Source organism: Salvia miltiorrhiza, chromosome 4, assembly GCF_028751815.1.
Source record: "Salvia miltiorrhiza cultivar Shanhuang (shh) chromosome 4, IMPLAD_Smil_shh, whole genome shotgun sequence".
Lineage (NCBI taxonomy): Eukaryota > Viridiplantae > Streptophyta > Magnoliopsida > Lamiales > Lamiaceae > Salvia > Salvia miltiorrhiza.
Window position 1 is genome coordinate 52048617 of NC_080390.1, and position 70663 is coordinate 52119279.

At 36.3% G+C, this 70663-nt stretch overlaps 4 protein-coding genes across 7 annotated transcripts; 2 read left to right on the top strand and 2 right to left on the bottom strand.

The window, feature by feature from the left end:
* The first annotated feature begins 802 nt into the window (after positions 1-802).
* LOC131020447 (probable E3 ubiquitin-protein ligase BAH1-like) lies at positions 803-4775 on the top strand. Of its 2 annotated transcripts, XM_057949251.1 has the most exons (7): positions 803-1322; positions 3119-3363; positions 3476-3724; positions 3836-3973; positions 4117-4175; positions 4249-4312; positions 4394-4775. In XM_057949251.1, exons 1-7 carry the CDS (start codon positions 1109-1111, stop codon positions 4433-4435), a joined length of 1011 nt encoding a protein of 336 aa, XP_057805234.1. In that variant the 5' UTR covers positions 803-1108; the 3' UTR covers positions 4436-4775. The 2 variants fall into 2 exon arrangements, with proteins under 2 accessions (XP_057805234.1, XP_057805233.1); XM_057949250.1 differs by having other exon boundaries at positions 808-1322; positions 4249-4758.
* Positions 4776-7098: 2323 nt separating this feature from the next.
* On the top strand, positions 7099-7596 carry LOC131023594 (protein SMALL AUXIN UP-REGULATED RNA 51-like). Its single transcript, XM_057953138.1, has one exon. The coding sequence runs from the start codon at positions 7099-7101 to the stop codon at positions 7594-7596; it is 498 nt and encodes a 165-aa protein (XP_057809121.1).
* A 3152-nt stretch (positions 7597-10748) lies between these two features.
* LOC131020448 (protein NUCLEOLAR FACTOR 1-like) lies at positions 10749-22626 on the bottom strand. Of its 2 annotated transcripts, none has more exons than XM_057949252.1 (24): positions 22382-22626; positions 22144-22303; positions 21717-21859; positions 21180-21348; positions 20180-20324; positions 19493-19616; positions 18657-18757; positions 18353-18484; positions 17528-17608; positions 17097-17287; positions 16746-16815; positions 16373-16432; positions 16252-16290; positions 16070-16158; positions 15414-15478; positions 15077-15123; positions 13966-14025; positions 13458-13529; positions 12795-12824; positions 12613-12707; positions 12375-12480; positions 11742-11804; positions 11586-11657; positions 10749-11098 (listed from the first exon to the last, which is right to left on the bottom strand). In XM_057949252.1, the coding sequence occupies exons 1-24, from the start codon at positions 22461-22463 to the stop codon at positions 11024-11026; spliced, it is 2271 nt and encodes a 756-aa protein (XP_057805235.1). In that variant the 5' UTR covers positions 22464-22626; the 3' UTR covers positions 10749-11023. The 2 variants fall into 2 exon arrangements, with proteins under 2 accessions (XP_057805235.1, XP_057805236.1); XM_057949253.1 differs by having other exon boundaries at positions 22144-22294; positions 22382-22582.
* Positions 22627-24697: 2071 nt separating this feature from the next.
* LOC131020449 (mitochondrial outer membrane import complex protein METAXIN-like) lies at positions 24698-31355 on the bottom strand. 2 transcript variants are annotated; one of them, XM_057949254.1, is made up of 7 exons: positions 30975-31355; positions 29653-29831; positions 27972-28306; positions 27509-27585; positions 27356-27416; positions 25982-26141; positions 24698-25227 (listed from the first exon to the last, which is right to left on the bottom strand). In XM_057949254.1, the coding sequence occupies exons 2-7, from the start codon at positions 29813-29815 to the stop codon at positions 25043-25045; spliced, it is 981 nt and encodes a 326-aa protein (XP_057805237.1). In that variant the 5' UTR covers positions 29816-29831; positions 30975-31355; the 3' UTR covers positions 24698-25042. The 2 variants fall into 2 exon arrangements, with proteins under 2 accessions (XP_057805237.1, XP_057805238.1); XM_057949255.1 differs by having other exon boundaries at positions 29653-29888.
* Between the last annotated feature and the right edge of the window lie 39308 nt (positions 31356-70663).

The following is a 70663-nucleotide window of genomic DNA, read 5'->3' on the forward strand; positions in this document are numbered from 1 at the left end:
AAATTTTCTTTCTTCTCTTTTATTATTATTTTTTTTTCTAAATATCGTTAGATTTGATTCGTGAAAAAATATTCAATATTCATCTTAAATTTAAGTTCGTGAAAAAATCTTTAATATGGTATAAGAATCATCAAAAATGAAACTAAAACAAATAAATTATGAAAAATTCAAAATTTAAAATATACGTACCATTTTCTCTCTCTCTATTACTTTCACTCTTTACAAGTTTTTGTTTATGTTAAGTATATGAAATTTTTATTTATTTATTGAAATATATTTTGTATTTATTTACATTTTGGTTCTATTTAATATTAATATTTATTTATTTAAATATATCAATTAATTTCATTGTTCATCATGCATGTACGAATAGATTTACTAGTATAAATTGAAAACGCATTATAATTTAAGGAAAAACATTCGTCACTTATGGAATCAAAGATTGAAATATAAATAGGAAATGTCCCAAACTCTTCCTTAATTATTGTGTAAGTTAATTATGTAAAATACAATTTCATTTAAAATTAATTAATAACTTATTAAATGATCACAATATAAAATAATTAAAATATCTAATTATGTGCGTAGCATTACTTATTATTTTATTGTTGTTTATATAGACACTAATTCCCACGTGATAAATAATGGTGTGGGCGAATTGTATCCTATGTGTAGGAGATTGAATTATATTTCCAAATATCTCATATTTTTTTGGTGCTACTCTATTGTTATTATTTGTAAAGTGAATTATGTATTTTGCTGTAATATGACACGTGTCATAAATAAATCAGAATTCTCTTCATAAATTTCGTAAATGGAAAATAAAATAGTGAAAAATGGCAACAAGTGCAATGCATGCAGTGGTTAGCGATAGGGATTGTTGCTGCCTACGAAAAACGCGGACGTATAAATCTGCGCCGCTGCCGCTTCTGTTGCTACTTTTTCTTCTTCTTCTTCAATCATCTCCACCGTCTTCTCTCCATTTAATTTAACTAAGGCTCCCTTTCCGATTTATGGGCGTGGGCGTCACAGATTTTCAATTTTCTTGAGCCGCGAATACTTGAAATCAATCAAGCCAATTTGATGCGGGAGTGATAACTCTGCAGGGATGAAGTTTGGGGAGAAGTTTTCCGAGTATCTGGAAACGAATCAAGAGAGGTTCGTGGAGAATTGCCGCCATGTTGAGTACAAGCGCCTTAAGAAGGTGCTGAAGAGATGCAGACGTTGTAGGGCTATCAACGATTCCCCGTCTTCAACTGCCGTGGATGATAATGGAGATGAAGCTGCATTCTCTCAGTTTTGCCAATTTGAGTCTTGCCAATGTCAGTAATGGCTTGCCCCTCTTTTCAATTACTGGTTCGATTATGCTATTTCAACGTATATGTGTGGCTTATATTGATTGAGAGGCGACTTCATGCATTTTCCCAACCGTGTGACGGTGTGAGTTTAGAAGATGTTTGGTTATTCTTGAGAAGATTATTTTTTGAAAGATTCTTGAAAATTTTATTGTTTGTTCAGTGTTAGGATATAAAAAGCGTAGTAGAACTTAGGGGGTTGTTATTGATTCTGTTTTGTTAAGAGTTAATGCTGACCTAGAAAAATGACAATGTATATAGTTTTGTGAAAGGGAATATGTATAGCTGATGGAGCAGTATTTTGTGCTTAATGGTTAATGTCAACAGTATAGAAGTATAACTGTGTAAGCCAAACTTCAGCACATATTGTATCTTGCACAGACTATGCTTCCATGAGCTGCATTATCACCGCACAAGTCTATCGTGTGAGAAAGATTGTCGACAAACTCATTCAGATTGGACAGTTGATAAAAAATACTATATTACCTGGTATTGATTGCAAAGTTTCTCCTGATGACAATGGATACGGTCCTCATTGCGAGTGCTGAAGTTAATTTACATCCTATATTACCTTGTATTGATTGCAAAGTTTCTCCTTTGGAAGAAAAAGAGAAAAACAAGGCAAAAGAAAGCGAGAGAAATAACTTTGTTCAACTTCTTCATCCTGTAGGTATAATATCGTAGAGTTGATAGCTAGAATAAGAATAATTCTAGATTTTTGCAGCTTGGAGCTTCCAAAAATCTTCTCAATGGTCTGTAATGAAATACTGAATTGAGTTTCCATCCCAAAATACAAGAATGCTGTGGCCTTTGAGAAATTGCAGAAAAAATTAGGATGTAGTGGGATTTAAACTGGCATTTCTCTTCAGCGCACAACTTAGACCTTTGTTGCATAATGGATGCCATGCATCCCCTAAAAGATGGTATTCCTTCAAGCATTCCATTGCACTAATTATCTTCTTTTTTGTGAGTTCTAGGATTTCATAACAGCCAAGAAGCTTTAAAGAAGTATGTGTGTTAATGACTCTTCAAATAGTTTCAGAAATATTTTCTGATATAAATTTAAAAATATTTAGTGAAAAAAGTACCAAAATACATGCTTTGCGTACAGGACGCTACTCCCCCTATCCTCCCTCTCACTATGTGTTCCTTTTTTTAAAAAAAAAAAAGAAAAAAAGAAAAGAAAAGGGTGTCTGGAAGCATATAGGCATTATAGTCCTTGCCATTCTATCAAGGAGGCATATGTATTAAGTTTACTGTTACGTTCTTCTGAGATTCTATAAGAAAATATTTAGATACTAAGGAACAAAGTCATTTCAGCTGCATAATGGGCACTCATCTTGTATTTTCATTATGAACTGTGTTGATGACAATTTCAATGATTATGATATAGAACTGTCAGACTGTGAGAGGACTTATCTCCAGCTCTTTCGATTGCAAAATGTATTTTGTAAGATATGTGGTTCACATTCTTACAACTACAATCCTCCACCATATTTTTCACAAGAATGAAGATTATTCTGAGAGGTTAATGTACTTGCCTGATACAGTGATTTGCAAATTGTTGTGCTGATTATTGGTCGCTGGATGGTTTCAACCTGCGAATTTGTACGCATGTCTCAGCTATTGAATCTGGAGGCTACAGAGAATTGTCTTACAAATGCATTTCATCATTTGTTTCTCTTTGTCATTTATATCTTCCAAGCTATTAGCTGATGTTTAGATCTAGCGAGATTCATAATGTTGTCGTTTGCATAATGTAGTGTGTGATCAGAAATTCTTCTCTGAGCTGATGAAGGAGGCTATTGATATCGGCGGATGCTTTAGTTCAAGAGTGAGGCAGCTCCTCCAATTTCATATCCACGGTGGAGCACAGCGATATTTTACATTTTTGCGCTATTGTTTTGTGAGCCCCCAGCAAAAGACAGCACAAGAATGTCGGATGTTAACTGAATATGTTATGATGAATGCTGTGGCCATGCGGAAAATTCTCAAAAAGTATGATAAAGTAAGTAGTGACCAGTTTTGCTGTTAGTTCCGATAATTGCTGAATTCCTAATCCTATGCTTGTTCATGTTTTTCTTCTGTACATTCTTCACTACCTTAATGACTTGATGCAGATACATAGTTCTGCCAATGGAAGCAAGTTCAAATCTAAAATGCGCGCAGAGCATATGGAAATATTGCAGTCACCTTGGTTAATAGAATTAGGGGCTTTCTGTAAGAACTTCAATCAACCAAGATGTGAAAACTCCAGTGTGCTCGAAAATCCATTTTCTTTTGACTTAACTGCTTCAGGGCCCACGATGACTTTGATCCTCCCAGATAGCATAAAATTGGAATACGATCTAACTTGTGCAATTTGCTTGGTAAGGTTATTTTCTTGATTATAAATTCTTTAGGGACAGCAGATATGCTTCGTTTTTATCTCTTCTTTGGCAACTGAGTAAGTAAACATGTTATCATTTAATAATCGTCAGGATTTAGTTTTCAATCCATATGCCTTGGGTTGTGGGCATCTCTTCTGCAAATCATGTGCTTGCTCTGCAGCTTCGGTTATGATTTTCCAGGGCCTTAAGGCTGCAAATACGGAATCAAAATGTCCTGTCTGCAGAGAGGTAAGGCTGCAAATGCGTATTTATAGCATACAACTTTTAGCTGTATGCTTCTAGTATTTGGGAGTTGAAGTTTTCCCACAGCTCAGGAAAAGCTGAAGTATGCACGGACCATTCTCGAAATGTAATATTTGCCTTGACTGCAGGTTGGTGTGTACACCAAGGCAGTCCACATGATGGAACTGGATTTGCTTCTTAAGAAAGAGTGAGTTGAGAATTTTCATTGTTGTGCTTTCTTTCGTTTGTGCATGTGGATTCTGAATCTTTGAATTTGGTAGCCGCAAGGAATACTGGAAGGAGCGGCTAGTTGCTGAACGCGCTGACATGGTTAAGCAATCAAAGGTCTATTGGGAGATGCAAACTAAGTACATGATCGGATATTGACATCACTCTCTCTAATGTTTCTTGCTGGCTCCTTGCCAGGAACAATATATCCCGATTCGGTATTTGTCACTGCAGAGCTGATCGGTCTCTTAACTGCCCATCTTTTTTGGCGCCGAAGTTCATATGAATATCTCGGATACTGATAATTTTGCAGACATGTTTTTGGAGTCCTCTCTCACTGACTTATTTCTGTTGGAATTATTGGTTTCTGTCTTTCTACCACTTCTTATTGGTAAGATTTCGCCATTCCCTCTGTTAAAGTCTATCTATATGATTAATTTGAATGCAATGGTGCTTTCCATATACAAGCCCTTTTGCAGAATTTAAATAACATGCTCATGCTCACGTGACTTTCATATTTGATATTTCTAGGAAACATTATTTTGATTTTGATTGGATCAATAAATTGTGTGTTTAAGGTCAAAATCTTTACATAGATATTGGATTTCAAACTGTCTTGTGTAACAGTTAGGTTAAATTATAAGTGTGTGGTTATGAGGGGCAAGTAACTTTTGTTATTAAAATGAGATTTAAAATAAGTGTTTTTTTTTTTTTTTTTGAAATATTAATTTTTCGGAGGTGCAACCTTTTTGACGAATGGATAATTGTGATGCAACTTAGGATATTTTATAAATACATTTTTTTTAATGTATGTGCTAACTAACTCTGATTTGTGAGTCGGCTGTAAATGGTTACTATTAAAGAAAATAAAATTATTTCATTAAGGTGTCAATATGCGTATGACCATTATTTTTACACATTTTGTACTTACTAAATGACTTTTAAATATTGTCACCAAATGTATGACCTTTACAATTTTTGCGAATTGTTATACTCATTTAATTCTGGTCTAATTTAATGATGATGAGCCCGTTAGAAAAATATGTATAGACTAGCCCCATTTTATTTAGTGATCTTGGGTGCATTCTGTCGCAACGTGAGACTGGCCCCATCCCCTCCTTTTTATAAATATATATTTAATTTTTATTAATTGACGTGATATCCTACTGAATAAATTTTTATTTGAAATTAGTAAATCTTTTATTAAAACTTATTTAAATCTAATTACGTTGGATGAATTGTTAATTAGACTGTGGAAAAAAAATGACATTTTTTTGTGATGAGTTTGATGAGGACTAGGGCCTAGGCCGATGGGCTCAACTCATAATTTCAACCCATAAAGTGGGTTACAATATTATTCATATTTAATGTAGGGGTGTAATTTAGTTGGTAAGACAATTTTTATTTATATACAGACAATTTAATTAATAAGACAATTCACCTCCAATATAGTATAAGTTTGGGAGTTCGAGTCAATTAGTGTGTATCTGTGTGAGGCTGTGGATTGTAATTCCTAAAATATTATCTTCGTCGACCTTACCCGTGCACCGCATGCTGCTCTAATGTTATTTTTTTAAAATTATTTTGACTAGTTTTGGTAACACAATTCATTGTAATATGTCTACAATCTATGAAATATTCTATCAGCTTTTGTATTTATCGATGTATATTGCAACATATTCTATTACGTACCAAATATAACGAAAGAAGTATAACGAAAAAAATATATAACGAAAGTATAGTGATTTTGTTCAATAAACGTAAACTTTAAACTAAAAATAAATGTTCGACGTATAATGGATCAAAATCTAAGAATTTGAGCTTTTGTGACCGTTTATGCAAAAGTTTGTGAGTCAAACCGCTACCTATGTCAGGTAATAAGAAAGTCTATAAAATCAAGGAATGTGCCAATTTTCATGTTGCAATGAGCCTATATTATATGATAGTATATGTATCAACTTATAACCACTAACATATTATATATTGTATAAGCTATATATACTGAATATTAATTATCATTACGTCAGTATATCAACTATGGACATATTATATTATTTGCATTGACTTTGATAAATAAAAAATATTTGCATTGACTATATATATATAGGGGTATTGATCCATAGAGAATTATATTTTTTGTGAGAATGGAGAATAACGAATAAATCTATAAATTTTACAAACAAATCAACATAACTAATGAACAGATGTATTCAGTAAATACAGTAAATATAGTTAAAATCTTGCCCCTCTCAGGATTCGAACCCAGACCAAAATCTTATTCATACGATACATTGATTTATTCATCGAAATTATAGACTTATTCGTTATTTTTTCACACATTCTCTATTCTCAAAAAAAATTTGATAAACGTATCGGTAACTGTGTTGAACTTATCCAGGTTTCAAATCCCAAAAATTCCATACGTTCAATAAAATTATTGATATGTTCAACCGCATTACTGACATGTTCAATGTTTCTCATTTTATTGTATAAGCTCATTTTTTGTAGAACTCAACCCTATATATATATAGGAACGCTCCAATAAGGCCCCCTATTTTTAGTGAGATCTTAGACACGATCTCATGCGTTTATTTTAAAAGAAAACAAATAGTTAAAACATTTAGCCAAAGTTATGAATAGAAGCTACGGGACATATGTAACAGAATATCATATACTAGAAATTTAGTAATAATATCCAATTCCGATATTATCCATATAGTTTTTAATGTCACATGCATGCCGTTTTCAAATCTACTCATGTCATCTAATTATATTTGAAAACAATGACTCAAATTCCAACAGCAAAATCAAAATCTGAAAAACAACTCAACCATGCCTCCTATAATTCTATAAATACATTCAATTACGCAGTGGCATTCGTTCATTCCTGTGTGTATAGAATAATGTCTTCAGCCATGAGAAAAGTGAACGCGATCACCCAAATCGTAAGGCTGAGGCAAGTCGTCAGGCGTTGGAATTCCAATAGCCTCATGAGGAGGGCCGGCTACACTCACTTCTCCGATTCCGACAAACCGCCGGCCCGCCGCACCCCGCCCGGTTCCGTGGCGGTCTATGTTGGGCCGGAGCGGAGTCGGTTCGTTGTTCCGACCCGGTTCTTGAACCTCCCGGTGTTGGTGTCGCTCCTCAACCAGGCCGAAGAGGAGTTCGGCTACCAAGCCGCCGGCGCCATCACGTTGCCCTGCGAAGCCGGTTTCTTCGCCTGCATCATTCACCTTCTTGAGAAGGATGAGAAAAGCTTCCATGGTTTAGAGCTCAACGAGTTCGTGGAGATGGTTTCCGCCACGCGCTTTCAGTCGTGTGATCAGTCTTGCAAGGGCTCTTACTTGTCACCGCCGGCTTTCTGCGCGGTCACGCCCTTACTGCACAAAGCTAGGGTTTGATGACACTCTAACCATGCCAGATTAATTACTAATATGGGCGTTTTCTCTTTACTCGTAAATTTATTATGAGAAAATAAGAGATAAAAAAATTGCTCCCATTAAATCCCTTATTTCTTTTTAGTCTGTTTTCTATAAAATAGAATTTCATCTAGCCATTTTTTATGATATTATTTCTTTGCAGAGTTAAAAGGAATAATGATAAATGGTGAAATTATCTGTCAAATAAAATGATAGAAAAGAAAGTAGATATTAAAAGGAATTTTTTTTATTTCGTATTTTCTAATGATAAAGAGTCTAAGGCAGTCTAAGGTTATTATTATATTTATAAAATATTCATCCAATAAATTATCTAATAAAAATAATGAATTAATAGATTTTTTTAAATAATAAATTATCAATTAAAATAACATTAATTATACGTACAACGTATGTTCTTTCTGCTAGTTTACAATAAAAGAGAACACACTTTATAATTAAATTTTGTGTCCCTTATAAATTGATCCTTTAGATACTGTTTTTAATTGTAATAATTCCCTCGTAGTTAGAACCAACACACTTCAACACTTTAAATTTAGTTATCTATCCAATTGATAAGCTATCACTTATGAGTAGCTAACAAATTTTACATTTGATATGACAAATTATTTGGACAAAGTAAGCTCACTCATCTTGTGCTGAGATCTGAATCACTTGAAACTAGCTTATCAGTCTTATCTTCAATTAAGTTGAACAAGCAACACAAAATTTGTAATTAGTACTCCCTCCGTCTCACTTATTTTAAGACAAAAAATTTTTTGACTCGTCCCAACCATCTTGATACAATTCTTTATATGATAAAAGCTTTTCTTTTTATTCACTTTTTCACCTATCACACTTAACACACTAAATACTAAATTTTTAAATTACGCGCTTAAAACTTTTGTCTTTATATTTTCTGATACATGAGCATTTACTTGCCCGAAACCAACAAAAACTAACAATTTTTTAGCTTAGGAGATCTCGTCAATATGGTGCTCGCCAAGATGAACTATTTCTTTCTTACAACTTGATACATCATAATATCCCTAACTTGCATTTATTTTTGCGGTATTTGAAAATATCCCGAAATAATGTAACTCCATTAATAAAAGGTATTAGGTATACCATTTCAATAAAATAAATATTATTCGTGCTTCTATAAAGAAAAGGAATCTAATGATTTTGGCCAAAATAAAAGGAGAAACAAGCCTATCTTAATAGGGGAAACAGATCCATTCTTAATTCTTAACACATGCATCATCTTTCTTTTTTTCTTTAATCTCCCTCCTCTATGAGCATGCAATTAATAACTTAATTCAAATCAAGGCATTCAATTTCTTGACACATCACGTAGAAGTAGTCTTCAAATAAAGAAAAGAAAAAAATCAGATTAACTAGTACAAGGTGAAAAAAAAATGCAAATATCTGCACTTTTTATTGCTCATGAATGTCATTAAGCTGATGATCTTTTAGTTGGAGCTTCTTGAGCATGTGATCTGCAAAGGAATTCATGGCATTCAACTGGTCTACTCGAAAGCCATCGAAAGAGTTAGTTTGCAAGGAGTTGAGGACTAACTGCTGAGATTCCTTGATTTGGATGGCCTTCTTCAACTTGACCACATCTTCCATCTCTCCTTGAACCATCTTCTCTCTCTGCCCTCGTTTCGAGACTCCATGAATTTCTGCAGCCTCTCCCCAAAGATTGGAGGAGAAGGCCATAAAACCACGTTGCTTTGCTCCTTTCTGTGGATGACGATGGCTACATCAATTCCACAAAGAATCGACAGTTCGTTTGCTTTCTTCAGCAAACCATCTGTCCTTTTTCGGAATGTCACATTCCTCCTGTCTTCGTTGGGTATTTCTTCGTGTTTTATTCTTTTTCTTGTCATGCTTTTCTCATGTTATATATTTTGTTGTTTTTCTTGGGTGTATTTATAGAAGATTAAAGGGCGATTGTGTTTTAGTAAGTGAGATGTGTGTATTAGTGAATTTCAAGAATCTATCTAGAATTAGATACGGCTATGTGATAGTTTCCATAACTTGTCTTGTCATTGACCAATGTTTAATTTGAATGCTGGTCTCGTCAATTTGTCTTCAATGAGTATTATCAATGAATACTAAATGATTGTCGTACATCAAGCAGAGGTAAGTAGCATTAGTGGATTTGTTGCCATCCCAAAAATAAATAATGAATGGTTACGGTTTGAACCCTAAATCTCGATGTTCATATATAGGAGTTCGTACCATATGCATTTCAATGTGTCATTGAGGATGCTTAAATATATTAAAAGTTTGAGAAGGTCTTTTTATCAAGTTTAAATCGCTTTATTGTTTTTTTTTATTATTATTATTCTATTAACTTGTCATCCCCCCATATTCTTTCTCCTTTGATTTCTCATCCAACTTTAAAATATAAAGAACCGAAGTATATATAATACATGTACAAGTCCTTATTGTGGAAGAATCTTCAACAAAAATGAAAATTTTGTCAATTGTTTAAAAAGGCTTACAACCTACAAAACTTCTATGTTTGATGATATTCTTGAGAAATGAGAACCGTGTATTTTAGAATGTCAAGGTTCATATTGATTTGATTCTGTCACATTATCTTTATTAGAATAAGTTCGTGATTTCGGGAACAATAAGAAAAACAATTTGTATGAAAAATGGTAGTATTTTGTTGGCCATTTTGAGACAAATTCATGTGATGTATAACATCATTATGTGAACTACATATGATCTTGTAATTTGTGATTGTGCTAATTGTGCCACAATCATGTTGTGGTTCTTGGAACATGATTATGTAAAGAATAACATTACCGTGTAAATTGTAAAACAATCGTGTTACACATACTCTCTTTCATGTAAAAATAATTCTATGACAAAATGACATGGATTTTAATTATAATTGAGTTTATTATGAGTGAAAAAAAAAAAAAAAACTAACCTTAAATATAGTACTAACGTGGATAAAGAAAAACACCTTAGTGAATAATGGATTTCAAATTAAATTAAAGTGGTTAACCATGCATGGTAGAATACATAAATAAATCAATATAAATATAATATGTATTAGTTTGTTGTGGATAGTATCTGAAAATAGAATAAGACTATTTTTTGTAAACGTTTTAAAATAAAAAAAATGTGACTATTTTTATTGGACGAATGGAATACAAGGTTATTTGAAATATGACTCTAAAAATTACAAAGTAGTAATATGCATGTCTCAAAATTGTGCAAAGTCGAAGTCGAAAAACTTCAACGCTGCTAAGGGAACTCATTGGTGATACATCAAACTCAAATCCATTCACAACTTGAAGCACTCGCTCCAAATTTTCTTGAACAATATGAAATCTCGAAGATAAGGTAACATGCCACTTGTGATGATCTCTGCATCTTGAAACAAATTCTAAGCAAAAACAAACACTCCTTTATCTGAGTCGATCATCCTTTTTGCAGCAGCAGATCCAACTATTCTCTCAAGCTGATCACAAAAACAAGATGTATGACTAGTTAACACTTTAAATAAATATTTAAACAAATGTCATGAAATAAGAATGGGATTCGTACAAAAGAAGAAGCATTGCAAATACAGCATCCACAAGCATGCAGGCGATGAATAAATTTAATTTAAAAAAAAATCCAATTTAGAGGTGGGAAAGAATAGGCCATCAAACATCTAAATATTGTGAAGGTAAACAAGGAAAAATGTGCAATTGACTCTCCATTGCTTTGTGGTGTTTATAAGTATATTTAACATAGAATACATGGAAGAATAGATTGTGAATCTATGAATGTCAAAACCAGTCTAATCCCCAATATAAACTGAAACAAAGGCTGGTAAAGTGTATAAGTGATCTAAATATAGAAAAATAACAATGAGGATACTAATCTCTTTTCGAAAACAAACTATTTCAAAGATAAATGACCAATTCATATGATTTTGCACAGATCAAGCACAAGAATGATACCCGGAGATTATCCAAACGAGAAAACAATACTCTGCAATTCATGCTATCAGACTCTTCCAGAAAGTTAACTATCTGGAAATATAAGTAACAATTGTAGTGAGGGAATATCAACATACGAGAAAAGGAAACAACTGCTAGTGAAAAATGGAAAGATACCTGTGGGTAGAATTCTTTTCTCTCTGGCAAGGAGTAAATTATCAAATTCTTCACACCGCGAATCTATTTGAAGTGGGGTCGGGGGAAGAGAGAAAATGAGTATAAAGATTACAGAAGAGAAAAAAAAATTGTAAGTCTGAAAAGGCTGCACTGTACTCTAGGTTTTAAATGGGTAGAGAACTCAGAAGAGTTTATAGTGCCAATTATTAGCTTCATTTATAAATCGCTACTGACCAAGTTTGTATTGCAATAATTTGAATCTCTACATGCATTGATACTCTCGCGGAATGCTTTTCCAATACTAAGCAATATTAACACTTCAAGGCAAACTAGTAAGTAATACTAGTCCGTCTGTAAATGAGAAGTTCCGTGTGCAGCTGTTTCTAAGAGGCACCGACAATAATAAGCTCCATCCCTTACTACGGCTCGGGGGGTATACATGGCTTAGGTGGGATTAAGCAGCATTATTGGAAGAAAAAGTCCAAGGGGCGCCTTAGGCAGAATTAGGTGGATTTCTTCTTTTTTTCTTTTTTGGTGGAAAGAGCAAGGTCAACTCTGAAATAACTTAATTGCGAGAAGGACAAGGACTAAACATAACAAACGTATCAACAAACATAAGGGAGTTTGACTAACCTTGTATCTGTAATAGAAATGGGCTCGCTCAGTGTAGAGCATAATTTTCTTTTCTCCTCTGAAAAACTCACCCCTGACATGAGAAATCTCATTTCGCTTTATATACCTATACAACAAAGAATCATTCTAGTTGTCTAAGAAAATGGTTTAAACAAAATTGAAACAATGGAGAGGGGGGATACAAAAATCAATTCATACAAGAGTTTACAAAACCAAATAGAAATGAAAATTTTCTTACTCTCCAAACAAGCAGACTGAAGCAGACTGAGATTTCAAATAATTCCTAAGTCGGACATACTCAAAGTAAGAGCTGACAAAAATCATCACTCCATCCTGAAAAAGGAAGAATACATTAGAAAAGTCACTCCTTTGTCATGGATATGAGTTCTAGAATCATATACAGATAAAGCCCCATATCACCTGAACAGAATCTTTTATCTTGGGGAAGACCTGGAGGAAAAAAAAAAAACTTTATCACTATCAACTTTGCCCAATGACCAAATCAAGAAAGATTTGTTACAGTCACAATGAAGAACACAAGAACCAATTGCAACTATACTATGTTTCAAATCAGTGAGAAGTCTCATTACTCCACAGGTGCCTTTTGAGAAATTTGGAAGTATTAAATTTGGAAGTATTAGGCTATACGATCACTCGTTTTATTACCATTCTGCAGAAAAGTTTCAAGTGTTTTAGCTCTCTGTTTATCCTTTACTTTCCATTTGCTATTTGATGTTTCCAGACAACTACTGCCTGACTACCTTGTTTCCTCTGTAACAAAATGCCAATACATACAAGCTCTATCTTCGATCAATAAACTGATCCCGAGATAACTAGCATTTTGCGCTAACATTTACAGATCTCGTACAGCATCTCTGTTCCCAATGTCACTTAATCACTTAAGCAATGTAATTTTTATTCAAAATTGAAAGTCAAACATCTATGTTAATACATAATATCACATGTCAAATTGCAATAACTGTAGAGCAGTAAGTATTCAAACTCAGATCCCACCAATGTGACAGGAAACATCTAAGAATTTAACGGCTTAGAACTGAAACATATGGGAAGATCTGGATAAACCTTTTCACAGAAATATTTCAGACGGGCATTGTCAGCTTCCACTATTGATTCTATATCAAAACGCTCATAGATCTGCAAAATTGATAGATGAGTTGTAAGATCATGAAGTAACTAACTGAAGAACCTAGTCTAATATAACCATGCTTTATTAAATCAGATGAGAGACTATTACTAAAGCATACAAGGCAAGTGCACGCATGTTACATACATTCATATGTGAATTAAAAGTTTAAACAATGTAAAAGTCAAAACTGATAATTACTATATTCAAATTCATTTGAGCACAAAAATTGCTTGTACTTGAATGAGAACATAAGCATGGACTAAACACTATGGTGGAATATGATATGGGTACTCAACTCCACATAATAGGGTAACTGCTCAATTATTGTTTTTACTCACACAGTGGATGCAAGTCATATGCTTCCGCAATAGTGCTTATGATAGTTATTACTTCATCAGTTCATTGAGTCACAAATGTCAAATGGTGATTGACTTCGGAGGTTACCTGTCGCGCTTGAATTAATATTTTTGGAAGAACACCTTTATATGAGCACTCCAATTTAACCTGAAGCAATGAACATCATGAAGAGAGCCTCACCAGATGAATTGAACAAAAAAAAATTGCAAGTGGGAAGATCGATGCAGCAATCATATCATCAGCTACTGACTATTAAGATTTATTTGTCTTCAAAAAAACATTTAACATGACCACTGGTTGTCTAAAATATATGCTCCGGTTAATACCAACTGATACACAAATTATGCGCAATTGTCGGTCCAATTCTAGAAGACTGACAAATATCTTACGGAAACCAATGGTTCCCTCCTGATGGACATAATCTACAAGTTCTTGCTCACTTATCGCCAGAACAGCACTGGTAACATAAATAAATCAATTAAAATAAACCCATGCAATCACAGTACACCAAAATGAATATGGAAAACCTTGAGAAGTAATGAAAGTTCTACTACTAGATGTCACTATATTCCTTCACAGAGGTTAAAAGGTAGCCCAAATTTTGGACAAGCACATAGAGATATCAGGGTAAACTTTTATGAGCAATCAATTAAATTGTAGTAACATTTAAAAAATTAGTTTGACTATACCACTCTAAATTAATTGCCAGTTTGGTACACGCATTACATGTGTATGCAATTAAAATCCTTACAAAATAACCTCTATGGTATTACAGTTTATTGTTTCAAACAAGCTCATGGACATGTTTCATTTGGCACCCTAACAAACAGTGCAGGGATTAATAGGGCAACTTGCAGTACTCCAGTGGTAGAAATATGCCAGAAATGACCATGATAGCATGCACCCAACCTTTACGCACACTATTTCAGGGGTTTCTATTTCCTAAGGGCAACTAATAACTACTCCCTCCGTCCCAATTCAATAGGTCATGTTTTCTTATTTGGACATCACATTTCAATAGGCCACTTCTTTAAATGGAAAGTCAATGCATAACAAGCATCCTCACATAACTCATTATTTACACTAAATGCCATTGTACCCCACACTAGAAATGAGAATTGCGAAAACAAAGTTCAAGCTGAAGTAAGGTAAAACATAGCACATTGCATGAATTACAATATAGAGAATATGAGCAAACCTTTCCTCGGTAGTTAAGGCAATGCTGATTAAACAAGGCATTCATTTCTGCAAAAGTAACAATATAAGAAAGTTGAAAGAAATACTTCAACTTCAAACCAAATTGGAAAAGCCATACCTATTCAAGATGCTACTCGCGTTCAGATAATGTTTTGAGAAGAGAGATCATAGAAAGGATAGAGCCATTGATTACTGTTAAATCTAAGGATTAAGTTTTCTGTGATCTATTTTATTCCCTATCTTGTGCTGTTGTGCATGTGCGTGTGTGTCCATGTTCCATCTGCATAATATCACTAACAGAGATTCATAACAGATATATTATCAGCTGTATATATTACCTGGATTTGTATGAGAACCTAAAATTACTGTCTGCCGATAGAAACGTGCTTGTCCATCTAGATACCTGAAAAACGAAGATATTTAATTACAGAAATATTTATAACAAGAAGCCAGTACATTAACAATTAGAAAGGCTCTACTTCATCACTTCCCAACAAATTACCGACAGATCCTCATCACTTCCTACTTTGGAACAAAAATAGTACTCCCTCCGTCCCCCAATTCGGTATCCCTTTGAGAATGGTACGGGTTTTAATAAAATGGTTGAGTGTATTGTGAGTTGAATAAGGATCTCACCTTTATGAGAGTGTTAAATGATTAAAGAGGAGTAAGGGGCCCACATTTTATGGGGTTGTGTGGAGTACTTTTACTAAAAATAGAAAGGGATACAAAATTGGGGGGACGGACTAAGAGATACCAAATTGGGGGATGGAGGGAGTACTAATTAATGTAATACAAAAATGGAATGGTCAAGGACCATCTACAATAATTTCTTGAATGATACATTCTCAATATTTGTATCAATTTTGCAGAATTACGTGATTCAATGGTACATACTTTTTTGTCTCAAGCTAGAACATAGAGTTAATCTTAGCCAAACATTTCCAAGGCCACATGAAATCGAAGGCAAGACAGATATACACCAAATGCATACCATGGTCTTAAGCGCATAACATCAGTTCCATGCTGCTTACATGGCAGCTTATTCAATTGTTCAACAACAGTATTTACATGGGACCAATTCTGGAGAATATCATAGAATGAAATAGAGTCAATTACAAAATATCAGCGATAAAACATGATGAGTGTAAGACATTAAACAAATAACTCGCACACCTGCATCAACATAACATCTGCATGGTCAATGATTAAGATCTGTGAAATTCTCATTGATCAGCATATTATTTAAAAGAAAAATTCTGCAACATAACTCATGGATAACAAACAACTTTCTTACTTCTATGGAAGAAAGATAATCAACATCTTTTTCCTTTTGAGCTTCTGCCTCCCCAATTTTCTGCAACCAAATAATTCAATAATTAGAACCACATTGTGCCTATGACTGACAGTTAGCAGGAAAGAATCATTTATCTGCTAAACAAATACAAATACAGAATTGGGATCATATATGACTCAAGATCCAAGGGGGGATCATAAAGAAACTGAAAAATAATTGAGTGTCTCATAATTATCAGAGCAGGGACTATATGCAGCGCACACCTAAACCATAGATATACATTTCACAAAAAAAAAGACCAAGCCAATAAGATCACAAGTTCAACAACGTTTACTGCTTGAAAGTGTAAGATCTGTAATAAGGAAATTCTTACAGTGATCAAGCCGAGAGGAGATGCAATAATGATGTCTGAAGTATAGAAATCACCATACAACTTCATACCCCTACAGAAAAAAGGAAAAAAAAAAGAAAAAAGAAAATCAAAGTTATTGGACACTTGCTTGTGTTCACAAACCACTTGGAATGGTTGGATATCAACCAGATAACTATGATGATGCTATCTAAACAATTTGCTGAGTTTATGTGCCTAGTATTTTTAGGAGAAAAAGAAATAATTGTGATTGCACTACGTACAAGACAGCAGCACACTACTGCATACAAAATCAGAAAAGGAAACTGCAAAAAAGTGTTCTGATGGGAACCACATGTCATGACTCATGATTACCTGTTGGTATACTTTATGCCAATCATGAAGTGGTCGTTGTTGTCATCACCACTGCCAAAAAGTGACTGGAAGTCAGGTGGTTTTCCAGACGTTCTGAGTTTAGGGATCTCTAGATCATCATCTTCATCCTTGTTCTCAGTCCGTCCAGAACCAAACTCTTCACAAAATCTTTCCAAATTTTCCACAGTCGCCTGTAAAGGGAAAATATTTATGATCTCTCCAAAACATAAATTCTCACTTTAGTAATAGCGCCTATGCATAAAAGCATAAAAAACATTAAATCATCAAAACTTGAATTATAGACAAACTGATTTTTTCACAAGACATGCAGCAATTTATAGACAAACTGATTTTCTCCTATATGTCTCTATACTTTAGCTTCACAGATGTCATCACAGGTGCTCATACCATAAAGCAATAAATACTATTACCTTATGTTTGGTCGGAGTTAACTGTATCAACCTCTTGACAACCCTGCGCATGATGCCCGCTAGAGGCAACAGGATCAGAACCTGAAGAGAACAAAAATAAGAAAATCAGAAGATGCATCCAACGCCACAAACATATAGTAGCAAGTGCAACTGTGCAAGTGACCCATAGAAAAGTACTGGATAAACATAAACCAGTAAAGCAAAGCCTGATTAGGAGGCTGCTTGAGTTGGGCAGGGGATCACAGGAATATGTAGCTTATAGACAGATTGACAATTTTTTTCTGAAAGCAGGAATAAGCAAGAAACAGTTGAACCACAAAACTAGTGCGTCCAGTGGTTCTTTGCTTTCTTCATCTCGTTACTATTTATGTATAATCTGTGTACAGGGACTACACTTAATAACTCTTCTTTCCATCGTTTCAAGTGATAATTCAGCAAAAGATCTTTCTCTTTTTTTCTGGGGGGGAGGGGGAGGTAAGAAGACATCAAGTAAAAGTTGGCTCACTCTATTGTTTATAACTATTGGTGAAATTCTCATCAAAGTAACAATTTTTTGAAAAAATTGGAAATGTAAAAAATAAAAAAAACTAGCTTACACCCCAAATATAAAGTTATCTACGCAAAATTTATAGTTGCACTCCACTCTGAGTTTTAGGCTGTTGGAGTAATCTACAAATGAAATCACAAAATAATTTAGACAATTAAGCATCAAGTTCCCAGCCATTCAAGCCAGGATCAAAGAACGCATTTTGCAACAAGAGACACAATCATTGAACAAGATAACTCTATTTCATAATTGCAAAGGAATAAAAGCATAAGAGATACCTTAGGACGAGTAAAGCCACGATCCCTGTAAGCGTCATCATCACCGCTTTGGCACTCGACACTTACTTGATTCTTACTCAACTTCCTTTCATTTTTTACCATAAGATCCTTGCTTTTAAAGACATGATTCAACTGCACAATATGATCAATTAAGTTAATGATAAAGGCAACAACAGCTAAGAGTAGTATCAAGAAGATGACCTGTGTTCCATGTAAGTACATAGGTATGCAACATTTGTAGTTGAAAACATGTAAATATTAATAAATAAATAAATAAATAAAATAGAACGGGTCAAGTATATACCGAATGCATGAGGTACGCATCCATGACGTTTGAATCTTCTTCCAATCCTTTGAGGTAAAAAGGCTTCTTGTTACAGTGCATGATATCATAATAGTTGCTGCCTATTAAAGTAAACCGTTGAATCACAAGTGGCATTAGGAACACATTCACATTTAGCATATAAAGTGTTAATACAGAGAAGTAAGAAAACATGTAATTTTAAATGGAATATGTATGGAAGACAAAGGAAATTGTCCATCCAACCACAATGACATCTGCCTCCCACAAACACACTCACCAATAAAGCAAGAGTGAAAATTAAAAGACGTGAGATAATGAAAAAGAATACATTTTCAGAACATCCAAATGAAACCGAGCTTTAAGGTATTCTATGACAATCTGATATGAAAAATTTGCACAACTCAAGAAACACATTTTCCCCTAAATCGGATGCACTGAGTCAGAGAAACAACTGATGTGAAAATTTTGCAAAAGTTTTGAGTTCACATATGTCGACGAACATACTACCAAATCACTCAGAGCCATGCCTCAAATACTCCAAAAACTCAGTTGCATTATGTATTTGACATGGATATATGCTTATGCAATTTTCCTTCAGATAGAGCTACAATACATAATAGGTTTGTGCAGATGGATTTTAATGAAAAGCTTAAGGTGGAACTGTGGGGTTTTGCCTCGACGAAGCGTAAGCCTTACAACGAAGACGAAAAAAAAAATCATAATAATTATAAAAAAGGATAAAACAACATATATCAATCAAAAAATATCCAGTTCATCAAAATAAAAGTATCTCAAAATATATTTGCTAAAGGGAAGCTATTGTTTATTTTACTTACAGATCGAAAAAAATGATCTTAGTTTAGATTGATGACATTCACTGCTGCTTGATGCCTTGCAGCTTTCCAACCAATGCTTGTATAACCTAGGCTTGAGACCAGAAAGAGAATTTGTTTCCAGATCCTACATAAAATATTGTGTTACATGCAATATGCATCTAAAGAAAATCAATAAACAGCCAGAGTAAGAATCGAACTGAATTACTGTCCCGTATGATCCCTAATTTGAAAAACTACAATTATTATAATGTTCTTAGAAGAGAATAACGGAGAGAACATCTCAGTTAGGTAAATTCATAAATGTCCAGAATCCATAAAACAACATTCAGATGGAAGTTCCAGTGGAATCATTTACTTCATAAAAACGCTCTAAGCTATTGAACCAAAACTATGTTGTGTTCTAAGGCAAGCGAAAATTTATTTGCTAATTCAATCCGCATTCTTGACTCCAAGAAAAAGAGTTTGACACTTTTAATGAAAGCATACAAAATGAGTCTATGGATTGAACAGCAAGAAACACCTGATGCATGAATTAGTAAAGGAAACAACTACTGCAAATAAATTTCAAGCAAATTATTGCTTACTGAGAAATAAGAAACCTTCAGAATTGAGAAACGAGTATCTGATATCACATGAATAAGTAGAACGGAAAAAGAAAAATTAAAAAAAAAAAAGGCGAGAGAAAACCTTAATAGAGCATTCTCCTGTTCCTTTCCAATGACAATTTGACATGTTAATAGCTGGCATCTTCCATGTGTACTTCCATTTCCTTCTCAATAAAGAATCAACCTCGGTGGATACCAGTTTGTAACTCAAATGATTGTCAAAGTTGCTGCATGCCAAGAAAACTTAAATGTAAATTTTTCTAGGGATGAAACAGGAAGCAAGACTTCAATGTAAATCATTTTACATGTCCCAATACCGCAGAAACTTAGACACTTAGAAGAAGAATTAAACTGCAACAAAGGCAAACAGGCCTCTCCTGTATCAATGGACAAATTTCTTTAGCATAAAATACAATGTGTAGTAAATCTAAAGAGAGAGTCTGCATAGTTTTCACAAGCCTCCAAGTCTAACAAAATTCTTTACCTTCCCAATCAGCTAGTTATCAGCTCGGGCATCTTTACTCAATGATAAATTGATAATTTTATACCAATCTTTAGTTGTCTTAAACATTAGTAGCTTAAAAGGCAGACAATGTTCTATTTTCGGACAACCCAAACGTTATTCGGACACAGAAAAAAATTACATAGATCTCTTCTGCAAAAATAAAGACGTAGAGCATTGAGTTCACAGAAAATATGCCCTTCTGGATGGCAAAATTAGGAAAATGATCATAAGCACAAATAGTGATGTGAACTGAAGAATGCTCAAAACTCTTTAGTAGACAAAGAACAAAGCACAACACATGATTTTGCTGGGGGGGGGGGGGAGAGAGAGAGAAGTGAAACAAACTAAAATAACATCATGAAAAAAAGTCTAGTGACATTCATCATCAAAAACTTCTATATCACTATTTCAATCATTTCAGGAAGAGCTCTTCTGAGCACTAGAATACAGTAAGATTTCCATATGCTGCCGGTTTTCCTCGAAATAATGAATAACCAAACCCTTAGGGAACATTTTAAATGCTGTAACAGAATGGACATATACAGGAAAGTGAAGGTATCATTGAACAGCATAATACCTTGTAACTGAAGATGCATCTGAAAGGGCTTGATCATTTGCTACTGATGTGGCTTCTTCATCTGAGTCAGACGTTGCATCATAATCATCTACCCCAGCATCTTCACTCAGTTCCACATGGTCCTTATCTTTTCCAACAATGTCATGCCTAGGTGACATACTATCATCTCCTACATAAAGCAAAAAGGGCAATGATGATTTGAACTAACAAAAAAAAAATATGTGTCCTCGACAAGCTCTTAAACTTATATGAAACAAAAACAGAGCAGCTTGAGAAGATCTTAACTTCAGAGTTTCAAAAAATTTATCAGGATTTCAATGAAATGAAAAGAAAAACAAATTATTATTGTTCTGTTTAGAAGTATGGAAGATCAAACCAATCAGCAAAACAGATATTACTCGTAATTACTTTTGCACCACATCTATATAGTCCATGAAGTTCCTTTCTCAATCATATTCAACTTTCAGTTTTTTAATCTCTATACATAGAGCATAACTAGGTAATGGTGAATCCAGCGTTATAGAATATTTATATTACCATCATCGTCGTCGTCTTCATCATCATCAGCCTTTCCTTCCAACTCGTCAATGGATTCTGGATCACTGTCTTCGTCTTCGTCTTCATCCTCATCTTCATCTTCATCTTCATCTGTATCACTTTCCCCTTGTTCTTCTCTTTGCCTACCCCAAAAGAGTATCATCAGAATAAAGTAAAGAACAACTAGAGCATCCTATCACATTTTACCAATTGAAGAGAAAAAATCTAATGCCATTAACTGTTTGAAAAATGCAATGCGGCTATAATTCAATGAAGCCAGATATTGTAGCTAACACTATTATCGCTTTTAGATATCATCTTATAAATATTTGTGTGGAACATTAGTATACGGATTGGATAAATTGATCCTCTAAAATTTGACAATCTGATCACAACCCACAAAATATTGAACATAGATTCGGTTTACCTTCTTCTAAGCGCGTCTGCAACAGAAATATTCCGTGTACCCAATTTCTTCAATAAACTATCGTAGACTGTCAGCTGCTTTGTGTTGGCAGCCAATTCGGCTCCTTCGCTCTCAAAATGTTCATCTACCTGCTCCTCTTCATGTAACTTTCCTGCGGGCACTACACAAAATAAAATCTGAAAGTGTAAATCTGAATGTTCAATCTCAAAACGATGCAGATTTCAATTCATAATAATACCTCCATGTTTCCCTGTTTTCCTCAGCTTAGCGGTGAGTTTCTCCTCGTCCTTTGAGCTGCGGCGTCGTTTCGGAGCTCCCATGACAGAGAATAGTAGAAGCAGAACGCGCGGCAACAACAATCACACTAATATGCTGGATTTTCGATTTTTAAAGCAGAGAGGAACTTGTAAGGATTAAAGACTCTTAAACCTTGTTAGGGTTTAGATTTTCTTCTTTTGTAAAAATTTCGAATTTGTTACTTCTAAATTTTATGGTTAGGTTAATTAGATTTATATATAATATGGAAACGAGGTTTATTCCCGTGGCACTTTATAATTTTACTATTTCAAAATTTCTTAATTTTTCTTAATTTACAATAATTCTCTATTTTATATTTTCTTAAATATAAATTGTAATTATTAATGCCATATTCTAATTAATATTAATATTTATTAACCAATTAATTAATAAAGATGTTACAAAAGCATAAATTAATTAATAGTATCTTTTATTATTTATAAATATTTACATACTCCTATAATTCTAATTATGAAATTATGCTATTGCATAATTTATGCATATTTATGAAAATGAAAATAAAAAACTCCACAGCTTGAGAAGATCTCAACTTCATCGTTTCAAAAAATTCATCACGACTTCAATGAAAAGAAAAGCAAATAATTATTGTTATGTTTAATTAGAAGTATGGAAGATCGTACCAATCAGCAAAACAGATATCAGTCCATGTAATTCCTTTCTCAATAATCATATCCAACTTTCGGTTTTAAAAAATATTTTTTATTATTATTTTAATTAAGAATAATAAGTCTCGGCAAATAGGGATTCATATAGTATTATATATATGGCGTTTTCCTCTTAATTAAATTAATTAAGTTGGTACCTTCTCCACTTTAAATCCCTCCATTAAGCTAACCTCGTAACATCGCTCGTCCTTCATTTCTTTTTCATGCGATTATGACATTTTAGCTAAACTATATCTATTAATTCCCTTTAAATGATAATCATTGGGCTGGTTTTGTTATCAAAGATGGGGTTTGCGAAAAAGAGGAGCTACATATCTTGCGACGATTAAATAAAAGTATACGTAGTCTCATCTACCTGTTTATCAAAGCAAAATCCAAAAAACAAGTCAAAACGAGCGTGTGTTGATCTAGCGGTACTAAAACTTTTAACTCTTAGCTATGGCAGGAACTTGACATTGGTATAACGAGATAATCAACTTTTATTTTTCTTTACACAAACAATTTGACATCAATATTTCATTTAAAGCCACCCTTTATGTTCCACATCGACTTGGTCATGAATCATGATCCTATCTCCAATATGTATCTGGAGTACTCTCTTTCCTTACGAGGCCTTTTAAGGGGACGATGGGCTCAATTCTAATATGGTATCAGAGTAGACCCATATTCGATGTGGTATGTCTATTATGCGCATTGTAATAGCCTATGAGTCGTACCGACCTACACATGCGGGGCGTGTTAAACCCACCTTTTATATCCCACATCGATTTGGTAACAATCATGTCTTCGATATAAATTTGGAGTACCATCACCCTTTATAAGGCCTTTTAAGGAGATGATGTGCCTAATTATAATAGAAATAAATTCCTGCATATTCTAATCATGCATTCTTCTTCCAAGATATGTTCCAGTTTACCATGAAACCTTGACGGAGTCATGGTTTCAATTATTTTAATTATTTGAACAATAGATAATAAACATGTAAAAATACATGCTTCTAACTTAGATAGTGGTCTCATGCCTGTCATTAGGGGGACTAATTTTTGAGATAATGGCCAATCATTTTCACAGACAATAGTTGCTCTCGAGTACACAGTTTCATAGATAGAAAGCTATCTTCCCCAAAAAGTAACACAACCAGATAAATATCTAATCAGGATCAAAAGAATTTATGTGAGGGCTAAGCAAATTAAAGAAATGCAATAGTAGGAGCAGAATCCTTAGTTAACTCTTCGGTTAATACATTTTATCACGCACCTCAAATGTCATAGTCATAGAAATGCCTAAAATGGTTTACCTAGCATGCTCTCCCCATAATCATATACGGTTAAGAAGAAATAAAAACGGAGAATTAAAAAAAATAAGAACAAAAAAAAAATTCTTAAATTCCACATATTATCAAAAATTATGGTGGTGGTAGGAATACGTAATGCTATATCTAATTAATAAATTACAGTATGTTACCATTTGTGTCATGGTGTGACAACGGCTATCCAAATTGGTGAAGGTTATATCAACACCTTATAATAATATTAGATGCAACTTAGATGAATAATTTGCAAAATCACAAATATTTCAAGAGCATTTTAATACGAGACACTCAAGGTCAAACAACATCATCATCAATCGTACATTTGGACTACAGACATAAAGCAAACAATAATGAGTTCAATGTTGAAAGCAATTGACAGTTTCTCAATCCATCTCTGCCAATGGGCGAAATTGCATTTATGCTTATGCTCAACTTCTGTAGCTTAGTACAAGAGATGATTTAGTCTAAAACTCACTAGCATGCTTCTTCAGGAAAAGGAAACCCAATGACTTGCATATTTGCCGATTTTCTCAAACCCTAGCAAGTCGAACTAGAAAACACGAAAATTTGGAGACAAATAAATCTCTATCTGAGAGGTTAATTCCTACTCATAACCGAAGCTGTCATCATCATCACCAAGCTCTACTTCAGCATCATTAGATCCACCAAGAATGGAAAGGAAAATCAAAACAGCAACAAGCTGAGTAGCAAGAAAGTATTTAGCGCGTCTCCTGAACTTCTTCTCTTCCTCTGTCTTCTCCCTAGTAGGTTTGCTCTTTGGCTTCGAACCTAAATTTTGTCGCGAATGGGGTCAATTCTACGAAACATTCAAATAAAATACTAATACTGATGGAAGAAATTAAGTAACATTGGAAGACATACGAGTTATTTATAGGCAAAAGCAAGATACTATAATTTTTCTCCACTAAGTAGCTTTTTATCGTATTATAGGAATGCTGGTAGCATTTACACCAATAGTCATGACTAACCATGAAGTCACTCTAAGCTAATTCTAGAGAAGACAAAGACTTTAGGTGCAATGGTAACTGACAAACAGTCAAACACTCAACTAGAGGCAGGATCCTTTCGCGACAATGCTTCCCGAAATTAAAACAAGACATAGTTACTTCAAAATAAACCAGAAAAGCGATTAAAATAACCCAAAAATAGTACCTAGCACCAAACATATCTCTAGATACTAGTAGGTACTCCAACAGAAACCAAATTTAGCCTCAGAAGTTTCTCACAAGAGGTGTCTAATAGCTTCACTCCATGGTTTTTTGTAAAGCTACATTCAAGAAGGTATTTTTGTTTTGTCATTAGTGGGCGGCGGGCGCAAAGTTTATTGTTGATCGGGTATTTTCAAAGCTGTATAAAGAGAGCTCTCTATCATGTTTCAACAGTATGTTTCCAAGACCTTTAAGTATTGGATGAGAATGAATCAAGTTCAGACAATGTAGCAAAATGTATATATTGATCAAAATAGACAATATATGTCTAATTAGTAAAATTGGATAGCAACATAATTATAAGTGAGACTCACTCCAATATGAAGGGCCTCGTTTTGAAGCTGATGATGAGGGATCTGACTGAGGAACTGATGAAGATGACGAACTGGCATCTATGTACTCCAGTTTAAGATTCTCAGCATACTTCACAAGATTAGCATGACCCAAGAGCTTACTTCTTAGAACAGATGTTTCCTATTACAGGTAAGAACACATGAAAAATGTATGATTCAGCCACTATATATACCTATTAAAGGAACATGATTCAATATCTGTATCAACTAGTCAACCTAGTACCAAGTTGCTGAGAAAGTGTGGGCCACTCAACCATGCATACAGCACCAAATAAGCATGGCAACTTGTACACTTATATTTCAGGTTGAGGCATATATCTCAGACTTTGTTCTTTGCAGAAATACAAAATAGATAGGGAATTTTCACCGCACTGGATCCAAGCTTGCAGATAACAACAAAATCACTTATATTCTCAGATCTGCCAATTCATAAGATAAAGCACAAGAGCCTTGAATATAAAAGCTTTAATATTACATGGACTACTGCGACATCAAATCATCTGAGCCTCATGGTATCATAAATGCAGAAAGCCACAAAAAAGGGGCAGTTTTAAATAGTACGGGTTATTCATGATTGTAACAAAATCACCTTACTGTAAAATTTTATGTTATACCAAAAAAAACTATCTCTCAATATATACATACATACAGGGTGTGGTTCAAATGAGAATTTTCTTATTGTGAGAACTGTAGTAACTTATACGTTCAGTGCAGTAAATTGTATGTGTTGTGCAATAAATGCATACAATTTACGGCACTAAATGTATAAGTTACGCCAGTTCTGACAATAAGAAGGTTCTCATTTGAACCTTTTCCTATATATACATGTAGGAGTGGTTCAAATAAAAACTTCTTATTGTGAGAAGTGCAAGAACTCTTGCACTAAACCTATAAAGTAACTGCATGCACTGAACTCTACACTCAGCAAGTGTTGTGAATTTATCATAGGACTATAGGAGTTTAGTGTAATACTCAGCATGAACTTCACACACACAGCGAAAAATTGCGAATTCGCGATATATGACATGAAGTTAATTTATAGCACAAGGCGTACAATATACTGCACTGAAAGTATAACTTATCTAGTTCTCACAATAAGACGGTTCTCATTTGGACTCTTTCCTATGTACATATCTAAAAAGAAAACAAAACAAAATTCCAACTTTTAACAGATGACAGAATCTTAACAAGTAGAAAATAATCCACCAGTATGAGTTCATAATTCTGTATCTGACAATTGTAAAGCTCAATAGATTCCAAAAAACAGTAACTCACTTCAGAAAGGAAGTCTCCACTTACAATGATGATTCAAATATAACCATTAGAAGTACTCACAGGTAAAGCAAGAAGCGTAAACAGAGCATGCCCAAGGAAAACTGCATCCAAACTTGTTGGCCTGCATTGGAAACATTGTGTTATGCAGTATTACCACATATAAAACAAGAAAAGCAGCAGCCATTAAGGCTTACACAGAGCAAAGGAAATTACCTATCTTCAAAGAAAAAGGTTTGTTCTCCCAACCTAGCTGACAAAGCACTATATGCAACAGTTGCTCTTCGATATATCTGCATGTAAAAACAGCACAATAAGCCATGCTTGCACAAAATGCATAAGAAACTATGCATACATGTAGATATACATATGTGTGTGTCTTCTTGATATTGATAATAAGCATTTTTATTCATCGCGCAGACATTTACAAATGCTGAAAACCCAAATAGGCTAATCATATGTAATAACGTTAGGTTTTGATCTTGTTCCATCCAGAACCTTATAATTTGACGGATTTTCATGTATTCATTTGTGTACAGAATATACAGATGCTCGGTGTGCACATGGGCATTTGCAACATGCGTACACATGCATCCTCACAAGAGTGCACATATCAATAGAGAAAAACATCTTAAATCACACAAAAAAGTAGATGAGAAATACGTCCAAACAGAAATACCTCTTCTTCCCTTCTTTCTGCATTCTCTGATGTTATCCCAAGTAGTAGTTTCACCGCATAGACTTGCTTATAGTACAAAATCTTTCCTATTGGCCAAGGGAGATCAGAGTAATAAATCTTGTGTGCTGACTTGCCATCAGAACCCACCCATAGTTCATACAAGACTGCATCAGCAAGCCATGACTCAACCATCGCCTTAAATGATACCCATTCAGGTATACCACTCACCTCAGCATCCAAGTCAACAACGTCATCTTCCTTTAATTTCTGAAGGACCCCACCGTTCTCATTGTTATAAGCAACATAATCACCAGACTCAACAAAGGGTATCTGATCTGGAAGAGAGACGATGCATGTCTATTATTTCAGACATACATACTTAAAAAATATAATGATTTTCAGTGCATAAAAAGCAAAAACCAAAATATCATGTTTGGTGTTACTAATAGCAAGATCAATGCCTATATTGAAAGTCAATGGCTCCACCAAAGAAAAAAGAAGCCTTTTGGTCAAAAGAAAGATTCAAGAAGAACATGAATCTATTCCTTTTTCATTATAGAATCTCAACGTTCTTCCACAATAGCACATTGAACATCTAATGCTTTTCTAGACCTAAAAATTAAATATAGAATAAGCTATGCTATGATAAATATTCGATCACCTGATATTTGACTACGTATGGTAGCATCATAGACCATTATATGAGTCTCCCAACAAAAGCTAGTATTTCACTTACACAAATCTACTTAACAGAAAGTTTGTGACAAATCTCCAAGTGCCTTATTACTTTCATGATCAAGAAAGGGGAAAAAAGAAAGACAGAAGAAAGAGCCTGAATATTACAAAAAATACATAAAACATTAAGGAACCAAACAAAGTTGTGATTCTCGATTAAACAAGATGGAAACGGATGTCAATAAATGCCATTAGGTTTGCCATGGAATAATTAAGATAACTTCATTATTAGCTTCAACAGTTTTGCCATGAAATTATTATCATAATCTAGCCTGGTATTTGGACCGGCCATCAATATAACTAATCAAAGAACCAACAAAGATTTCTTTGCCAGTGATTTTGGAGAATTGGACATTTGAAATGTTTGCAGTATCAGTTCATCCGATACCAACTAGCTGGAGGCCTTAGATCTACTGTCACATTCAACATGCCCCACGTTCATTTCTTTTAAAAGAGATATGCTATATCTATAGTGTTCATTATAACAAATGTTGTTTGAAAGGAGATAGAAAAATAGCAACGTTCAAGCACAATCAACCGAAATCTTGCTAATTCCAACCGAAAAATAGCAGAATATGTTTTTTTTTTTAAGCAACTACAATAAATCCACAAATTCATAATCCAAAGGGAAGCATGGCAAAAGGCTCATCTTGTTGCTAGCAGTTTTTAGCCAATTCGGTATCACCCAATCGTGTAAACAGAATCACGAAGCAAGAACTATTTGTGTGCAAACGCGAGAATTGCCAAGTACCCAATACAAGGTTCAATTTTGCAGCGAAATTACAAACAATAATAAAGGTGTGAAAATATATAAAACCAAAAAACCATAAAGAATCAGAACCAACTAAATATAATTACTTGATAAAAGTCCCGAGAGCGAAATCTGCAGCAGAAATTCAAATGAAAAAAGAAAAAGTTCTGAAACAATTGAAAAGGAAGGAATTACCAGAATCAGGATGGATGAGATTGAATTCCAAAGTGAAAGGGATGTTGGCAAATTTAAGATAAATGTAAGCAGGCAGACAGTTGGGGCAAGCGGTGGGCAGCGAGAAACTGGGCTTTCTTGCCACAAGTGTCAGCGCCTCTCTTTGGCCTCTCCCATCTTCCATTGCTCCCACAGATTAACTAAGACAATATTGTTGGAATGCTTAATGTTACACCTTGAATCGGATTTTGATCTTACTGGACAAGAAAGTAATGAATTCGACTGTTAAACCCTAAACCGAACCGACCGGTTTACCGGTTAACCGGAACCAGTTAAGAGGAATTCCTCTAACCGAAAACCAAACCGGTTTTTCGACCGGTTAACCGATTAACCGGACCGGTTAATCGGTTAACCGGTCAAAACCGATTAATGCACTGGTTCTCAATTTGGTAGAATTAAAGATTTGAACTCATGACCTTTGAAAGAAAGAATGAGACCTTATCCACTACACCAATTCATTACTTGTGATAATTTATAACAACAAAAATATTATAGACACATGTAATTTATATTAAAAAAAAGAACAATGATAATAATTTAATTTCCAACCTAGACAACAATATTAACTCACATTATAGCCAAAACCCAAAAACAACAATAATACATAAGTTATTAAATTGACAATACTTGTCTAAACAATTTGCAGTACCCCAATTTATACTTGCTTTACTTTTCTTTCTACTTTTACAACTATATTATTTGTTTTATGGAATTGTGATCGACTGCCTGCTTTCCAATACCCCTATTTATACTTGCTTTACTTTTCTTTCTACTTTTACAATTATAGTTTTATAAGTATAAAGGGTAGCACCTATTCGCTAGGCTCTACTCATATAATTTAATTTCATCAATTATGCAAGTCAAATTCCCACTTTTATTTCATAATACTAATCTTAATTATATGTGGGTGTGTTGGAGTTGGAGGATACAGCATGCAAATCTTAATTAGTTCCAGAAATTACATACTTTCTTAATAATTTACTTATTTAGTTTTCAACATATATATACAGCTTCACACCCAAAATTCAATCAAATACTACACTTTGCAGCAAACACCATATATTTCACCATCATTAAACAGCAAAACTCAATCAGGCGTGTCAAATAAAATTACATATTTGATATTTTTATAAGGTACAACAGCAACTCCTATACGAGCAAGCTAACAACTTGAACAATAAAATGTATATATGAAATATATGAACAATAAAATATATATGGAGGAGCTGCTTGTGGCTGAGTGAACACTTAAACTAAAGTAAAGTAAACTAAAGTAAACTCACTTTGTAACAATGGAGGAGCTGCTGCTGACGGAGGGAAAAACGAGGGAAGAGGCGAGCCTGGCGAACTGAGCGACGCCGGCAAAGTGCTGCTGCTTCCTGCTGCTGCCGGAGGGAGGAACCAGGCGGAGAAGGCGCCGGTGCTGCTGCTGCCTGCTGCTGCCGGAGGGAGGAACCAGGGGTCCAGGCGGAGAAGGCGCCGGTGCCGGTGGGAGGCGGGGATGGGAGGCCGGAGGGAACCGTGGAGGAGGCGGGCTGCGGGTGGAAACAGGACAGGAAGGCCGAAGGTGGGGATGGGAGGCGGCTGGAACAGTTGGGTGAGAGAAGTGGGAACTGGGAAGGAACCGCACGCACGCAGCCTAAAGTTCTAAACCCTATTGTATTGGCTATTACCCTAAATTAATTAATTAAAAAAAAAAACCGGTTAATCGGTTTAACCGGTTAACCGACCGGTTAAACCGATTAACCGGTTTACTGGGAAAGTGCTAACCGATAACCGAACCGAACCGGGAAAAATCGGTTATCACCGATAACCGATTTTTTCGGTTCGATTACGGTTTTAACCGAAAAACTGCCACCGGTTTACCACCCCTACTTATTTCAATATTTCGTTTAGGAATTGTAATCTCAAATTTGTATAAGAAAAATCCTATAATTATTTGTTTTTTCTTGTACTCTCCCCTCAAGAAACATCTCCCTAAAATTAGGATCGTAAACTAATCAAATATTTTTATTCAATTCAGTATTCGATTCGAAATTATGATATTCGTATTTAAAAATATTCGATTCGATTGAATTAGTATTCAAATATAAATATGAAATTATGATATTCGATTAGATTTAATTCAATGTTCGTAGATACCTAATTAAATATTTAAATATTATATATATATGTGTGTGTGTGGATGGGTTAAAATAAAGGGCAAATAGCGCCAAAATCCCTATAGTTTCCCCGAATTCACATTTTTCCCGTGACTTTTAAAATTCTTGTTAAAATCCTTGAACTTAATTCCGTTTCTCGTTTTTCCCATAAAATTGATCGGCAATATAACTAATGCTGACATGGCAGTCGGAAAGCCACGTAGGATTAAGTTTCCGGCGAAACAAACAACATAGTTTAAGCTAAACCCTAAACGACGTAATTTTATGCATATTTAGGGAATTAAATGCAATTCAATCGAAAAATTGAGGGCAAAATCAAATTAGGGTTCTTGAGAAAAACACACCCTATCCATGTCTTTGTCTTCATCATCCCGCCGGAACTTCGCCTCTGCCACCGCCATCTGTTACCACTGCTCTCTCCGACCTCAAATCTCTTCTCCACCTCTCTGCCACCGCCCTCTGATCCCTCCCAACACCAATCCACGCAGAAACCTCCACCACCGCTGCTACTTTCGTCCCCTGCCCTTTCAACACTAACCACCGAGTGCGCCGATTTCGATGAAGAACCTTTGGCCGGAAGCTGCCGTGCAGGATTTTATTCGGTTTCTTCCGTCGGAGATTTAGGCAATTCGTGGTGAAATTGAATCATGGAGCAGTGGTTTCCCCGCTGCTTACTCTTCGAGAATTTTGCTTGCGATTCTGACGGCGATGACAGAGAAGGAGTAAGAAAGGACTGTTCAATTGTGTATGAAACAACGATGTTTTGGTCCTAATTTAATGACTCAGCACAAGCTTTCCACATAGGTGACACGTCAGTGCAATTAGTTGTCGGAAAACGTCATTAAGGGAAAAATGAGAATCAGAATTAAGTTCAAGGATTTTAACAAGAAATTTAAAGGTCAAGGGAAAAATGCGAATTCGGGAAAACTATAGGGATTTTGGCGCTATTTGCCCTAAAATAAATTATGAAGTATATTTCAACCTTAGAATGTAAAATTACGATGAATTCATCACATTGTTGGATGAACTTAATTTATATTCACAAATATTTAATTATATATGCATTAAAGTCATTTTTCACAATTTTAAAAGTAAAACTTGACAGTTTATAAAATGAAAATTTTAAACTGAAGTCATTTTTTCACTACAAGTCGCGCTTCTTCATTGCGATTGTAAACTAATCAAATAATTCGTATTCGATTCGATATTCGAATTTTGATATTTGTATTCGATAAATATTCGATTTGAAATATATATATTCGATTTGATTCGATTCGTGATTCGTTCACAACCCTACCTAAGATGACAAAAAAAAAAAACACACACACACACACAAAAAAAAGCTAGTTGTAAATTAGGTGGGTGGAAAAAAGATTTCACAAGTCAGAATAAGTGATGACAATTAGTAAAATTATTTTTTCAAGAAGGGATGAGTCCACTAGCGATAATTTCATGTCTCATGAGTATATATATGATAATCATAAGAGTGATACTTAGAATTATTTTTAAAAATGAACTATAAATATGTTTTTGTGGATTGACCACAAAAAATATGAAGATGTTTTGTGAACGAAGGAAGTAAATATTATGAAAGAGAAAACATACGAACAAAATTAATAATGCATGCACCATATTATTATCATAGTATTTAATATAATGCATTAATATATTTGTCATATGAGTGTTGTCATATAATACATTGTTCGAAATGATATATTAAAATTACTTAAGTTTTATAGAAAATTATATTTTTCGAGAGAATGGAGAATAACGAACAAATAAATAAATTTTATGAACATAACAACATAACTCATGACAGACGTATTTAATAAATATAGTGAAATTCTCGCCACCTTTAGGATTCGAAACCAGGCCAAATGTTTGTTCATACAGTATATAGATTTGTTCATAAAAATTATTGACTTGTTCGTTATTTTGGCCCATTCTTCATTCTTTGAATATTTAGCATTCACCATGGATCCATTCTCTCTCTCTATATAGAAAGGTTCAACGTAGAATGCTAAATATTTAAAGAATAGAGAATGCGTGGAAAAAAAATGAACAGATCTATAATTTTGATGAACAAATCAATGTACCGCATGAACAACATTTTGGCCTGGGTTCAAATCCTGAGGGTGGCGAGATTTTCACTATTTTTACTAAATACGTCTATTCATTAGTTATATTGATTTGTTCGTAAAATATATAGATTTATTCATTCTCTCGAAAAAGATAATTCTCTATGGAACCTAACCATATATATAGGCTAAAATAAGAGCATTTCTTAAGATATAAAATAAGAATCATTTTCAGCCCTTAGATAATCAAGATCTACGGTTGATTCGTAATCCTGTAGGATGAATTTATGATCCTGAGTTCGAATCCCAAAGGTAACAAAAATTAATTTTTCACAATTCATACCTTTATACAGCGAATTCATACGTGTTCTACATAAAATTCATACATTAAAAATTGCTCTTATTTCTTATTTTAAAATGTGATATCACAGTAGCCCACCCTATACTATATATATGTAGTCATGTTATTTTTTCATTCTTAGCACTAATTTCCTACTTTGGCCAATTTGCTACACTATTCCAATTGTTGTACAACTTATCTACTACAAACACCAATTATATTTTTATCATATTCCTACTCCTGCTCTAGACTACTCTACTACATCAAAAGAAGGTAAGACATGTGGTGGATAAATGAAATAAAATCCTTGTGTCTTGAAAATTCTAAATCTGTAATATGTAACGCGTGTTTATGCATCTACTCGATACTCGTTTACTCGCTTCCAAATATCGATAGATTGTAAAATAATTCTAAATTAAATCCATAGATTTAATTCGTTTGCTCATATAATATCTAAATTAAATTCGAAGATTTAATTTTCCTCACAAGCCGAAATAATCCACGACTCAAGTAAAATAATAATAGTAATTATAAATAATAATAGAAATAACATTTCTAATAAATAACATGACTTTGCTAAGTCAGTTATAAATCTGAAATAAAAATTATTGATTGTTTCAATAATCCTTATCGCGGTTTCTCACGCGAAGATAACAGACATAAATAAAATAATAACTCTGCTTCCAATAATATATATAATTCAATTCAGAATCATAAGCTGAAATCAAATCATAGATAATTACCGAAAGATGCAATAATTAATTATCGCATTGTTGATTTTAAAAACTAAAAGAGCGGGTTATTACAAAATATTTTACGGTTAACTATGGAGGTGCCTTCAATTGGGCAACCATAAAATGATGTATAGATATTATATTAATAATTTTGATTTTTTTAGAATAAAGTTATTGTGTCATGTAGAACTTCTCTTAGATAAATTCGAATGGGAGGTTTAACTCTTGAAAATCAATTTGATGGATTAAATCTCAATTTGCTTAATTTTAATTGGCGATTTCACTATTGTTCAAGCTATATTTTATTGAATAACTTAGCATGTTATATCATTTAAATTTGAAATTAGTAATAGGCGTAAACTCTTAGCATATTTTATTGTTTAAAACTATGTTTTAAGGAATATATGTGAAATAGAGTACGTTCTAACTTGTTTTAAGTAACAAATTAGTAATTATTATTTTTTTATTTTCGTAATGGACATCCATTCATTCATAATATATAGTACATGCAGAAAAATCAACTGACCGCCCGGCAAAGTGGCCTCGAAAATATGGCCGGCAATCGGTCATCGCAGACGATGTAGTTCATTACCGGCCACATTTTTCCGACCACTTCTCCGGGCGGCTAGAGGATATTCGTGCATTATAACATATTACCTATTGGATTTTGACATTTAATTCCCTCTAGATCATATATTTATATTTTTATTATATTTTGTGTTGATGGATTAAAATACGATATATTTTACGGTTAAGTATGGAAGTGCCTTCAATTGGGCAACCATAAAATGATTTATAGATATTATATTAATAATTTTGATTTTTTTAGAATAAAGTTATTGTGTCATGTAGACTAGAGGTTTCAAACGGTATAGGTCGGGCCGGGCCGGCCCGAACCCACCGAGTTTTGACTTTTATCGGGTCGGGTCTGGCCGGCCCAAAATCAAATCGGGCTGCAAAATTGTAGGCCCAGCCCCTATCGGGCCATCGGGCGGTCGGGCCAAACCCGTCCTTTTTTTTTGAATTTTTTTGTTATAAAAATAATTTAAATTAGAAAGATTAACTAACTTCATGAATTTAAATAGCCTATTACTATTAGTATATTAAATATATATCACTTGTGAAGCAACGAATCGAAGTAAAATTATGTAGAAATAAATAACTCCATGAATTTAAAAAGTTGTACGAATCGAAATCATATTAAATAGAAATTAATTAAACTAAATAATCTGACCTCCACACGTAAGCCATGACCTTAATTGTCAAAAAAACCATAATTGTCAATAAACCAAATTTCTTTAAATCAGATTTCTTATTTTGCAAACCATAAATCTCAAGCAAGTCGTATTACTTACCGTATGTGCAGCGGTAGAGGCCTATGGTTCAGAATTCAGATTGGAGATTTGGATGGATCGATGTGCAGCGGCGCTCAGATTTCAAATTAGCAATAGCGATTAGGATTTAGGGTATTACCATATTAGGTACTGCTAGGGCTTTAACTTTTAAGATTTTAATTTTAATATTTATGATTTTTAAAATATATAATTTAAATATTAATTAATTAATTTCAAGTGGGCTAAAAAGCCCGAAAACCCCGGGCTTTTTAGCCCGAAAACCCGATAAGCCCGACGGGCTCACTGGACAAACTTTTTAGGCCCATGTTTTTATGGGCCTCTATTTTCAGAGCCCAACCCAGTCCTAAACCCGGGCGGACCGGGCCGGGCCGATTTTGACAGCTCTAATGTAGACCTTCTCTTAAAAAAATTCGAATGGGAGATTTAACTCTTGAAAATCAATTTGATAAGATTAAATCTCAATTTGCTTAATTCTAATTGGCGATTTCACTATTGTTCAAGCTAGGGGTGGAAAATCGGGTAGCGGGTATCGGGTATACCCTCACCCGTCCCGATACCCGCGCGGGGATGGAATGTATCTACATCAAAACACAGGATCTCAACTCACTAAATTGTCAGCTAGGAGCTATACATTCTATTAATACCATAAAAGTACCACATATGGCCACTCCATAATTCCCTCCAGTAGATTACATAAAGCTATCCTTCATTCTCTTCATCCTCGAGCAGATGCACCCTGGGCTGTGTAGCAGCGGAAGGCCGTGTGGTGCATAACATCAAATGCCTATCAATGATCCTCGTTGAGACTGAAGCACCGCACTGCATCTCGTTGCGAAGACATCCCATCTTATACTGCGAGATGCTCGTCAGTCACAGAGGAAACACCATGAACATTTCCAACAATCTCATTGGCGGTTCGTAATACTGATAAGACGATGATCCAGCCTCGGAGATAATCCTCGATCCTAGAGGCTGATCAAATACTAATCCAGCCTCCGCAACAAAGATAATCCTCAATCCTGGAGGATGATCAAATGCTAATCCAGCCTCCGCAACAGAGATAATCCTCTATGCTGAAGGATGATCAAACGCTAATCCAGCCTCCGCAACATAGATAATCCTCTATGCTGGAGGATGATCAAATGCTAATCCAACCTCCGGAACAGAGTGTGGGGCCTGTGGGCACTGCCGATAAGATGCGTGACTCGTAAGCTTATCCATCAATAGTTTCATATTTTCTTAATGTGACCGGTTAGCCGACTGAAGCTCACTAACATTAGCCCGCAATGTCTTCATCTTTGTCAACATTTGTTGCACTAATCCATACAAATTTGGTTGGTCACTCTCCAGTCGGCTTTTTCGCTGACCTCCATGATTGTTGGCTCTTCCATTCCTATTGTTTCTTGTAGTAGGGTTATTTCTCCCTTCCAAGAGCCTTCCGCAACACCGGCCATTCGGGCTATGGCATCAACCCTGTCGTTGTCCTCTTGTGGAATTTGTTCGATCGTCAATTGAGTTCAAAATTTTAGTATGCCACTAAGTTAGGGTGCTTTGCAAAATTAGGCCACATTTTTTTTGGGCTTGCAAATTTGGGTCATTTATTATTAATTTTGGCGTAAGTGAGCCACATTTGTGGACGATGGGGCTATAATGTGATTCAGTACTTACGCCGAAATTAATAATAAATGGCCAAAATTTGCAAACCTGAAAAAATATGGCCTAATTTTGCCAAGCGCCCTAACTTAGTGTCCTACAATTTTTTTTGAACTTAATTAAATTGGTGGCTAACATTTGATTTTCACGATCCATTTCGCATAGTTCGCAGCATTAATTAACACATATGAGAATGAGTGTAAATAAAAGAAATTTGAGAAAAATTAAAATAATGAGATTTTAGATTGTCATATAGAAGAAAAAATTAATATTTTCCTATTATATAGTATAAGATGTATTTTTATAAATAAATACTTATCAATGATCCTCGTTGAGACTGAAGCACCGCACTGCATCTCGTTGCGAAGACATCCCATCTTATACTGCGAGATGCTCGTCAGTCACAGAGGAAACACCATGAACATTTCCAACAATCTCATTGGCGGTTCGTAATGCTGATAAGACGATGATCCAGCCTCGGAGATAATCTTCGATCCTAGAGGCTGATCAAATACTAATCCAGCCTCCGCAACAAAGATAATCCTCGATCCTGGAGGATGATCAAATGCTAATCCAGCCTCCGCAACAGAGATAATCTTCTATGCTGAAGGATGATCAAACGTTAATCCAGCCTCCGTAACATAGATAATCCTCTATGCTGGAGGATGATCAAATGCTAATCCAACCTCCGGAACAGAGTGTGGGGCCTGTGGGCACTGCCGATAAGATGCGTGACTCGTAAGCTTATCCATCAATAGTTTCATATTTTCTTAATGTGACCGGTTAGCCGACTGAAGCTCACTAACATTAGCCCACAATGTCTTCATCTTTGTCAACATTTGTTGCACTAATCCATACAAATTTGGTTGGTCACTCTCCAATCGGCTTTTTCGCTGACATCCATGATTGTTGGCTCTTCCATTCCTATTGTTTCCTGTAGTAGGGTTATTTCTCCCTTCCAAGAGCCTTCCGCAACACCGGCCATTCGGGCTATGGCATCAACCCTGTCGTTGTCCTCTTGTGGAATTTGTTCGATCGTCAATTGAGTTCAAAATTTTAGTATGCCACTAAGTTAGGGTGCTTTGCAAAATTAGGCCACATTTTTTTCGGGCTTGCAAATTTGGGTCATTTATTATTAATTTTGGCGTAAGTGAGCCACATTTGTGGACGATGGGGCTATAATGTGATTCAGTACTTACGCCGAAATTAATAATAAATGGCCAAAATTTGCAAACCTGAAAAAATATGGCCTAATTTTGCCAAGCGCCCTAACTTAGTGTCCTACAATTTTTTTTGAACTTAATTAAATTGGTGGCTAACATTTGATTTTCACGATCCATTTCGCATAGTTCGCACCATTAATTAACACATATGAGAATGAGTGTAAATAAAAGAAATTTGAGAAAAATTAAAATAATGAGATTTTAGATTGTCATATAGAAGAAAAAATTAATATTTTCCTATTATATAGTATAAGATGTATTTTTATAAATAAATACTTATCAATGATCCTCGTTGAGACTGAAGCACCGCACTGCATCTCGTTGCGAAGACATCCCATCTTATACTGCGAGATGCTCGTCAGTCACAGATGAAACACCATGAACATTTCCAACAATCTCATTGGCGGTTCGTAATGCTGATAAGACGATGATCCAGCCTCGGAGATAATCTTCGATCCTAGAGGCTGATCAAATACTAATCCAGCCTCCGCAACAAAGATAATCCTCGATCCTGGAGGATGATCAAATGCTAATCCAGCCTCCGCAACAGAGATAATCTTCTATGCTGAAGGATGATCAAACGTTAATCCAGCCTCCGTAACATAGATAATCCTCTATGCTGGAGGATGATCAAATGCTAATCCAGCCTCCGGAACAGAGTGTGGGGCCTGTGGGCACTGCCGATAAGATGCGTGACTCGTAAGCTTATCCATCAATAGTTTCATATTTTCTTAATGTGACCGGTTAGCCGACTGAAGCTCACTAACATTAGCCCACAATGTCTTCATCTTTGTCAACATTTGTTGCACTAATCCATACAAATTTGGTTGGTCACTCTCCAATCGGCTTTTTCGCTGACATCCATGATTGTTGGCTCTTCCATTCCTATTGTTTCCTGTAGTAGGGTTATTTCTCCCTTCCAAGAGCCTTCCGCAACACCGGCCATTCGGGCTATGGCATCAACCCTGTCGTTGTCCTCTTGTGGAATTTGTTCGATCGTCAATTGAGTTCAAAATTTTAGTATGCCACTAAGTTAGGGTGCTTTGCAAAATTAGGCCACATTTTTTTCGGGCTTGCAAATTTGGGTCATTTATTATTAATTTTGGCGTAAGTGAGCCACATTTGTGGACGATGGGGCTATAATGTGATTCAGTACTTACGCCGAAATTAATAATAAATGGCCAAAATTTGCAAACCTGAAAAAATATGGCCTAATTTTGCCAAGCGCCCTAACTTAGTGTCCTACAATTTTTTTTGAACTTAATTAAATTGGTGGCTAACATTTGATTTTCACGATCCATTTCGCATAGTTCGCACCATTAATTAACACATATGAGAATGAGTGTAAATAAAAGAAATTTGAGAAAAATTAAAATAATGAGATTTTAGATTGTCATATAGAAGAAAAAATTAATATTTTCCTATTATATAGTATAAGATGTATTTTTATAAATAAATACTTATCAATGATCCTCGATGAGACTAAAGCACCGCATTGCATCTCGTTGCGAAGACATCCCATCTTATACTGCGAGATGCTCGTCAGTCACAGAGGAAACACCATGAACATTTCCAACAATCTCATTGGCGGTTCGTAATGCTGATAAGACGATGATCCAGCCTCGGAGATAATCTTCGATCCTAGAGGCTGATCAAATACTAATACAGCCTCCGCAACAAAGATAATCCTCGATCCTGGAGGATGATCAAATGCTAATCCAGCCTCCGCAACAGAGATAATCTTCTATGCTGAAGGATGATCAAACGTTAATCCAGCCTCCGTAACATAGATAATCCTCTATGCTGGAGGATGATCAAATGCTAATCCAACCTCCGGAACAGAGTGTGGGGCCTGTGGGCACTGCCGATAAGATGCGTGACTCGTAATCTTATCCATCAATAGTTTCATATTTTCTTAATGTGACCGGTTAGCCGACTGAAGCTCACTAACATTAGCCCGCAATGTCTTCATCTTTGTCAACATTTGTTGCACTAATCCATACAAATTTGGTTGGTCACTCTCCAATCGGCTTTTTCGCTGACCTCCATGATTGTTGGCTCTTCCATTCCTATTGTTTCCTGTAGTAAGGTTATTTCTCCCTTCCAAGAGCCTTCCGCAACACCGGCCATTCGGGCTATGGCATCAACCCTGTCGTTGTCCTCTTGTGGAATTTGTTCGATCGTCAATTGAGTTCAAAATTTTAGTATGCCACTAAGTTAGGGTGCTTTGCAAAATTAGGCCACATTTTTTTCGGGCTTGCAAATTTGGGTCATTTATTATTAATTTTGGCGTAAGTGAGCCACATTTGTGGACGATCGGGCTATAATGTGATTCAGTACTTACGCCGAAATTAATAATAAATGGCCAAAATTTGCAAACCCGAAAAAATATGGCCTAATTTTGCCAAGCGCCCTAACTTAGTGTCCTACAATTTTTTTTGAACTTAATTAAATTGGTGGCTAACATTTGATTTTCACTATCCATTTCGCATAGTTCGCACCATTAATTAATACATATGAGAATGAGTGTAAATAAAAGAAATTTGAGAAAAATTAAAATAATGAGATTTTAGATTGTCATATAGAAGAGAAAATTAATATTTTCCTATTATATAGTATAAGATGTATTTTTATAAATAAATACCTATCAATGATCCTCGTTGAGACTGAAGCACCGCACTGCATCTCGTTGCGAAGACATCCCATCTTATACTGCGAGATGCTCGTCAGTCACAGAGGAAACACCATGAACATTTCCAACAATCTCATTGGCGGTTCGTAATGCTGATAAGACGATGATCCAGCCTCGGAGATAATCCTCGATCCTAGAGGCTGATCAAATACTAATCCAGCCTCCGCAACAAAGATAATCCTCGATCCTGGAGGATGATCAAATGCTAATCCAGCCTCCGCAACAGAGATAATCCTCTATGCTGAAGGATGATCAAACGCTAATCCAGCCTCCGCAACATAGATAATCCTCTATGCTGGAGGATGATCAAATGCTAATCCAGCCTCCGGAACAGAGTGTGGGGCCTGTGGGCACTGCCGATAAGATGCGTGACTCGTAAGCTTATCCATCAATAGTTTCATATTTTCTTAATGTGACCGGTTAGCCGACTGAAGCTCACTAACATTACCCCGCAATGTCTTCATCTTTGTCAACATTTGTTGCACTAATCCATACAAATTTGGTTGGTCACTCTCCAATCGGCTTTTTCGCTGACCTCCATGATTGTTGGCTCTTCCATTCCTATTGTTTCCTGTAGTAGGGTTATTTCTCCCTTCCAAGAGCCTTCCGCAACACCGGCCATTCGGGCTATGGCATCAACCCTGTCGTTGTCCTCTTGTGGAATTTGTTCGATCGTCAATTGAGTTCAAAATTTTAGTATGCCACTAAGTTAGGGTGCTTTGCAAAATTAGGCCACATTTTTTTCGGGCTTGCAAATTTGGGTCATTTATTATTAATTTTGGCGTAAGTGAGCCACATTTGTGGACGATCGGGCTATAATGTGATTCAGTACTTACGCCGAAATTAATAATAAATGGCCAAAATTTGCAAGCCCGAAAAAATATGGCCTAATTTTGCCAAGCGCCCTAACTTAGTGTCCTACAATTTTTTTTGAACTTAATTAAATTGGTGGCTAACATTTGATTTTCACTATCCATTTCGCATAGTTCGCACCATTAATTAACACATATGAGAATGAGTGTAAATAAAAGAAATTTGAGAAAAATTAAAATAATGAGATTTTAGATTGTCATATAGAAGAGAAAATTAATATTTTCCTATTATATAGTATAAGATGTATTTTTATAAATAAATACCTATCAATGATCCTCGTTGAGACTGAAGCACCGCACTGCATCTCGTTGCGAAGACATCCCATCTTATACTGCGAGATGTTCGTCAGTCACAGAGGAAACACCATGAACATTTCCAACAATCTCATTGGCGGTTCGTAATGCTGATAAGACGATGATCCAGCCTCGGAGATAATCCTCGATCCTAGAGGCTGATCAAATACTAATCCAGCCTCCGCAACAAAGATAATCCTCGATCCTGGAGGATGATCAAATGCTAATCCAGCCTCCGCAACAGAGATAATCCTCTATGCTGAAGGATGATCAAACGCTAATCCAGCCTCCGCAACATAGATAATCCTCTATGCTGGAGGATGATCAAATGCTAATCCAGCCTCCGGAACAGAGTGTGGGGCCTGTGGGCACTGCCGATAAGATGCGTGACTCGTAAGCTTATCCATCAATAGTTTCATATTTTCTTAATGTGACCGGTTAGCCGACTGAAGCTCACTAACATTACCCCGCAATGTCTTCATCTTTGTCAACATTTGTTGCACTAATCCATACAAATTTGGTTGGTCACTCTCCAATCGGCTTTTTCGCTGACCTCCATGATTGTTGGCTCTTCCATTCCTATTGTTTCCTGTAGTAGGGTTATTTCTCCCTTCCAAGAGCCTTCCGCAACACCGGCCATTCGGGCTATGGCATCAACCCTGTCGTTGTCCTCTTGTGGAATTTGTTCGATCGTCAATTGAGTTCAAAATTTTAGTATGCCACTAAGTTAGGGTGCTTTGCAAAATTAGGCCACATTTTTTTCGGGCTTGCAAATTTGGGTCATTTATTATTAATTTTGGCGTAAGTGAGCCACATTTGTGGACGATCGGGCTATAATGTGATTCAGTACTTACGCCGAAATTAATAATAAATGGCCAAAATTTGCAAGCCCGAAAAAATATGGCCTAATTTTGCCAAGCGCCCTAACTTAGTGTCCTACAATTTTTTTTGAACTTAATTAAATTGGTGGCTAACATTTGATTTTCACTATCCATTTCGCATAGTTCGCACCATTAATTAACACATATGAGAATGAGTGTAAATAAAAGAAATTTGAGAAAAATTAAAATAATGAGATTTTAGATTGTCATATAGAAGAGAAAATTAATATTTTCCTATTATATAGTATAAGATGTATTTTTATAAATAAATACTTATCAATGATCCTCGTTGAGACTGAAGCACCGCACTGCATCTCGTTGCGAAGACATCCCATCTTATACTGCGAGATGCTCGTCAGTCACAGAGGAAACACCATGAACATTTCCAACAATCTCATTGGCGGTTCGTAATGCTGATAAGACGATGATCCAGCCTCGGAGATAATCTTCGATCCTAGAGGCTGATCAAATACTAATCCAGCCTCCGCAACAAAGATAATCCTCGATCCTGGAGGATGATCAAATGCTAATCCAGCCTCCGCAACAGAGATAATCTTCTATGCTGAAGGATGATCAAACGTTAATCCAGCCTCCGTAACATAGATAATCCTCTATGCTGGAGGATGATCAAATGCTAATCCAGCCTCCGGAACAGAGTGTGGGGCCTGTGGGCACTGCCGATAAGATGCGTGACTCGTAAGCTTATCCATCAATAGTTTCATATTTTCTTAATGTGACCGGTTAGCCGACTGAAGCTCACTAACATTAGCCCGCAATGTCTTCATCTTTGTCAACATTTGTTGCACTAATCCATACAAATTTGGTTGGTCACTCTCCAGTCGGCTTTTTCGCTGACCTCCATGATTGTTGGCTCTTCCATTCCTATTGTTTCCTGTAGTAGGGTTATTTCTCCCTTCCAAGAGCCTTCCGCAACACCGGCCATTCGGGCTATGGCATCAACCCTGTCGTTGTCCTCTTGTGGAATTTGTTCGATCGTCAATTGAGTTCAAAATTTTAGTATGCCACTAAGTTAGGGTGCTTTGCAAAATTAGGCCACATTTTTTTCGGGCTTGCAAATTTGGGTCATTTATTACTCCCTCCGTCCACGAAATGAGTACCCATATTTCCATTTTCGTCCGTCCACGAAATGAGTACCCATTTCCCTTTTTGGTAAGTGTACCCCACACAACACTTTAATTAATACACTAAAAAAGGTGGGACCTCTATTCTATTCACACTACACTCAATACATTTCTTAAAACTCGTGCCGTCCACAAATGGGTACTCATTTCGTGGACGGAGGAAGTATTAATTTTGGCGTAAGTGAGCCACATTTGTGGACGATCGGGCTATAATGTGATTCAGTACTTACGCCGAAATTAATAATAAATGGCCAAAATTTGCAAGCCCGAAAAAATATGGCCTAATTTTGCCAAGCGCCCTAACTTAGTGTCCTACAATTTTTTTTGAACTTAATTAAATTGGTGGCTAACATTTGATTTTCACGATCCATTTCGCATAGTTCGCACCATTAATTAACACATATGAGAATGAGTGTAAATAAAAGAAATTTGAGAAAAATTAAAATAATGAGATTTTAGATTGTCATATAGAAGAGAAAATTAATATTTTCCTATTATATAGTATAAGATGTATTTTTATAAATAAATAAATAATTATTGTTATCTTGAGGAACGTATACATTCTCTATTATATTTTTTAACACGGTGCATTAGAATATCTTGAAGAACATATATATTCCTAAAATTTAATTTCAACCCTCCGATGTGTCGTCGAGCAAAGGCAATTATTTGTGTATTTTTAAAATGTTTTTTTAATTCATTTTTTATTTGTGTTTTTTTATTATGTATTATTTTATGATTTATTTTTACATGTGTATAAATATGCCAAATAAAAGAATGAAATAAAATTCCACATCAGTGTTCGGGCTCCAACTGTGAAGTCACGCACGTCTCACGTGTAAAATAGCTCAATCGGGCCCAAATGTGGCTCACTTACACTGAAATTAATAATAAATGGCCCAAATTTGCAAGCCCGAAAAAATGTGGCCTAATTTTACAAAGCGCCCTAAGTTAGTGGCCTACAAAATTTTTAAACTCATCGTCAACTCGTCCAGATGAGTGGCCCTTTCTTTGTGGTCAGCGATATATGCCCTCATTCTCTCCTCTTTCACCTTATAGTTTTCGGCGTATTGTTGCGCCACCAATTGTGAATCAGTTTTGATATGTACTCGAGTCGCCCCTGCTTGCATCATGATCTTCAGAGCTTTGAGCACGGCCTCGTCCTCTGCTTCGTTGTTAGATATAGTTCTTTGTTTGCATTTCACCCCTATTTGTATCACATCTCCTTGAGGAGACACTAGGCACATCCCTAGTCCTGCTCCGCTCTTCGTTACTGACCCATCTACATGTGCCGCCATATTTCTATCGATTTGGTTTTTGAAGATTTTGTCCATCATTCTCTGATATGTTGCCCCTGCATTCTTCAACCCAAATGACATGCTAGTGAATTCGAAAATTCCTTCACACACGGCGAAAGCAGTCTTGGCTATGTCATCGAGATGCGTCTTATTTGGTAATATCCTTGATAGGCATCCATCATGGATAGTAGCTCACATCTTTCAGTGACATCCACTAGTAGGTCAATCCGAGGCAAAGGATAATGATCCTTCGGGCAAGCTGCGTTGAGATCCCTGAAATCAATGCACATTCTCCATGTTTTTTCCTTTTTCGCCACCATTACAGCATTTGATATCCAGGAAGGATATTGTACTTCCACTATGTGTCCGGCTTTTAGAAGGGCTTGGACATGCTCCTTGATGGCAGCTTCCTTTTCAGCTCCAAAGGCTTGCAATTTCTGCTTTACAGGCTTGGCATTTGGATCCACGTTGAGTTTATGCTCTGCAAGCTCTCTATCAATTCCTTTGAGATCGGCAGTGCTGAAGGCGAATACGTCAGCATTCCTTCTCAGGCATTTTATGATTTCTTTTTTCACCTCTGGATCCATGTCTGCGCCTATCTTGGTGATGAACCATGTCTTTCCGGGTATGACTACACTCTCGCATTGGCCCTCTGGCATAATGAGATATTTTTTCAGATTGTGACAGTGCTCTTTTACTTCAGTAAGTTCTTCCTTCAATCCCGCGATTGCCCCTATCTTCTTCTCTTTCACTGCCGGTATGGTTCCATTAACTTTGCCTTTCTAGTGATTTATTGTATTAACGTAGCATTCTTTGGCAACCGCTTGACTGCCCTAGGCTTCTCAGATTTCTTTTCCAACCGGAAACTTTATCTTCAAGTAATACATGGATACCACTGCCCGAAAGGCGTTCAGAGCTAGCATTCCCCAGATCAAATTGTACGCATACCTCTTTTGATCTATCACCAGGAATTCTACCGTTATGGTTTTCCGCGCTCCGGAGCCTCCCATTGTGAGCGGGAGTTCTATTCGTCCCAAAGGCACTACATTTTCTCCTGCGAACCTGCAAATTGGGTTTGTCATTCTTTTCAACCACGTATTTAAGCCCATGGCCTGCAGGCACTCCCGGTACAGTATGTTGATGGAACTTCTCGTGTCCACGAAAATTCAATAAATTAAACACCTTGCTAATTCCACGGCGCATACCAACGCATCAGTATGTGGTCTTACCAATGGTCATTCATCTCTGGACCCGAAGAGATCTCGGGATCACCACCAGTTGATTGACATCACTTGTTTTGTTCTTGCATCTGCAGCTCCAGGTCTCTGCTCTTTCACCTCTGCTGAACACCCTATTGTTTTCCCCTCCGATAATTATCTGTATTTCATGACGACATCCTCCTTGTGGCATGGGAGGTTGTCTTTGTCTCTCTAACTCCTCTGTTGCCTTGATCCAGACGTATTGTTGCAAATTTACCTATGCGTATTAGCAATTCGATCCTGCTTGTTCAGATGTGCACATTCCTTCGTAGTATGGCCGAACCTATTGTGAAACTCACACAATGAATTGTTAGGCCCTGGTGGGAAAACACCACATATGTGTGAAAAAATATCACCGCATGTAGATGGAATTGAACCCAAAATATAAAGGAGAGTCTTTGGGTGCCTCATAAATCATGTTTTTTTGCATTAACAATAGTTTTTTAGTAACTTGCAAATTTATCGGAGTACTGTTCACCTGATAAATTCCATCTCTATGCAAATATATGTATTCTCGCGTTTTTTATTTAAACATTTTATACTTAATAAGTTATTTCTAGAATAAAAAACTAATATATAGCAAATTACATCATCATAATAAATTATTTACACCAAATATTATTGTGACCACACATAATTAATTATCTCTATTGACTTAAAAATTAATATTTTCATTTATTGCTCTTATTTTTTGATAAATATATTATAAAAAATTAATTTTTCTCTCCTTTTCTATTATATATAAACTATATATGTTTCTTAACAGTATCCAACTAAACTAAAGATCCAAGGATTCTATCTCATCACAAAATGTGATTTTTTTTAATGTAGCTGGCCTACAATGAAGAGAATAATTAGGCATGCAGTTCCAATCAGCAAACCAACAATATGTAACTTCATAATCATGAACTCACAACCATCAATCAGATGGTAGCTAGATTCTCTCTTTCTCTCTCCAAACCCACTATAAATTCAACACAAGTGATGATAAAAAAAAAACACAACATCATATCATCTCTTGCAACACAAGTAATCAATTAAATTAAAGATGGGTGCTGCAGGAAACAAGAAAAAATCGTCCTCGTCTTTCCTGAGCTGCTTGTTCAAGGGCAGAAGGGGCGGGAGAGAGAAGCAGGATGAGTATGTGAAAGCTTACAAAGTGTATCCCAGCGACGAAGACAGAGGGCGGTGGTGGGTGGCTGAGCCCAGAATCGATGAGAAGGCCTCTGCTTACATCTCTCTAACTACTCATAAATGGGGAAGTATCGACTCTGCTGCCGAAGACTAGTTTCTTCCTTGTATATATATTTGTTCTGCAATATTTCTATTTCTAATTATCCTCATCGCACTGTAAATATCTCAATCAATAACATCTAGATTTATTCCAATCGTCTTGTTATTTTTCATTTCAGAACTCACTACTTCATCTCATTAATTAATTTTCAGTGTTTTAATTCGCTTGAGCTCGAAGCTTTTCTTATTTTAGGGTTTTTTTTCCCTGCTGAGTATGACTGAGAAAAGGATATAATCATATGAAACGTGATATTTTATTTACTGCTAATCACGGAAGTTCAATGAAAGTTTAAATATAATTAATGAAGTTGTACGTGATCAGTGATTTTAGTTGTGAATTGAACATATATTATCTAACAGATATCATGCATGGGATATATATTGTTTGATGTAGTACTTTTACTAGTGGTAATTAAAAATCAAGGATAATTGGGAAATAGTATCGAATATGGGTGGACGCAGAAATTAAAAAAAGTTTGAATAAGGTTTTAAATTTTTAAGTTGATCGATTTGCAAGATATAGTATCACATAAAAATATGGCACTTCGACCTCGGATATAATAACGGTTACGGTTAGCATCATATCATCTTCCCATAAAAAAACAAAATATGCATGCGCACTACTTTTATTTGTGGGATCCTTAGAATTATTGGGTGCATGGATTCTGCAGTACCACATATATTTGCATGTTTCATAATACTTTATTTTATGCTTGTAGGGCTCTAGATTTTGTTGTTGCTTTACCAATATCGCTAACATGTCTTTGTATCCTAGCTTACCATCAACTTCATGTGCTTCGCAATTTATACGCTTTCATTTCGACAAGTAATAAATTGTTAAGATTTGGAATCTAAAATAACTAATTAATCGAGATTATTTGGAATAGATTTTTAATTAATCCATATGATAATAATTCACATTTTGAGCTATTTAAGAAGTCATCTTTTTGGATTCCATCAAATTCTCTCCCTCAAATATCAAACTAACCCTTCAACATTTATTGTCTAACAAATGTCATGCAAACGATGCACCACGACTCAATTAGTAAGACATTTCCTCTCTAATCAGTAAGTAGCTTGGGGGTTCGAGTCACACAGTGTGTGTGAGCGTGAGTGTAGATGTGAAACGTGAAATTTGTCATACATGTTCGATCTATATTTTTCAAATTAGTCAACGGACTATATTATTTTCTTTTATCTTGTTACTTTAATTATAGATGTACATATAAAAATGTATTCAAGCAATCAAGCTGTAGAACAGAAATATCTATTTAATAGCTAGGGGCTTAATATATAATACAGTTAATTCCTATATACGTGGCAAACAATTTCATGTAGTGTAGGCAAAAAGTTACACTTTGTAAAACAATGAATTATATATATATACTAGTTAATGTTGTGAATCACTCTGCGATTTCAAAGTTAATTTGTCTTTTGAATATTTGACATGTTAGTAATTAGTTTATAAGTTGAGTGTGCATGAGTGTTTAAACATAAAAAAAATTAAATCGTCGTTTGTCCCGCATGGTTTGTTGATGGCGCATGTTTAGGCTTACAAAATAACTCTCTCAACCTAGAAGTTATCTCGATTTTTATTTACAGAAATTTTAAAGATCACATCACGATAGATTAAATTCAATCAAGATCTTTAGTCTCAAGCATTAACTACTCTACCATTCCAGATACAATGTAGTTATCTCGATTTTTTTTGTGTGATATGTTGGTCTATAAGTAATTGGGGGGTATGTGCGCTCTCAAAAACTCCGAATTGTGTTCAATTTCACGTAGTTTGTCAGTCTTGTCTCGTGAATTGATATATCATGATTTATAAGTGGCATATGGTTATTTAGAAAACAATTAAATCATGAATTGAAGTATATATTAGTTATAAATCGTGTCTGTTTATTTAGAGAACAATTAATTAACGAGGTGGATTAATTTGTTTGAGAGTGCATGCATGAGTGAAGGTAGAATGAAATAGTGGTCTAGGAAAAAAATCTTTGTGTATATAGGTTGAGTAGGCTTTAAAAGATACTTGGTACTTTATTATACATGTACAGAATTTAGTGTGGAAAAGGATGACCATCTAAACTTCTTTTTAAGAAAGACACCCTTTTCTTTAAGCATTTTTTTCCTTGCACCAAAACCCACCAATTTCCACTTTCTTCTATTATTCTATGCATTATTTTGGAGTCGCCTTTGTGCTTTCCATCTTTCAAGATTCACTGTCACAGAATCTGTTACCACGAAGTATTAAAAAATTCCCTTGGCCTTTAACCAAAAATTAAATAAATTTCAAACTATAGGCAAATCTATTTAGAAGTTTATAACCTGAGAGACTATAAATTTGGTATCATGACAATGATATAATATAAGGAGTGTTTTGCGTGAGTTAGGGGTTGCTCTAAAGCACTACGTTATCCATAGCCATAGGGTACTTTTTTCCGCATAAGTTCAGAGATATTTATATTTAACAATTAATATTTTTTTTACCATTAAAAGTATATATTAAACGTCAAAACTTCAGTATATATACATAATTATTTTATTTTCTAAAATATATATACACAATCGCTCCCTTATCCAACTGTAGAAGTAGCACAATTTAATGTGTACATGGATCCCACATGAGCAAAAGAGTCAACCCTCGAACCATCAAATTTAACTAATGATCAAACTATCAATACATCCTCATATTATAGAACTATTACTTTTCAATTCTTCATTAAGTTAATCTAAATTTTCTTATCAATTACAAAAAGCTCATTTTTGTTAGTCACGTTTGCCAAATCACTTCCACCATTTTTCATTTCAAGATTGCATCATCACAACATTCACCATATTTTCCTTGAATTAATTAATTAAAATATTGATCAACAATTAATCCTCTTTTTTTTCCCTTGAATTAAGAGAACCCGAAGTGCCTGCGCAGTCAAGAAGCAACTCGGTTCCCAGCGCAGGCAACTCAAGCCAATGACCAAAGTTAATGTAATAAGGGGCTTAGGCCCAAGTATCTAAAGAATGGGCTTAAAGGCCTTAGGGCTTACTCTCATACCTATAAATAGAAGATCTATCATTAGAGTTAACGGGATTCATGATTATTCTTCTTTCCTCATGTAAAATGTAAACCTCCCGGATATAGTGAAAACACTCGAAGATCTCCCGTGGATGTAGGTCTTAATGACCGAACCACGTAAATTCTTGTGTCTTTTATCATTTTATAATTAGGGTGAAGTTTCTGGTTTTATCAAGTAACAATTTACTTAGGGTTTTTTTTCCTGTTGGTACTTTTGGCACTAATAGTGTCAAGTGTACCTAATTCGTGCGCAAACCCGAATCTAATCTGTCCTAATTAAGGGCAAAACAGTCTTAAAATGCAAAAAATTACCAAAATTTGTGTTTTTCACATGGGTGGCCAAATATTGTGTTTTACTATTTAAAATATTGTGTTTTACTATTTAAAATGGCTATCTCAAAATGGGACTCTATTAAAATCACACACACACATATATGTATATATATATATATTGTTGGAATATAAGAATATATAATGGAGAATTTATTTAATTGGTAGGAGGAAATTTGAAGAAATTGGTTGTGGACGTGTGTGTGCTTAGGAATTTGAGTGGGAGGATTGTAGTTTACTAACACAATCTTTCTTTAATTCACTTCATTCTATCTTCCCTCTTTTTTCATTACATTCCAATCATGGTTACATATTTATAGCGGTGAGTAGATGATTCCTACATTCTCTAGAATATTCTCAACTATTATTTTTCTAATACTTCTCTAGAATTCTCTATACATACTAGAATTCTCTAATTCTAGCTAGTTCTCTTCATCCTAACTTTTTCTCAACTATTCTAGATTATTCCTCTTTCTCTAATACATTCTCAACCATTCTACATTTTTCTTCATTCTCAACTATTCTAGATATTTCTACAAATTTCTTCTAATTTCTTTTTTCCTTTCTTTTCTTTTAATTCTAGAATATTCTTTACAAATATCTATTCAAATCAAGTTTATATTCCAACACTCCCCCTTAAACTTGATTTGTCATTCTGAGCAAACTTCTGAATTTGGCGAAATCCTTTCCCGACGAGCCTTTCTTTATATTTTTCAACTTCACCTTTAAAATTCTTCTTAACCTTATGCACCCACTTGACTCCAATGGCCTTGTGCCTTTCCAGTAGTGTCACGAGCTCCCACGTATCATTCTTCTTTATTGATTTGATCTCTTCGTCTCTTAAGACTCGCCAATTTTCACTATTTGCCGCTTCTTTAAAGCTAACAGGTTCATAATTAGCAGATAGGCAAAACAAGGTGAGATCTTCTAACCTTTCAGTGTCTTCATATATCTCATCCAAATTTCTTGCTCGTGGTGTGGCTATTTCATTTAAGAAAGATGGTGGTGAGTCTTCAGTAACTTGTATAGGTGAAGCTGGCGGAGTCACTAGCTCTTGCTGGACTTCTTCGACTTGCTCGACAGGCCTTTCATCTTCGAATTGTGGGATGAAGGTGAAGTCACCGCAGGGATTAAAATCCCACACTCCTTCTTCGTCGAACTCCACATCTCGACTTATCACTGTTTTCTTGGTATTTGGATTATATAACTTATAGCCTTTAGAGTTAGAGTCGTACCCGATAAAGATGAATGCTTCGCTTTTATCGTCGAGCTTCTTCCTTCTCTCATCTGGTACATGCACGTAGGCTTTGCTCCCAAATACCTTTAGGTGGGAAATTCCTGGCTTTCTCCCGCTCCAGGCTTCTTGTGGAGTCATTCCCCACACGCTCCTTGTCGGCGATCGGTTGGATAGGTACACCGCGCACGCCACTGCTTCGGCCCAAAACTCTTTAGGCAGATTCTTCGTCTTTAGCATGCTCCTCGCCATCTCCATAATTGTTCCGTTATTTCTTTCCGCCACACCTTTCTGTTGGGGGGATCTCGGAACTGTCAGGGGCCGTCGAATTCCATTTGCTTCGCAAAATTCTAGAAACTCCCTTGATGTGAATTCTCCCCCTCGATCGGACCTCATGGCCTTGATTTGTCGTCCGCTCTCCTTCTCGACGGCAGCTTTGAACTTTTTGAATGCATCAAATACTTCTGACTTTTGCTTCAAGAAATATACCCACGTTTTTCTAGAAAAATCATCAATGAATAACAGAAAATAATTATTTTTACCAAGGGAGCTTGGCTTGATTGGCCCGCACACATCAGCGTGAATTAACTCCAGTGGCTTTTGAGCTCTTGAGCTTGACTCCTTTGGGAATGGCTTTCTGAACTGCTTCCTGAGTAGACAACCTTCGCAGAGTTGATCGGGATGTTTGATGGATGGTAGGCCTCGCACCATCTCTTTCTTTGATAGCAATTCCAAGCCGCCAAAATTTAAGTGCCCAAATCGTAGATGCCACAACCAAGACTTATCTTGGTAACACGCTTTCAGGCATTTTGCCATGTCATTTCGAATATTCAATAAGAACATTCTATTTTCAGACATTGGCACCTTGGCAATAAGATTATTTTTGCCATCTCTTATTGAAATGTTATAATCTCTCATGTGAATATCATAACCTTTCTCTAAGAGTTGTCCCAAACTCAAGATATTATTTTTCATATTGGGCACGTAATAAACATTGGAAATAAATTCATGATTTCCATTCTTCAAGCGAATTAAAATTTTTCCTTTTCCTTTAACTGGAATTTTAGATTCATCACCAAAGGAGACGTTGCCACTTACCGACTCATCGAGCTCCACGAACATGCTTCTCTTCCCGCACATGTGGTTGCTTGCACCAGTGTCGAGGTACCACGTGTCATCTCTTCCAGCTTCTCCTTTATATGCCAGAAGCACACTACCATTTGCTTCGCTCGTGTTCTCGGCATAATTGGCCCTTTCTTCAATCCTTACTTTTTCACTTCTGCACTCGGAAACATAGTGCCCAAATTTATGGCAATTATAACACTTTATTGAAGACTTATCGTACCTCGACTGCGGGTTGCTCCTCCCCCGACCACTTGTAAACTCATTTCTTTCACCACTGTTGATGAAGCCTCCTCGTCCTCGACCACGTCCACGTGCTCGGCCTCTGCCTCGATCTTGCCCTTGGCCATGTCCTCTCCCGGACTGTCCATAGCCATTGCTCGGACCTTCTTCTTTCTCTTTCGGGCTTACGTGCAACTTTAAAAGTTGCTCTGAAATTTCTTGCTTCTTCTTTTGCTTATCCTCATATGCTTGCAGCGACCCCAACAAGAGATCGATCGTCATCTCCTCCAAATTTTTAGTTTCTTCAATTGTGATTACTATATGCTCAAATCTTGGAGTTAGTGAGCGTAATATTTTCTCCATAATTCTAACATCCTCTAATTTTTCACCATTTCTTTTCATTTGATTAGACACCGCCAAGACTCTTGAAAAATAATCCGAAATTGACTCGGACTCTTTCATATGCAAAGACTCAAACTCTCCTCTTAAAGTTTGAAGTCGTACCTTTTTTACTTGCTCCGCTCCTTTGCACGCGTTCTGGAGCTTCTCCCATGCTTCCTTGGCGGTGCTCGCGTTTGAGATTTTCTCGAAATCGTCGTCCCCCAGCGCTTGATAAATGAGACAGAGAGCCTTCTTGTCTCTCTTTCTCATGTCTCGCAATCTATCCTTTTGTTGTTGGGATAGTGCGGCCTCGTCCTGCGGCTCCTCGTAGCCGTTCTCCACGATCTCCCAAACGTCGTGGGCTCCCAATAGTGCCTTCATCTTGATGCTCCAATTGTCGAAGTTGCTCTTGTTGAGCATGGGGACTTGAAACGATTGTAGGTTGGCCATTCCACAGGTAGGATTTTATGGCTCGGATACCACTTTGTTGGAATATAAGAATATATAATGGAGAATTTATTTAATTGGTAGGAGGAAATTTGAAGAAATTGGTTGTGGACGTGTGTGTGCTTAGGAATTTGAGTGGGAGAATTGTAGTTTACTAACACAATCTTTCTTTAATTCACTTCATTCTATCTTCCCTCTTTTTTCATTACATTCCAATCATGGTTACATATTAATAGCGGTGAGTAGATGATTCCTACATTCTCTAGAATATTCTCAACTATTATTTTTCTAATACTTCTCTAGAATTCTCTATACATACTAGAATTCTCTAATTCTAGCTAGTTCTCTTCATCCTAACTTTTTCTCAACTATTCTAGATTATTCCTCTTTCTCTAATACATTCTCAACCATTCTACATTTTTCTTCATTCTCAACTATTCTAGATATTTCTACAAATTTCTTCTAATTTCTTTTTTCCTTTCTTTTCTTTTAATTCTAGAATATTCTTTACAAATATCTATTCAAATCAAGTTTATATTCCAACATATATATATATATATTTAATAATGTTTATAATTATAATTTGTATTACGTATATTATCTTTCGAAGTGATATATAAAAACATCAAAAAAAATTTCGGGCTTTTGATTTATAAAAGTGCGATATAATTTTATACCAAACAATATATTAAAATGTTATAAATATTGGTGTTGATGTGGAATAATTTATTCTTCTCCAAATATTTATCTGATTCCAACTAAAATAAAATAGTCTTAATTGTGGTGAAAGGGAATACGACCAGAGACTGCTTTAATATCTGTAATCAGAGCTGACTCGTGTTTGTGCCATAACCAGTTATCGGTTTAAGCTCTGATCAATATATAGGTGAAGAAATTGTTTGAATAAGCTAGATCGAGCAACAGATGTGAGAAGAAAGATCACTGAAATGTTATGGCCAGCTCTGAAGAGATGCTCTATTGAGATAATAGAACGGAAATAAATGGATTCAATTAGATTGATAGTGATATCAGAGTATTCATGAATTGTACGTGAGATGTGAATATTTACTTTTTTACACTTGTATCTTTTCCCTATATATATCTAGTCTACTCCCACTTGTAAAGTTCACCCTATATATATTAAATTTATAAAATATATTTTGCTTGTTCTTCGTTTATTATGGAAGTTTTCGAATACATATCATTTTTCCTTTAACTCATAGTCATAGATATTTAGGAAAATCTGTTGGTAGTTGATTAACCAAGTGTGCATTTCTAACCTGTACAAATTGATAACATTTATTTATTTTTATGTAGGTTAATTATATTAATGGCATATGATATTTAAGTTAATTATCTTTAAAAATTTAAATCGAGCTTAAGCATCTAGAAAAAGTATTTATGATTATATGCATAAATATTATATATATATATATATAGGGAGAAGTTCAATTGTGAAACATAAATGTTGTGAGAATTGAGAATTGATCTTAAGCGTTAATTTGCATAGATCGGACGGTCCATGCTTCATATAATATTAGACGTCCATTAACTAATTGAGGTTAGTTTAGTCTTTCAACTATTTCCAGTACATGGTAATTCCCCCTAATAATCGCAACAATATAACTCTCGTTTGGAAAGATATGATTAATTAATCAGCTGGTTTCATTCTTTACGTTACTAATAGTAGAAAACTGAAACATAATTATTCACACAAATTCATTACAATAGAGTCGCCATCAGCAAGTGATATAATTCCAATCATGAAGTTTCAATAGAGTTGTACTACACAATAATTTTGGAACTTTATTCGTGTAAGTTCATTACAATTTTGAAGATGTTCATTATAATATCGTGTAAGTTCAGTTAGCACTTCACATTCACCTGCAAAATATTAAGTTTTTACGTCACCAATATAAAACTTGGATATTCAAAATAACTATTTATATTCCAGTCTCGTCGAACCTGGTTCATATTTTGTTGAACTTATCCATTACTGTAATGAACTTTAATGGATTTTTATAACTTATTTTATAGTGTAATGACTAATCGAATAAGAGCTTAAGTGGGCTCACTTCGCCGTCTCATTTCTGCGCCCACCGGCCACTAGGCCGTGAGCCGTCAACACGAAGTCGTTCCTTGATCTTTAGGCTACCACTATCACGAATCGAAAAGCCGAAATACTATGTCCATCTCCCCAACCAACGACCGCAACATCCTTCGGCAACCAACGGCGTATTCCTGATGCAGCCCAAGGTTCGTTGGTGCAAGACCCGGTGCATGTTCCTGTTGGTCCGGTTACAAGAGCACGAGCCAAGAAGTTTAAGGAGAGCTTGATGAGCTTAGTTCAAGAAGTGTGGGCTCAAGAGTTGATGAAGAAACCCATTGGAGATGGTGGAGTCGGCCCAAGTCTAATTAATATCATTACATGCGAGTGGGCCGAAGCTTGAAGATGTGATTTATTTTGAAGACTTCTTTTATTTAGTTTAACTTTGTTATTTTCGCAGCCCATGAGTTATAGGGCCTTGTTATTTTCGGATTTATTTAGTAAGGGCCTTGTTTGGCTTATTAGGGCTTGTTTTTAAGTTGTTTCCTTATTAGATTAGGTTTAGCCTTTGCCTATATAAGGCTCCCTTGTGTTGGACGAAAATCAGCCTACCTTTAATCAAATTGTGAGTTTTTATTCTCTCTTGAGAGTTTCGAATTCTTCTTGATTTTTCCAAGACGAATTCAATTTATCGACGTAACGGCGAGATCAACCAACCCTCGTCGGGTGTCATTCAGCGTCCCCGAGTTGCTGCGTCAACTGCACGTTGGGGTTTAGGGATCCGTTCGCCTAAATCATTCCGTGGGTTAGATTCAGAGGTTTTGGGATTTCCATCCTTTCCGTTCCAGTTCAGTCTTCCGCGTGTGCTGTGTTCGATCGATCGGCAAGGATCGTATCATTTGGCACCAGAGCCGCGTTTCGTATCCAGGTTTCGTTTGTTTGTTTTCGTTTCTGTGTCAAGGGTAGAATTTTAGGGTTTCCGTTTTCTGTCCGAGTTTTCTGTTCCGCTATTGATTATAATTCCTAGGGTTTCGATTTCTTCCTTCTGCTGTGATTCAATACCATATATCTTGGGTGGTCTGATTTACTCATAAACATTCACTCTTATACACATCTATCATCATACGACTTACACACATCCATACAATTCCATACATCATAAATTCGTTTGTTTCTTGAATTTTTACAGAACCTATACTTCGTTAGGGTCAAAAAAAAAAAAAAAAAAAAAAAAAAAAAAAGAGAGTATAGAATTTCCGAAAATTTACTTACAGCATCTTGTTCCTATAGTTCACTGGCATCATAGTAGAGCCTTTTGGGGCAGTTTCTGCGTACATTTTTTCCGATTTTTTTGCTTATTTCTCGTTGTGTTTTCTGGAGTCCTTGGGTAGTATAGAGCCTTTTGGGACAGTTTCGGCGTACACTTTTTCCGGTTTTCAATTATTTCTCTTTGTGTTTTCTGGAATCCTTGGGTAGTATAGAGCGTTTTGAGCCTATTTCTGCGCAGTACGTTTTGGGTTGTTCAGTCTGCGTTTCTGGTTGTTTTCGTCTTCGTTTGGGTGTTTCCCACCTTTTTGTGTCCGTTTAGTGTTGTTGGTGTGGTCTCTTGTGGGACGTTTCATTGAGTGCTCTCGTTGAGACAGTTTGGGCAATCTCGTTGGTACAGTTGGTCTTTGAGTTCCGTTGGTAGATTGAGGGAATTTGATTCTTTGAGAGAGAAATTGAGCGGAAAAAGGCACGAGAGAGTGAGATTATTAGAGTGAAAAAAGCCGTTGAATTGTGTGATACACGAGCGCTGAGTGATTTCATCTTGAGTGATACACGAGTGTTTGTGAGGTGGTGAGGTCCTTTTATTTTGTTTCACTAACCGTTTCTTGTTTTCTTTGTCACTATGTCTAAGAAAGATGAACAGGGTGCGGATTTGAGCGATAGCCCGGTTATGGATCCACAGTTAAAACTTGTGGTGGAGGCACTTCGCTCAGAATTTGGCAAGATGCTACACTCAGAAATCGAGGGAGTGTACGACAAGATCGAGCTGATGGAGCAGTCTCATTCTCGAGAGACCACTTTCACACGAGGAGGCCGACGCGGGCGAGGAGGCCGTGGTGGTGGAGGAGGTCGATTCCACCGTCAGTATGAGGAGCATGTAGATGATACAGGATTTGACGAAGAGGATGATGGCGGCAGAACGTGGCAAGATAACAATCTGGGCAACATCAAGATGAACGTTCCTCCCTTCCAAGGGAAGAATGACCCAGAATTGTATCTTGATTGGGAGAGAAAGGTGGAGCTTATGTTCGATTGCCACAACTATTCAGAGCTCAAGAAGGTGAAGTTGGCAGCAATTGAGTTCTCCGATTATGCACTTGTTTGGTGGGATCAGATGGTGACGAGTAGGAGGAGAAACAGTGAGCCACCTATTCAGACTTGGCAGGAGATGAAGGCTGTGATGAGGAAGCGTTTTGTGCCGAATCATTACTACCGCGAGCTTTTCAACAAGTTGCAGACTTTGAGGCAAGGCAGTCGGAGTGTGGATGAGTATTATAAAGAGATGGAGGTTGCCATGATTCGAGCCAATGTGGTGGAGGAGCGAGAGGCGACCATGGCGAGATTCTTGACTGGTTTGCATTGGGATATTCGTGATAAGGTGGAGTTGCAGCACTACGTTGAGTTGGAGGACATGGTTCACATGGCCATCAAGATCGAGAATCAACTCAAGAGGAGGGGCAACAACAGCAGCAACCAGCGCCAGAATCAGGGCAATTGGAGGCAATCGCAACCAGTTTCTAATGGTTCCTCGTCAAAAGGGAATCAATGGAAAAAGGAGGCACCGCCGAGAGAGGAGAAGAAGCCGTTCGTTAGGTCCCGACCCGAGGGATCCGGTGCAGCAAATCAGGGCATTTCGGCCGTTTCTGATGGTCGAAATCGAGATAAGAAGTGCTTCAAGTGCCAAGGCTTCGGGCATATTATGAGTGACTGCCCGAACAGGAGAATTATGATCATGAGAGATGACGGCGAAGTCGTGACGGATGGTGATGAGACCGATCCTGATATGCCAAAATTGGAGGGTGTAGATGATTCCGAGGATGAGGAGGAGTGTGAGGAGATTTTCGCGCCCAATGGACAACTTTTTCTAGCTAGGAGAGCCTTGAGTGTCCAAACTCAACCCAATGAGCGAGAGCAGCGGGAGAACCTCTTTCACACGAGATGTCTTGTTCAAGACAAGGTATGTAGTGTGATCATTGATGGCGGGAGTTGCACGAATGTGGCTAGTAGAGCCATGGTTGAGAGATTGGGGCTGACCACGGAGAAGCATTCCAAGCCGTATCGTTTGCAGTGGCTGAATGAGACAGGCGTCATCAAAGTGACGAAGCAAGTGAAGGTTCCGTTTCGCATTGGGAAGTATGAGGATGAGGTTGTGTGTGATGTGATCCCTATGCAAGCGAGCCACATCCTATTGGGGCGACCGTGGCAGTTTGATCGCCGTGTTATTCATGATGGCTTCACCAACAAATATTCATTTGAATACAAGCAGAAAAAGGTGTCCCTTGTTCCTCTTACTCCTAAACAAGTTTATGAGGATCAAGTGCAATTGCAAAAGGAGGCGGACAAGGTGAAGTCAAAGGAGCAGCCCATGGAGAAGAAGGAGAATGGGTTGATTCATAAGTCCTTTCTTGCTAGGGCTAGTGATTTGAAGTGGTGTGTACAGGAGGAGAGGCCGATTATGCTGTTGCGATATCAGGAGAACTTGGTTATTACTAACGATCTCTCTTCTCTACCCCCTTCTATTCGTTCTGTTTTGCAGGAGTTTGATGATGTTTTTCCCGACGATACACCTGCCGGTTTACCACCAATTCGAGGGATTGAGCATCAGATTGACTTTGTGCCCGGCGCTACACTGCCGAACCGACCAGCTTACCGAACCAATCCGGAGGAGACAAAGGAGTTGGAGAGGCAAATTGGCGAGTTATTGGCCAAAGGGCATGTGAGGGAGAGTTTGAGTCCTTGTGCGGTACCCGTTCTACTTGTACCAAAGAAGGACTCGTCTTTGAGGATGTGCTGTGATTGCCGAGCCATCAATAACATCACGGTAAAGTATCGCCATCCTATCCCTCGTTTAGATGATATGCTAGATGAGTTGCATGGTTCTTGTGTATTTTCTAAGATCGATTTGCGTAGTGGATACCATCAGATTAGGATTAAGGAAGGTGATGAATGGAAAACTGCTTTTAAGACAAAACTTGGTTTGTATGAGTGGTTAGTTATGCCTTTTGGTTTGACTAATGCGCCTAGTACGTTCATGCGTCTTATGAATCATGTTTTGCGTGCTTTCATTGGCAGATTTGTTGTTGTCTATTTTGATGATATCCTCATTTATAGCCAGAATCATGATGAGCATGTTGAACATTTGAGGTCTGTTATGGATGTGCTTCGAAAGGAAAAGTTGTTTGCTAACCTTAAGAAGTGCACTTTCGGTACGGACAAGCTTGTGTTTCTTGGTTTTGTTGTGAGTGCACAGGGTGTACAGGTTGATGATGAGAAGATACGAGCTATCCAAGAGTGGCCAACGCCAACGAACGTTGCAGCAGTTCGAAGCTTTCATGGACTTGCTAGCTTCTACAGGCGGTTCGTGCCTCATTTTAGCAGTGTTGCAGCACCTTTGACGGAAGTCATCAAGAAGAATGTGGAGTTTAAGTGGGGCAAGGCGCAAGAGGATGCTTTTCAGCAGTTGAAATACAAATTGACCCACGCCCCGGTATTATCTCTTCCTAATTTCTCCAAATCTTTTGAGATTGAATGTGATGCTTCTGGTGTTGGTATTGGTGCAGTGTTAATGCAAGAGAGACGACCCATAGCGTATTTCAGCGAGAAGCTCAACGGGGCGACGTTGAGTTATCCCACGTATGATAAGGAGCTGTACGCATTGGTGAGAGCTTTGCAAACGTGGCAGCACTACTTGTGGCCCAATGAGTTCGTCATTCACACGGATCACGAGTCGTTGAAACACTTGAAGGGGCAGCACAAGTTGAACAAGCGGCATGCGAGGTGGATGGAGTTCATTGAGACGTTTCCCTACGTCATCAAATACAAGCAAGGTAAAGAGAATGTGGTGGCTGATGCACTTTCTCGGAGGTATGCCTTGATCTCTACCTTAGATGCTAAGTTGCTTGGTTTTGAGTGTATCAAGAGTTTGTATGAGCATGATGATGATTTTGGTGAGATTTATCTAGCATGTGCGAGAGCTGCTCGTGGAGAGTATTTTAGGCATGATGACTATCTTTTTAGGAAGAATAAGTTATGTGTTCCTAAATGTTCTTTACGTGAGTTGTTATTGCTTGAGTCTCATGGTGGGGGCTTGATGGGACATTTTGGCATTGCTAAGACTTTATCTGTTCTGCATGAGCATTTCTTTTGGCCTCATATGAAACGTGATGTTGAGAGAATTTGTGGTCGATGTGTTACATGTAAACAAGCTAAGTCTAGGGTGAGTTCCCATGGATTGTATACACCATTGCCTATTCCTACAGCACCTTGGATTGATATTTCTATGGATTTTGTGTTAGGTTTGCCTAGGACTAAGCGTGGTCGAGATTCCATCTTTGTGGTTGTTGATCGATTTTCAAAAATGGCACATTTTATTCCATGTCATAAATCTGATGATGCTTCTCATGTAGCTGATCTATTCTTTAGAGAGATTGTTAGATTGCATGGCATGCCTAGGACTATTGTTTCTGATAGGGATTCGAAGTTCTTGAGCTACTTTTGGAAGACTTTGTGGTGTAAGTTGGGTACTAAACTTTTGTTTTCTACTACTTGTCATCCACAAACTGATGGTCAAACAGAGGTAGTGAATAGGACTTTGTCTACTTTGCTTAGAGCCATTATCAAGAAGAACATTAAGTCTTGGGAAGATTGTTTGCCTCATGTTGAGTTTGCTTATAATCGTTCTGTTCATTCTGCTACTCAATTTTCGCCATTTGAGATTGTGTATGGATTTAATCCTTTGACTCCATTGGATTTATCTCCCTTACCTGAGCATGAGTATACTAACCTTGATGGCAAGAAAAAGGCTGATTTTGTGAAGCAGATTCATGAGAAGGCAAGGCTGAATATTGAGAGGCGCACGAAGCAGTATGCCGAGCAAGCCAACAAAGGACGTCGCAAAGTAGTGTTTGAGCCCGGTGATTGGGTATGGCTGCACATGCGCAAGGAAAGGTTTCCATTGCAGCGGAGATCCAAGTTACTTCCTAGAGGCGACGGGCCATTTCAAGTGTTGGAGCGCATCAATGACAATGCCTACAAGTTGGACTTACCAGGTGAGTATAATGTGAGTGCTTCTTTTAATGTGACTGATTTGAGTCCTTTTGATGTAGGTGATGCTTTGGATTTGAGGACAAATCCTCTTCAAGAGGAGGGGAATGATGCAGCCCAAGGTTCGTTGGTGCAAGACCCGGTGCATGTTCCTGTTGGTCCGGTTACAAGAGCACGAGCCAAGAAGTTTAAGGAGAGCTTGATGAGCTTAGTTCAAGAAGTGTGGGCTCAAGAGTTGATGAAGAAACCCATTGGAGATGGTGGAGTCGGCCCAAGTCTAATTAATATCATTACATGCGAGTGGGCCGAAGCTTGAAGATGTGATTTATTTTGAAGACTTCTTTTATTTAGTTTAACTTTGTTATTTTCGCAGCCCATGAGTTATAGGGCCTTGTTATTTTCGGATTTATTTAGTAAGGGCCTTGTTTGGCTTATTAGGGCTTGTTTTTAAGTTGTTTCCTTATTAGATTAGGTTTAGCCTTTGCCTATATAAGGCTCCCTTGTGTTGGACGAAAATCAGCCTACCTTTAATCAAATTGTGAGTTTTTATTCTCTCTTGAGAGTTTCGAATTCTTCTTGATTTTTCCAAGACGAATTCAATTTATCGACGTAACGGCGAGATCAACCAACCCTCGTCGGGTGTCATTCAGCGTCCCCGAGTTGCTGCGTCAACTGCACGTTGGGGTTTAGGGATCCGTTCGCCTAAATCATTCCGTGGGTTAGATTCAGAGGTTTTGGGATTTCCATCCTTTCCGTTCCAGTTCAGTCTTCCGCGTGTGCTGTGTTCGATCGATCGGCAAGGATCGTATCAATTCCCAATGTAGCAACCGGCCGATTTGCGGCCTCTGTTTCTCTCTCTCCCTACTGTAACGGAGAGCCGAGAAACCACCATCGTGTAGTCCATTCTTCCACGCACATAGACAGCTAAGCCAAGAGCCTCCATGGCTGAACACCATCGCGAAACAACGACCGAAAAACCACTCGGCAAGCAACATAACAATCTGCAACGAACTTATTGATTCAGTTTATTGAACGTTGTATCATAAAACAATAATCCTAAGGGCTGATTATTTTATATTCGAAATAACTATTTATATTCCAATCTCGTCGAACCTGGTTCATATTTTGTTGAACTTATCCATTACTGTAATGAACTTTAATGCGTTCTATGATTTCCTTAGAGCTGATTGATTTATATTCAAGAAGGTACCTCCATCATTAGTGCGTTCCATGGTTTCCTTCATTGAAAATCAGAATTCGATGAACTAGGTAAATTTGAGAGTGAAACCTAGAGGAATGAAATTCGTGGAGATATTCAAAGAAATAGATTCGTCGAAATCTGTTAATCAACTCCCTAAACATTGAAAGAGCGAAAATGGTGGGATTTGATGAAACTTTCCCAAATCTTACTCAACTAAAAAGACATTTATCTCCTTTTCGATCAGAATATTAATTTCCATATTGATACAAAATAAATTAAACCATTTAATTCCTTAAATCTAGTGCGTTGGATCAAATAGATTGAATGGTATAGATTTGTTCTTAATTCTTAATGTAAGGGGTTCTTTTCTATTGAATTGAACCATAATATATAGATTTGATCTATATATATATATATATAGGGAGAGGTTCAGGAAAGAACCATAAATAAAAGAAGACCGGAGAACCATTTTCAGCCATTCGATCATCAAGATCTACGGTTGATGCATCATCTTGTTGGATGAATGCAGATCCTGGGTTCGAATCCTGAAGAGAGCATTTTTTTTTTATTTTTTTGAGTGCATTAATTTTAACAGCGGATACATTAAGTTAGAGCGCTTTGCAAAATTAGGCCATATTTTTTCGTGCTTGCAAATTTGGGCCATTTATTATTAATTTCGGCGTAAGTAAGCCACATTTGGGCCCGATAGGAAGTTCACTTACGTCGAAATTAATCATAAATGGCCCCAATTTGCAAGCCTAAAAAATGTGGCATAATTTTGCAAAGCGCCCTAACTTAGTGGCTTACAAAAAAAAATTGAACTCAATTAAATTGGTGGCTAACATTTGATTTTCACTATCCATTTCGCACCATTAACACATTTGAAAATCTATACTTCTATACTAATATACTAAAGGAAAGTAGTCTGCAACATTTTCCCGCCAAAAAACTTCATCACACAATCCATACAAAAATTAATATTTTATTAAATATGTCATCAAGTATTTAAAAGAAATCAAATCACTGATCAACAAACAATTTTAATACGACTGTTCAACTTCCAAGGCTGCCCAATAGGCTACAAATGTGGCTGTTCAGCTTCTAAGCTAGGCTGCACGACAATTCTATTTTTTTTTAAAAAAATTGTTACACCCAAAGAAAAGAAAAAACACACATAAAATTTGATGTCATGAAACTTTATATTTTTTTCTTTTTTTTTCGACCACTTTTGGTGACCAAAACTCAATAATATTGGTATCATTAGAAAACTATCATTGAGATGTTTTCAACGGTACCTTCGAATTGCACATCAGACTTCAGATAATCAAGTTATTAGCCAACGGACTTTTAGAGTCAGGTAAAATTCCAAAAAATAAAAGATTATGTATTTTTTGACCAAAAAGATAAATTTGGTTAAAACCCAAAATTTTGGGTATATTTCGTATATTTATAGGTAATTAACCCTTAAACAAAGGGTTTGCATATATAACTTCAATAATTTAATTATGTAATAATATGGAAATTGCTTGATGATTTAATAAGATTATTATGGAATTATGTAAATAATACTCCACTATATTACTTCGTTATATATGTTGTTTTGAATAAAAAACATCATTAAATATACAAAAAATTATTTTTAAAAGAGACTAATTTTGTGAACGTCCCAAATGGAAAAAATGGATAATTTCTTGTGGATGAGAGAATATATTTTAGTATATTAATAATAAATATGAAAAAATTAATTATGTGAATAATAAAATATAGTTTACTATAATTTTAAATTGACTGAAATTAAAAACTTCTTAATTTGTAATTTAGTGGACATCAAACTTTTGATACAAATTTTTGTTATTGTTGCTTATACAATTTACCGATTTCTATATTTCAAAATATAAAATATATATGTATGTGCTCAGAAAAATAATAAATTCACACCGACAAAATAGTATAAATTTTAGTGTGCTCAAAATTCTTCTCATCTTTATTGTCCTGATCTGGGTTGATAAAATATACCATACCCATCTCAATTAAATAAGCTTATTTTTCTTTTCCAGATATCCCAAAATATAGGTCGATTTTCATAAAAGATAATGCATTTTAAAATTATTTACAAATATATCTCTATTCAATTCTTTGATTAACTCTAGCATTAATTGTTGGAATATAAGAATATATAATGGAGAATTTATTTAATTGGTAGGAGGAAATTTGGAGAAATTGGTTGTGGACGTGTGTGTGCTTAAGAATTTGAGTGGGAGGATTGGAGTTTGCTAACACAATCTTTTCTTCAATTCACTTTCTTTCTAACTTTCTTTTTTTCATTACATTCCAAACATGGTTACATATTTATAGTGGTGAGTAGATGATTCCTACATTCTCTAGAATATTCTCAACTATTATTTTTCTAATATTTCTCTAGAATCCTCTAGTTTATCTATTTCTTTTCATCCTAACTTTAATTTTCTCAACTATTCTAGATTATTCCTCTTTCTCTAATACATTCTCAACCATTCTACATTTTTCTTCATTCTCAACTATTCTAGATATTTCTACAAATTTCTTCAAATTTCTTTTTTCTTTCTTTTCTTCTAATTCTAGAATATTCTTTACAAATCAAGTTTATTACTTTATTCCAACACTCCCCCTTAAACTTGATTTGTCATTCTGAGCAAAACTCTGAAGTTGGCGAGATCCTTTCACGACGTGCCTTGCTTTATATCTTTCCACTTCACCCTTGGAATTCTTCTTAACTTTATATACCCACTTGACTCCAATGGCCTTATGCCCTTTCGGTAGTGTCCTGAGCTCCCACGTATCATTCTTCTTTATGGCCTTGATCTCTTCATCCTTCGCGACTCGCCAATTTTCACTATTTGCTGCTTTAGGTTCATAATCAGCAGATAGACAAAATAAGGTAAGATCTTCTAACCTTTCAGTATCCTCATATATGTCGCCCAAACTCCTTGCTCGTGGTGTGGCTCTTTCATTTAAGAAAGATGGTGGTGAGTCTTCAGTAACTTGTATAGGTGAAGCTGGCGGAGTCACTACCTCTTGTTGGACTTCTCCAACTTGCTCGACTGTCCTTTCATCATCGAATTGTGGGATGAAGGTGAAGTCACCACTGGGATTAAAATCCCACACTCCTTCTTCGTCGAACTCCACATCTCGACTTATCACTGTTTTCTTGGTATTTGGATTATATAACTTATAGCCTTTAGAGTTAGAGTCGTACCCGATAAAGATGAATGCTTCACTTTTATCATCGAGCTTCTTCCTTCTCTCATCTGGTACGTGCACGTAGGCTTTACTTCCAAATACCTTTAGGTGGGAAATTCCTGGCTTTCTCCCGCTCCAGGCTTCTTGTGGAGTCATTCCCCACACGCTCCTTGTCGGCGATCGGTTGGATAGGTACACCGCGCACGCCACTGCTTCTGCCCAAAATTCTTTAGGCAGATTCTTCGTCTTTAGCATGCTCCTCGCCATCTCCATGATTGTTCTATTTTTCCTTTCCGCCACTCCATTTTGCTGGGGGGATCTTGGAACTGTCAGTGGCCGCCGAATTCCATTTGCTTCGCAAAACTCCAAGAATTCCTTGGATGTGAATTCTCCCCCTCGATCAGACCTCAAGGCTTTGATTTCTCGTCCGCTCTCCTTCTCGACGGCAGCTTTGAACTTCTTGAATGCATCAAATACTTCTGACTTCTGCTTCAAGAAATATACCCACGTTTTTCTAGAAAAATCATCAATGAAGAGCAGAAAATAATTAATTTTACCGAGGGAGCTTGGCTTGATTGGCCCGCACACATCAGCATGAATTAACTCCAGTGGGTTTTGAGCTCTTGAGCTTGACTCCTTTGGGAATGGCTTTCTGAACTGCTTCCCGAGTAGACAACCTTCGCAGAGTTGATCGGGATGTTTGATGGATGGTAAGCCTCTCACCATCTCTTTCTTTGATAGCAACTCCAAGCCGCCAAAATTTAAGTGCCCAAACCGTAGGTGCCATAACCAAGATGGATCTTTATAGCAAGCTTTCAAGCATTTGGCCACATCATTTCTAATATTTAATAGAAACATTCTATTTTTCGACATTGGCACCTTGGCAATAAGATTATTTTTTCCATCTCTTATTGAAAGGTTATAATCTCTCATGTGAATATCATAACCTTTCTCTAAGAGTTGTCCCAAACTCAAGATATTATTCTTCATATTGGGCATGTAATAAACGTTGGAAATAAATTCATGATTTCCATTCTTCAAGCGAATTAAAATTTTCCCTTTTCCTTTAACTGGAATTTTAGTTACATCACCAAAGGAGACGTTGCCACTTACCGACTCATCGAGCTCCACGAACATGCTTCTCTTCCCGCACATGTGGTTGCTTGCACCGGTGTCGAGGTACCACGTGTCATCTCTTCCAGCTTCTCCTTTATATGCCAGAAGCACACTACCATTTGCTTCGCTCGTGTTCTCGGCATAATTGGCCCTTTCTTCAATCCTTACTTTTTTACTTCTGCACTCGGAAGCATAGTGCCCAAATTTATGGCAATTATAACACTTTATTGAGGATTTATCGTACCTCGACTGCGGGTTGCTCCTCCCCTGACCACTTGTAAACTCATTTCTTTCACCATTGCTGACGAAGCCTCCTCGTCCTCGACCACGTCCACGTGCTCGGCCTCTGCCTCGATCTTGCCCTTGGCCACGTCCTCTCCCGGACTGTCCATAGCCATTGCTCGGACCTTCTTCTTTCTCTTTCGGGCTTACGTGCAACTTTAAAAGTTGCTCTGAAATTTCTTGCTTCTTCTTTTGCTTCTCCTCATATGCTTGGAGCGACCCCAACAAGAGATCGATCGTCATCTCCTCCAAATTTTTAGTTTCTTCGATCATCACCACAATGTGCTCAAACTTTGGGGTTAGTGACCGTAATATTTTCTCCATAATTCTTACATCCTCCAATTTTTCACCATTTCTTTTCATTTGATTAGAAACCACCAAGACTCTTGAAAAATAATCCGAAATCGATTCGGACTCTTTCATATGCAAAGACTCAAACTCTCCTCTTAAAGTTTGAAGTCGTACCTTTTTTACTTGCTCCGCTCCTTTGCACGCGTTCTGGAGCTTCTCCCACGCTTCTTTGGCGGTACTCGCATTTGAGATCTTCTCGAAATCGTCGTCCCCCAGCGCTTGATAAATGAGATAGAGAGTCTTCTTGTCTCTCTTTCTCGCGTCTCGCAATCTATCCTTTTGTTGTTGGGATAGTGCGGCCTCGTCCCGCGGCTCCTCGTAGCCGTTCTCCACGATCTCCCAAACGTCGTGGGCTC

Bases quoted from the DNA above. Each gene is read 5' to 3' on its own strand.
- LOC131020447 (XM_057949251.1), top strand. From the start codon at position 1,109: ATGAAGTTTGGGGAGAAGTTTTCCGAGTATCTGGAAACGAATCAAGAG. The intron at 1,323-3,118 runs GTCAGTAATGGC...TGCATAATGTAG, and splicing joins CCAATTTGAGTCTTGCCAAT to TGTGTGATCAGAAATTCTTC. The intron at 3,364-3,475 runs GTAAGTAGTGAC...GACTTGATGCAG, and splicing joins TTCTCAAAAAGTATGATAAA to ATACATAGTTCTGCCAATGG.
- LOC131023594 (XM_057953138.1), top strand. From the start codon at position 7,099: ATGTCTTCAGCCATGAGAAAAGTGAACGCGATCACCCAAATCGTAAGG.
- LOC131020448 (XM_057949252.1), bottom strand. From the start codon at position 22,463: ATGGGAGCTCCGAAACGACGCCGCAGCTCAAAGGACGAGGAGAAACTC. The intron at 20,325-21,179 runs GTATTATGCTGT...CTTGGCATGCAG, and splicing joins GATGCATCTTCAGTTACAAG to CAACTTTGACAATCATTTGA. The intron at 19,617-20,179 runs GTTTTCTCTCGC...TATTTTATGTAG, and splicing joins CAGGAGAATGCTCTATTAAG to GATCTGGAAACAAATTCTCT.
- LOC131020449 (XM_057949254.1), bottom strand. From the start codon at position 29,815: ATGGAAGATGGGAGAGGCCAAAGAGAGGCGCTGACACTTGTGGCAAGA. The intron at 28,307-29,652 runs GTAATTCCTTCC...TCTCTCTTCCAG, and splicing joins TCTCATCCATCCTGATTCTG to ATCAGATACCCTTTGTTGAG. The intron at 27,586-27,971 runs GTATTTCTGTTT...TTTTACATGCAG, and splicing joins CAGAAAGAAGGGAAGAAGAG to ATATATCGAAGAGCAACTGT.